General features: G+C 43.2%; 2 protein-coding genes across 5 annotated transcripts; one reads left to right on the top strand and one right to left on the bottom strand.

The window, feature by feature from the left end:
- Window positions 1–42,779: 42,779 nt before the first annotated feature.
- On the top strand, window positions 42,780–57,748 carry cul1b (cullin 1b). 2 transcript variants are annotated; one of them, XM_042298916.1, is made up of 22 exons: window positions 42,780–43,117; window positions 47,085–47,416; window positions 47,726–47,900; window positions 48,108–48,275; window positions 48,410–48,460; window positions 48,666–48,756; window positions 48,901–49,064; window positions 49,164–49,326; window positions 49,513–49,643; window positions 49,789–49,896; window positions 50,008–50,114; window positions 50,194–50,242; window positions 50,360–50,491; window positions 50,653–50,770; window positions 50,869–50,945; window positions 54,543–54,661; window positions 54,743–54,848; window positions 54,976–55,023; window positions 55,523–55,605; window positions 55,712–55,817; window positions 55,909–56,060; window positions 56,209–57,748. In XM_042298916.1, exons 2-22 carry the CDS (start codon window positions 47,277–47,279, stop codon window positions 56,216–56,218), a joined length of 2,298 nt encoding a protein of 765 aa, XP_042154850.1. In that variant the 5' UTR covers window positions 42,780–43,117; window positions 47,085–47,276; the 3' UTR covers window positions 56,219–57,748. The 2 variants fall into 2 exon arrangements, with proteins under 2 accessions (XP_042154850.1, XP_042154849.1); XM_042298915.1 differs by having other exon boundaries at window positions 42,781–43,117; window positions 55,909–56,022.
- Window positions 57,749–58,139: 391 nt separating this feature from the next.
- ezh2 (enhancer of zeste 2 polycomb repressive complex 2 subunit) lies at window positions 58,140–68,376 on the bottom strand. Of its 3 annotated transcripts, none has more exons than XM_024374549.2 (20): window positions 67,979–68,376; window positions 64,969–65,092; window positions 64,768–64,896; window positions 64,483–64,602; window positions 63,831–63,951; window positions 63,526–63,711; window positions 63,199–63,304; window positions 62,483–62,652; window positions 62,275–62,372; window positions 61,958–62,195; window positions 61,713–61,879; window positions 61,493–61,587; window positions 61,328–61,368; window positions 61,056–61,181; window positions 60,786–60,964; window positions 60,607–60,702; window positions 60,434–60,515; window positions 60,263–60,343; window positions 59,945–60,029; window positions 58,140–59,771 (listed from the first exon to the last, which is right to left on the bottom strand). In XM_024374549.2, the coding sequence occupies exons 2-20, from the start codon at window positions 65,083–65,085 to the stop codon at window positions 59,711–59,713; spliced, it is 2,298 nt and encodes a 765-aa protein (XP_024230317.1). In that variant the 5' UTR covers window positions 65,086–65,092; window positions 67,979–68,376; the 3' UTR covers window positions 58,140–59,710. The 3 variants fall into 3 exon arrangements, with proteins under 3 accessions (XP_024230317.1, XP_024230318.1, XP_024230319.1); XM_024374550.2 differs by having other exon boundaries at window positions 62,489–62,652; window positions 67,979–68,375; XM_024374551.2 differs by lacking the exons at window positions 64,483–64,602; window positions 64,768–64,896; window positions 64,969–65,092; window positions 67,979–68,376 and adding an exon at window positions 64,157–64,251.
- Between the last annotated feature and the right edge of the window lie 3,713 nt (window positions 68,377–72,089).

Here is a 72,089-nt window from a genome sequence, read left to right as displayed (position 1 = left end):
AAGACCATTGCTCGAAAAACTAGAAAAAAATGGCAATATCACTGTTTCTCTCTCTTGAGACACCGTAGCAACCACATATCCAGAACACATTTCCTCAAAATAGTCCGAATTCGTCTAGATCCGTGGTTCCAAAACCGTTTATAGTTCCATACCCCTTCAAACATTCAACCTCCAGCTGCCTATCCCCTCTAGCACCAGGGTCAGCATACTCTCAAATGTTGTTTTTTGCCATCATTGTAAGCCTGCCACACAAACAATATATGATACATTTATTAAACATAAGAATTAGTGTGAGTTTGTCACAAATCAAATCAAAGTTTATTTGTCACGTGCGCCAAATACAACAGGTGAAGACCTTACAGTGAAATGCTTACTTACATGCCCCAATAGTGCAAAAAAAGGTATTAGGTGAACAATCGGTAGGTAAAGAAATAAAACAGTAAAAAGACAGTGAAAAATAACAGTAGCGAGGCTATATACAGTAGCGAGGCTATATACAGTAGTGAGGCTATATACAGTAGCGAGGCTATAACAGTAGCGATGCTATATACAGTAGCGAGGCTATATACAGTAGCGAGGCTATAACAGTAGCGAGGCTATATACAGTAGCGAGGCTATATACAGTAGCGAGGCTATACAGTAGCGAGGCTATATACAGTAGCGAAGCTATATACAGTAGCGAGGCTATACAGTAGCGAGGCTATATACAGTAGCGAGGCTATATACAGTAGCGAGGCTATAACAGTAGCGAGGCTATATACAGTAGCGAAGCTATATACAGTAGCGAGGCTATAACAGTACAGTAGATACAGTAGCGAGGCTATATACAGTAGCGAGGCTATAACAGTAGCGAGGCTATATACAGTAGCGAACAGGCTATATACAGTAGCGAGGCTATATACAGTAGCGAGGCTATATACAGTAGCGAGGCTATATACAGTAGCGAGGCTATAACAGTAGTGAGGCTATAACAGTAGCGAGGCTATAACAGTAGCGAGGCTATAACAGTAGCGAGGCTATAACAGTAGCGAGGCTATAACAGTATCAGGCTATAACAGTAGCGAGGCTATATACAGTAGCGAGGCTATAACAGTAGTGAGGCTATAACAGTAGCGAGGCTATAACAGTAGCGAGGCTATAACAGTAGCGAGGCTAGAACAGTAGCGAGGCTATATACAGTAGCGAGGCTATATACAATAGCGAGGCTATAACAGTAGCGAGGCTATATACAGTAGCGAGGCTATAACAGTAGCGAGGCTATAACAGTAGCGAGGCTATATACAGTAGCGAGGCTATAACAGTAGCGAGGCTAGATACAGTAGCGAGGCTAGATACAGTAGCGAGGCTATATACAATAGCGAGGCTATAACAGTAGCGAGGCTATATACAGTAGCGAGGCTATAACAGTAGCGAGGCTATAACAGTAGCGAGGCTATATACAGTAGCGAGGCTATAACAGTAGCGAGGCTATATACAGTAGCGAGGCTATAACAGTAGCGAGGCTATATACAGTAGCGAGGCTATAACATTAGCGAGGCTATAACAGTAGCGAGGCTATATACAGTAGGGAGGCTATAACAGTAGCGAGGCTATAACAGTAGCGAGGCTATATACAGTAGCGAGGCTATAACAGTAGCGAGGCTAAAACAGTAGCGAGGCTATAACAGTAGCGAGACTATATACAGTAGCGATGCTATAACAGTAGCGAGGCTATATACAGTAGCGAGGCTATAACAGTAGCGAGGCTATAACAGTAGCGAGACTATATCAGTAGCGAGGCTATATACAGTAGCGAGGCTATAACAGTAGCGAGGCTATAACAGTAGCGAGGCTATAACAGTAGCGAGGCTATATCAGTAGCGAGGCTATTACAGTAGTGAGGCTATATACAGTAGCGAGGCTATTACAGTAGCGATGCTATTACAGTAGTGAGGCTATATACAGTAGCGAGACTATGTACAGTAGCGAGGCTATTACAGTAGCGAGGCTATATACAGTAGCGAGGCTATAACAGTAGCGAGGCTATATACAGTAGCGAGGCTATTACAGTAGCGAGGCTATATACAGTAGCGAGGCTATAACAGTAGCGAGGCTATATACAGACACCGGTTAGTCAGGCTGATTGAGGTAGTATGTACATGTAGATATGGTTAAAGTGACGATGCATATATGATAAACAGAGAGTAGGAGTAGCGTAAAAGAGGGGGTGGTGGGTGGCGGGACACAATGCAGATAGCTCGGTTAGCAAATGTGCAGGGGGGCACTTGTGGGAAGTGACAAAAAGCTCTTATGGGACCAGGGCACAAATAATAATATACAATTATAATCAATAATTTTGCTCTTTATTTTGCCATCTTACATATAAAACCCTATTTGTTAATCAAAAATTGTGAATAACTCACTACAGGTTAATGAGAAGGGTGTGCTTGAAAGGATGCACATAACTCTGCAATGTTGGGTTGTATTGGAGAGTCTCAGTCTTAAATCATTTTCCACACACAGTCTGTGCCTGTATTTAGTTGTCATGCTAGTGAGGGCTGAGAATCCACTCTCACGTAGGTACGTGGTTGCTAAGGGCATCAGTGTCTTTAAAAAACATGTCAATACGTTGCCCCTTGATAACCAGTGCACTTCTTCTGTATGTTGTAAAAGCGTTACATGGTCGCTGCCCATATCATTGTATAATGCAGAAAACGCTACATTTGGCTACATATGGACCGTTAGTGGATTTCCCACGAGAGAGTAGTGAATTTAGTGAGTTAGTGGATTTCCCACGAGAGAGTAGTGGATTTAGTGAGTTAGTGGATTTCCCACGAGAGAGTAGTGGATTTAGTGAGTTAGTGGATTTCCCACGAGAGAGTAGTGGATTTAGTGAGTTAGTGGATTTCCCACGAGAGAGTAGTGGATTTAGTGAGTTAGTGGATTTCCCACAGTTACAGTAATGTGATTGGATGTTAATTATTTGACTAGGCTACCTGTATTTGACATTGTGTTGTTATTTCGCTAGATGGTTTAATTTGTTTTTTGGCAGTGAAACGAGGCCACTCAGGCGAGAAAACAACCTCACCCAAATGTATAGCCCCGTTGGAAAATATAAATGAGCTGTTTGAAAACGTGAAGAAAAAAAAGACATTGTGAATTACATTTTTATTTGGCGTACCCCCGACGGCATTACGCATACCCCCCTAGTTTGGGAATACCTGATCTAGATAAATCAAGAAATCTGTAATAATTTTGACAATTTTGCAGGGGATGTCTTAGTCACACAATTTTACACCTAATTAAGATGTTTGGTGCAGTATTTCGAAATTGGAAAAATGTGCATGAATACTAGTCCTTTCTCATTGAATGACAACGAACACTTCATAGAGTACCACAGTATGAGTCATAATACCCATAAGACCTAGCAGTCAAACAGGGAAATGGTTCCAATAATTTTTCCACCATTCATTTTTCCCATAGGGGTTTTTAGAAACACCTAAAATAAGGTCTGTGTTTCATGATTACCATGTAAATCCCTCTAGGACAAGGTGACTTCCAGAGCATCTCTCAGAGTCTGGGGTGTTTTGCTGTCTGCACAGGGAGAAACTCCAACTCTTCTGTCTGGGGGATAAACACCCCCACTTTTTGATGTGTCAGACCTCCAAACACCACAAAAACCTTGACTACTGCTCCATAGATTAAACTCTACAGTCCTCAAACTCAACTCTGGACCTCAAAGCCTTGTCCACTGCTTGTTTTCATGGTTCCCTTCTAATCAGAGAATGGTTTAGGCCTGGCACACACGGTGGGTTGAATTCATTATCAGGTTGAAAAGAAAACTAGCAGGCTCTGAACTTATTCCACGGAGGGCCAAGTGTCTGCGGTTTTTGCTCAACCATGTACTTGATTGATGATTTAAGGTCACTAATTAGTAAGGAACTCCTCTCACTTGGTTGCCTAGGTCTTAATTGATAGGAAAAAACTAAAACCAGCAGACAATAAGCCCTCCATGGAATGAGTTGACACCCCTGATCTACAGGTTCACAAGGTACTCAATTTATTTATTTGTATTATATAAACCTTTGCTATTCCATTAAAATGTATAGACATGTAAAATAAATGATTGTATCAAAGAGAACAAGAGTTAAAACAAGCCCTGTTCTATTTTACTTGTTAATTCCTGTTAATCCCGTGAATATCCGGTATCAGAAATGTCCCTCCAAACTGCCCTGGAGCCCTTACAGGACTTAAATAGCGTTAAACTATCATTTGATCAAACAGAACACATTAAGGTAAGAACGCTACTTCAGTATCAATCGGAGAATGCAACAGTTTTGAGCAAATGTCTTTGACCCTGTATGAATTTCTGAGGCATGATTCTGTCTCCAGAGCCAGGCCCAGCACACAGAAACAGGAGGAGCTTGAGAAGCAGAAGCAGTTGCTTCTACGAGAGGACGAGGGGGCCAGGATAGCTTCTCTGAGAGAGGACAAGGAACAGTAGCGTCAGATTATGAACAGATGATTGAGGATATGAGCAGAGCGATATCATCACTTTGAAACACACTCAGTGTCTTAGGGGAGGAGCAGACGTGACTGAAACACAGGAAGGATTACGGGTGCAAGGCGTTAGGTCATTCTTTCGGAAGATGGGGTGAAGCCGGGGTTCCATGTAACACGTGGAAGTTGAAGTCCATGTTTCCAAGAAGTCCATGTTTCCATGGAAGCGTGGTAGCAGTCTCGAAAATTAGTAGTGGACTCAAACCAAATGTAGTAGTGGAAAAGGATGGAAACATGGAATCCGATAGTGAAAGTGATAAGGATTCTAATGGAAGTATATTTCCAGGCTTGGGGTCAATGAGGAGAAGGAAAGTAGGTTACAAGTTAGAACCTGATGAAGCTAGTGACAACAAGGGAGATGGTGTGTTGAGGAAGAGTGGCGTCGAGTACAGACAGAATGCGCTATACTCCAGTAGTTCTGGAGGTGAATTGGAAGAGAGTGAGGATGAATTACCTGAGGTGGGAGGTGTGGTGAAGACCTCGGGGCTCGAGCCTCGCACCGATGGTCATGAAAAAGATTCATCTGGTACAGTAGGCGTGACATTTTTGGAGAAAGTGGACCCCTGCCTTTTGGCTGACCCATATGTGGTTTCAGGTTGGGTGAAAAATGAGTTAAGGTAACCCGAAGTCGACTTTTTTGTGTTTCTGCTATCAGGAATGGGGCACCATTGAAAGGAGTGATTACTGGGGTAGCGGTAAGGGTGGAGGTGGATCAACTGAAGTTGAAGATTCCCGGGGTCTGTGATGCCCGCTGTTTGGTGCGACACAGACCTGATGGTGAGCGGGATGAAACAGAGTCCCTGTCTGTCCTTTGAGTTTTGCAGCTGAGTCGTTACCTGATAAAGTAAATGTTAGGATATATCAGTTATCCCGTAAGAGCTATTGTGCCGAATGCACTATCATGTTTCAGGTGCCAAGCTTGTGGTAATGTTGCAGCAGCATGTAGGAGGGAGATTCCTATATGTGAGATGTGTGCAGGAGGGCATGGGACAAAGGAATGTGTAGTATCGGTGAACGAACAAGTACCCAAGTCAGAATGTTCTCTGCTACAGCATGGCAAGCGGTACCAATGCACCAGGTCTGGAACCAACAAGACCCTGAACAACTTCTACCCCCAAGCTATAAGACCGCTAAATAGTTAACCAATAGCTACCCGGAATATCTACATTGACCCTTTTTGCACTAACTGCTTTGACTGATCACATATGCTGCTGTTACTGTTAATTATCTATCCCATTGCCTAGTTACTTTATCCCTACCTATATGTACATATCTATCTCAATTAGCTTGTACGGGGTACACCTATAGCCTCATTATCATTGCTCCTGGTGTTTTTATTCCTTGTGTTACCATTTTTCTACTATTTCTAAAAACAACCTAAATCTGCATTGTTAGTAAGGGCCCATAAGTAGGTATTTTTCTCTTAGTCTACACCTGTTGTTTACGAACCACGTGACAAATAACATTTGATTTTATGTGTTAACTGTAGGGGTGCCCATGTTGCTGGGGATCAGAGGTGTCCGGAGCAAGAGGCAGGTTGATGTTGCCAGGGTCAGAGTTTTACAAAAGGTGTCATGTGCCAAGGCAGTGAAGAAAGTAGAGGAAGAGGGGTGAGGGATCCTAAGAGGCTCCCAGTGAGTAGTAGACGTTTGCCAGTACAGAGTGATAGGACTAATGAGATGTGCTTCAGTAAGGGTGGCTTTTTAGCGTTCATTGCCATGGTTATCAGCTATAACGCAGGAATGGAATGGAAGTCACAGAAAATAGGTGTTGTGGTGACAGCTGCAGAGAATTACGTGGGATTGCGAGATTTTACTGCAGAAGAGTAAGAGTGTGTTGAATGGTAGTGTCCCGTCCTCCCAGGCAGTCAGCCTGGTGTAGGATTAGATTGGGTCAAAATAGTGGAATGAGTGGAGGATTAGATATGATCAAAATAGTGGAATGGGGTGGTGGGTTTTTAATGAGTGGAGGATTAGATATGATCAAAATAGTGGAATGGGGTGGTGGGTTTTTAATGAGTGGAGGATTAGATATGATCAAAATAGTGGAATGGGGTGGTGGGTTTTTAATGAGTGCAGGGTTAGTTGGCAGTAATTTTCCTTTTCCCATTTTTGTGTCAAAAAATAATGGATTTATACTCCAGTCCTGTTGGTGCGGCGGGTAATCCACCATTAATATTACCATCCTCCGTTAAACCACACCGAAGGAGGAAGGGTTACAAGCCAAACAATGACATCAAGCTGCTGTTCGCTAAAATCACAGTTACCTTTCTACAGAATTTAAAGGGAAAGGGGGATACCTAGTTACCGTAGTTGTACAATTGAATGCATTCAACTGAAATGTGTCTTCTGCATTTAACCCAACCCTTGTGAATCAGAGGTGCTTAATCGACATCCACAACTGAACATTATTGTGCGTTCAATACAATTGGAAGCTCCGACTGGAAAAAATAGTTTTGAACAGTCATACAACTCTGAATTACAAGCTAGGGCATCTTTATAGAGCTCCGACTCTCTGACTTTCCGACCTTGAAGATCACTGATGTCCTGATTTGACCTTGTTTTTTCCCCCGTTCCCAGTGCTCTTGAAAGCACCAATAGTACTAGTCATTCCAGGGATGGGTGTGATTAGGATTAACGTCACAGCAGCAACATTAAGACTTCCGGTTTTCTTATTTTGCCTTCAAAATAAAGGTATGCGGTAAAAGGCTATGTGTATGACATGAAATCAATCTTTTTTTGTAGCTTTGCATAGTCATAGTGCAAAATGTAAAAATTGTTACAAATTTACAACTAAACTCAGCAAAAAAAGAAACGTCCTCTCACTGTTAAATGCATTTATTTTCAGCAAACTTCACATGTAAATATTTGTATGAACATAAGATTCAACAACTGAGACATAAACTGAACAAGTTACACAGACATGTGACTAACATAAATGGAATAATGTGTCCCTGAACAAAGGGGGGTCAAAATCAAAAGTAACAGTCTGTATCTGGTGTGGCCACCAGCTGCATTAAGTACTGCAGTACATCTCCTCCTCATTGACTGCACCAGATTTGCCAGTTCTTGCTGTGAGATGTTACCCCACTCTTCCACCAAGGCACCTGCAAGTTCCCGGATATTTCTGGGGGGGAAGACGTGCATTCATCATTAGGATTGAGATCCGGGCTCTTCGTTGGCCATGGCAGAACACTGACATTCCTGTCTTGCAGGAAATCATGAACAGAACGAGCAGTATGGCTGGTGGGATTGTCATGCTGGAGGGTCATGTCAGGATGAGCCCGCAGGAAGGGTACCACATGAGGGAGGAGGATGTCTTCCCTGCAACGCACAGCGTTGAGATTGCCTGCAATGACAACAAGCTTAGTCTGATGATGCTGTGACACAATCGATCCCACTTCAGATTACAGGCCTCGGTGTAACGCTCATTCCTTTGACGATAAACGCGAATCCGACCATCACCCCTGGTGAGACAAAACCTCGACTCGTCAGTGAAGAGCACTTTTTGCCAGTCCTGTCTGGTCCAGCGACGGTGGGTTTATACCCATAGGTGACGTTGTTGCCGGTGATGTCTGGTGAGGACCTGCCTTACAACAGGCCTACAAGCCCTCAGTCCAGCCTCTCTCAGCCTATTGCAGACAGTCTGAGCACTGATGGAGGGATTGTGCGTTCCTGGTGTTGCCATCCTGTACCTGTCCCGCAGGTGAGATATTCGGATGTACCGATCCTGTGCAGGTTTTGTTGCACGTGGTCTGCCACTGCGAGGATGATCAGCTGTACGTCCTTCTCCCTGTAGCGCTGTCTTAGACCTCTCACAGTACGGACATTGCAATTTATTGTACTGGCCAAATGCAGCATGCCTAAGGCACGTTCACGCAGATGAGCAGGGACCCTGGGCATCTTTCTTTTGGTGTTTTTCAGAGTCAGTAGAAAGGCCTCTTTAGTGTCCAAAGTTTGTAAGCTGTTAGTGTCTTAATGACCGTTCCACAGGTGCATGTTCATTAATTGCTTATGGTTCATTGAACAAGCATGGGAAACTGTGTTTAAAACCTTTACAATAAAGATTTGTGAAGTTATTTGGATTTTTACGAATTATCTTTGAAAGACCAGGTCCTGAAAAAGGGACGTTTCTTTTTTGCTGAGTTTGCATTATAAAAAATCTAAACTAAAGAGAATTACTCATTTATATACTGTAAAATAATGAGTACTACACTGAAAAAAATATAAAAGCAACATGCAACAATTTAAGATTCTTCTGAGTTACAGTTCACATAAGGAAATTAGTCAATTGAAATAAATTCATTAGGCCCTAATCTATGGATTTTACATGACTTGAAATACAGATATGCATCTGTTAGTCACAGATACCATACAAATAAGGTAGGGGTGCAGATTAGAAAACCAGTCAGTATCTGGTGTGACCACATTGTGTTTGCTCTTTGTGCATACAAAGAGCAAACAACAAGCTGCACAAGAACTGACTACTGTAATGGTCCAGGTTACAAAGTGGCTGAGTGACTTATGTTTGCATCTCAATGTAAAAAAAACTGTCTGCATGTTTTTCACAAAGAGGACAACAGATGCTACTGAGCCAGATGTCTATGTGTCAGCGGAGAAGCTCCAAGTGGTATCCAATTTTCAGTACCTTGGCATCATACTTGATTCCAACCTCTCTTTTAAAAAGCATGTGAAAAAGGTAACTCAAATAACCAAATTCAACCTAGCTAATTTCCGATTCATACAAAATCGTCTGACTACAGAGGTAGCAAAACTGTACTTCAATCTATGATACTCCCCCACTTAACATACTGCTTGACTAGTTGGGCCCAAGCTTGCTGTACAACATTAAAACCCCTTCAGTCTGTCTACAAACAGGCTCTCAAAGTACTTGATAGAAAGTCCAATACCCATCATCACGATTACATCCTCAGAAAGCATAAAGTCCTGAGTTGAAAAGATCTTGTGCAATACACTGACGCATGTCTTGTATTCAAGATCCTAAATGGCCTGGTTCCCCCTCCACTTAGTACTTTTGCTAAACAGAAAACCCAAACACATGGCAGCAGATCCACAAGGTCTGCAAAGAGAGGTGACTATATAGTTCCCTTAAGGAAAAGCACCTTCAATCTACTTTCTCTGTGAGACTTCCCATGTCTGGAACACACTGCCATCAGACACATACAAATGCACCACCTATCACACCTTCACAAAAAAAACATAAAGACATGGCTAAAGACCAATCAGACTTGTGAACATAATCCCTAGCTGTGTATTGCCGCTTTCCATGTCTGTAGATTGTGAGGTGTGGAAACACTGCTGTTTTTATGGATTTTGTTTTGTTACTTTTTATGCTATTTCTCTGTCTTTGTGCTACGTGTTGCTTGCTCTATGTCTCTCTGTCTGCATGCTACGTGTTGCTTTTTCTATGTTGCTCTGCATGTGCTCAGGGCTCATTGTTTGTCATTATTATTATAATTGTTTTTAATAACCTGTCCAGCGACTGCCGTTGAAAATTAGCCGGCTGGCTAAAACTTTTACTGAAACGTTGATTAATGTGCACTGTCCCTGTAAAAACAAAAATAAATGCAGCGTGACACAGCTCCTTCACATAGAGTTGATCAGGTGTGCCAGTGCCATCGAAGGGGAACATTTGCCCACTGAAGTCATTTACAACACCTGAGTCAAGACCCAGATGAGCTTTCCTGAGATGGTTTCTTCGGTTGTGCAAACCCATTGTTTCATCAGCTGTCCGGATGGCTAGTCTCTGATTGTCCCGCAGGTGAAGAAGCTGGATGTGGAGGTCCTGGGCTGTTGTGGTGACATGTGGTCTTCGGTTGTTAGGCCGGTTGGACGTACTGCCAAATTCTCAAAAATTACGTTGGAGGCGGCTTATGGTAGATAAATGAACATTAAATTCTCTAGCAACAGTTCTGGTGGACATTCCTGCAGTCAGCATGCCATTTGCATGCTCCCTCAAAATTTGGGACATCTGTGGCATTGTGTTGTGTAACTAAACTGCACATTTTAGAGTGGCCTTTTATTGTCCCCAGCACAAGGTGCACCTGTGCAATGATCATGCTGTTCTATCAGATTCTTGATATGCCACACCTGTCAGGTGGATGAAAGATCTTGGCAAAGGAAAAATGCTCACTAACAGGGATGTAAACACATTTTTTTCAAACTTTGAGAGAAAATTTGAGACTGGTGCTTTACTTATGTGTTTCTTGGTTCTTACAGATCCTATCACGGGTTTAATTTATTTCCAGTTTGTTTGAGATGTATTCCTGGATAATTATATGGCCTTGTGGTTTAAGGATTATAGCCTCATGTATCTTATCCTAGTAACACCCTCCATTGGCTTAGAGCTCATGTATCTTATCCTAGTAGCACCCTCTGGTGGCTTATAGCCTCATGTATCTTAGCCTAAAAATGTCTGTGTGTTTTTGTGACTTTGCTCTGACCTAACAATCATATGTTAGGCTTTACAGCGAAAGCACTTTTGAAAACAGACACGAAGGGTAGATTAACAAGATTAACAAGAAGTTTATCTTTCATTTGGTGTATTGCACTTGTTAATGTATGAAAGTTACATATTTCGAAAAAAATATTTTGGAATTTTGCACGCTGCCTTTTCAGCGGAATGTTGTCGCCGTAAGAAGATTTATCCTAGTAGCACCCTCTAGACTAGAGGCTTATAGACTCATGTATCTTCTCCTAGTAGCACCCTCTAGTGGCTTATTGACTCATGTATCTTATCCTAGTAACACCCTCATGGCTTATAACCTCTGATTCAGAGGGGCTGGGTTAAATGCAGAAGACACATTAAGTTGAATACATTCAGTTGGATTACTGACTAGGTATCCCCCTTTCCTTTACCTCAAGTATCTTATCCTAGTAACACCCTCTAGTGGCTTATTGACTCATGTATCTTATCCTAGTAACACCCACTAGTGGCTGATAGCCTCATGCATCTTATCCTAGTAGCACCCTCTAGTGGTTCATAGCCTCATGTATCTTATCCTAGTAGCACCCTCTAATCATAGTTTATAGTCTCATGTATCTTATCCTAGTAGCACCCTCTAATCATAGTTTATAGTCTCATGTATCTTATCCTAGTAGCACCCTCTAATCATAGTTTATAGTCTCATGTATCTTATCCTAGGAGCACCCTCTAATCATAGTTTATAGTCTCATGTATCTTATCCTAGTAGCACCCTCTAATCATAGTTTATAGTCTCATGTATCTTATCCTAGTAGCACCCTCTAATCATAGTTTATAGTCTCATGTATCTTATCCTAGTAGCACCCTCTAATCATAGTTTATAGTCTCATGTATCTTTTCCTAGTAACACCCACTAGTGGCTGATAGCCTCATGTATCTTATCCTAGTAGCACCCTCTAGTGGTTCATAGACTCATGTATCTTATCCTAGTTCTGTGAAACCATAACACTATGTGCTGAAGCCAGCAGTTGTCTTACAATCTTTTGCTAATAAATACTAATTATTTGGTATTTCAGAGTTTGACTATTTTCCCCTGCAACATGACATAGCTGCCAATGCACTTCCCTGCATATGGAATACACTTTGGACTGTAGAGGAAAAGGTTTTCTACCTGTCTCAGCAAAAGTGAGGTGGAAAATACTAATATATACCATGTTTCATCGAAATGTACAGCTGTGTGTCAGCTGCATAGCAGTGAAAATTAACATTATGTTTCCGAATGACATCACCAAGAGGTAAAATATATAGTGAAAACAATAGTGGTCCTAAAATGGAGCCTGGAGGAACACTGACATTTACAGTTGATTTGTCAGAGGACAAGCCCTCCACAGAGACAAATTGATATCTTTCTAACAGATAAGATCTAAACCAGGCCAGAACTTGACCATGTAGACCAATTTGGGTTTCCAATCTCTCCAAAAGAATGTGGTGATCGATGGTAATCAAAAGCAGCACTAAGGTCTAGGAGCACGAGGACAGATGCAGAGCCTCGGTCCGATGCCATTAAAAGGCAATTTACCACCTTCAGTGAGTTGCTGCGCAACAGCTTTTCATTTTTTTTTGAGAGGAATGGGAGATTCAATATTAGGCCAAAAGTTTTTAAATATTTTCTGGGTCAAGGTTTGGCTTTTTCAAGAGCGGCTTTATTACTGCCACTTTTAGTGAGTTTGGTACACATCCGGTGGATAGAGAGCTGTTTATTATGTTCAACATAGGCGGGCCAAGCACAGGAAGCAGCTCTTTCAGTAGTTTAGATGGAATAGAGTCCCGTATGCAGCTTGAAGGTTGAGGCCATGATTATTTTCATCAATTTGTCAAGAGATATAGTACTAAAAATATTGAGCGTCTCCATTGATCCTAGGTCCTGGCAGAGTTGTGCAGACTCAGGACAACTGAGCTTCGGAGGAATACGCAGAGTGTATAAAGTGACATCTCCCTCCCCTTTTGGGAGGGGCAGAAAACCGTTTTCAACCAGCGATTGAGTTGTGATGTGCTATGTGGAGTGTGGACTGTGTGGACTGCTGTGGAGCTCATCCCCTAACTGGGAGTGTACTTGGTGGCCACGCCCCTCCACATGCTACCAGACATTTATCCCACTTACTTTTTTGTGAGCACTTCTTGAGACTGGCAAATAGAACTGCTTTAGACTAGCAACACTTTCTGGTTTACTTCTCATGTTTTCTGTAATGTATATGCAATGTTTAGATCTAAATTAGAATAGATCTGAAACAGGTAACACTCAAACAAAATTAATATTTGGTGAGGTGACCAAGCAATTATATCACCCTGTATACTGTGAAGTGGGACAAGTTAGGAAGCACAAAGGTATCTTTCTCACATATTGTCAAATATAGACAAATATAAGACAAATATATTATAATATTCCTTCTGGTGAACACTTTGGGAAAAAATACAGCATACAATATGTTTATTCAAAAACTCGAGATATGCAGGTAAATTTGGTTTAAAAAAGCAAACTTTATTCATAACAAATACCACAATGAAGTTAATTGATCAACAGTTACACAGATGTTTCAAGTTTTATTGTCACATGCACAAGTACAGTGAAATGCTTACTTGCTAACTCTTTACCAACAATGCAGTATTCAATATCAAATAGTATAAAGTAGATTATAATCATTTAACACACAAGAAATAAGAAAAACACAAAAGTAAGCTAAATACCAAATGTAGTACAATATGCAGGGATACTGGAGTAGTTACGGCAGATACTGTATGTATATGTAGGCAGGTGTAAGGAGAGCGTGACTGGTAGCAGGATAAATAATCATCAATATAGCAGCAGCATGACTGGTGTGTGTATTGGTGTGAGTCTGTGTGTGTGCAGTAGTGCCAGCGTAAGCGTGTTTGGCATATAGTCAGTGGAATGTCAGTGCAGATACTGTGGGTTAGGGTGGGCAGCCATTGCCTAGCTGTTCAACAGTCTCAGTGCCTGGAGTTTCTGGCTGTTCAACAGTCTCAGTGCCTGGAGTTTCTGGCTGTTCAACAGTCTCAGTGCCTGGAGTTTCTGGCTGTTTAACAGTCTCAGTGCCTGGAGTTTCTGGCTGTTCAACAGTCTCAGTGCCTGGAGTTTCTGGCTGTTCAACAGTCTCAGTGCCTGGAGTTTCTGGCTGTTCAACAGTCTCAGTGCCTGGAGTTTCTGGCTGTTCAACAGTCTCAGTGCCTGGAGTTTCTGGCTGTTCAACAGTCTCAGTAACTGGGGATAGAAGCTGCTTTGGGGCCTGTTGGTCTGAGACCAGATGCTCCAGTACTGCCTGCCAGACCCTAGCAGAGCGAACAGTCCATGGCTGGGGTGGCTGGAGTATTTTGTCCTTCCTCAGACACCATCTGATACGTATGTATTTCCTGGATGCCTTTATATGTAAGATCAGGGTTCAGGATATCAGCACCTGAAATACACCAAACAAGCTGAGAACCATTGTGCATGTGCAGCTTATACCACTTAATCACGTCATTGCAGATAATAGGATTGTTACTATAAAGTGACGTCTCCAAATTGGCACAAACACCAACATGATTTCCAGGTGTATGATGCCACCCCACCTGCTCCGCCCCAACCATCACCACGAGCCCCCCAGCAGCCTCCACTGAGTTACACACACACACACACACCCCAACAACAATAAATAATAAATATATAGATACGTGTGTGTATATATACATAATAATATACATACACACACACACATATACATATCTATACACATACAGTGCCTTGCGAAAGTATTCGGCCCCCTTGAACTTTGCGACCTTTTGCCACATTTCAGGCTTCAAACATAAAGATATAAAACTGTATTTTTTTGTGAAGAATCAACAACAAGTGGGACACAATCATGAAGTGGAACGACATTTATTGGATATTTCAAACTTTTTTAACAAATCAAAAACTGAAAAATTGGGCGTGCAAAATTATTCAGCCCCTTTACTTTCAGTGCAGCAAACTCTCTCCAGAAGTTCAGTGAGGATCTCTGAATGATCCAATGTTGACCTAAATGACTAATGATGATAAATACAATCCACCTGTGTGTAATCAAGTCTCCGTATAAATGCACCTGCACTGTGATAGTCTCAGAGGTCCGTTAAAAGCGCAGAGAGCATCATGAAGAACAAGGAACACACCAGGCAGGTCCGAGATACTGTTGTGAAGAAGTTTAAAGCTGGATTTGGATACAAAAAGATTTCACAAGCTTTAAACATCCCAAGGAGCACTGTGCAAGCGATAATATTGAAATGGAAGGAGTATCAGACCACTGCAAATCTACCAAGACCTGGCCGTCCCTCTAAACTTTCAGCTCATACAAGGAGAAGACTGATCAGAGATGCAGCCAAGAGGCCCATGATCACTCTGGATGAACTGCAGAGATCTACAGCTGAGGTGGGAGACTCTGTCCATAGGACAACAATCAGTCGTATATTGCACAAATCTGGCTTTTATGGAAGAGTGGCAAGAAGAAAGCCATTTCTTAAAGATATCCATAAAAAGTGTTGTTTAAAGTTTGCCACAAGCCACCTGGGAGACACACCAAACATGTGGAAGAAGGTGCTCTGGTCAGATGAAACCAAAATTGAACTTTTTGGCAACAATGCAAAACGTTATGTTTGGCGTAAAAGCAACACAGCTCATCACCCTGAACACACCATCCCCACTGTCAAACATGGTGGTGGCAGCATCATGGTTTGGGCCTGCTTTTCTTCAGCAGGGACAGGGAAGATGGTTAAAATTGATGGGAAGATGGATGGAGCCAAATACAGGACCATTCTGGAAGAAAACCTGATGGAGTCTGCAAAAGACCTGAGACTGGGACGGAGATTTGTCTTCCAACAAGACAATGATCCAAAACATAAAGCAAAATCTACAATGGAATGGTTCAAAAATAAACATATCCAGGTGTTAGAATGGCCAAGTCAAAGTCCAGACCTGAATCCAATCGAGAATCTGTGGAAAGAACTGAAAACTGCTGTTCACAAATGCTCTCCATCCAACCTCACTGAGCTCGAGCTGTTTTGCAAGGAGGAATGGGAAAAAATGTCAGTCTCTCGATGTGCAAAACTGATAGAGACATACCCCAAGCGACTTACAGCTGTAATCGCAGCAAAAGGTGGCGCTACAAAGTATTAACTTAAGGGGGCTGAATAATTTTGCACGCCCAATTTTTCAGTTTTTGATTTGTTAAAAAAGTTTGAAATATTCAATAAATATCGTTCCACTTCATGATTGTGTCCCACTTGTTGTTGATTCTTCACAAAAAAATACAGTTTTATATCTTTATGTTTGAAGCCTGAAATGTGGCAAAAGGTCGCAAAGTTCAAGGGGGCCGAATACTTTCGCAAGGCACTGTACATAAAGTGCATTCGGAAAGTATTCAGACCTCGACTTTTTCCACATTTTGTTACATTGCAGATTTATTCTAAAATTAATTTAAATAAATAAAAATCCTCAGCCATCTACACACAATACCCCATAATGACAAAGCGAAAACAGGTTTAGACATTTTGCAAATGTATTAAAATTTTAAAAACGGAGAACTTCTTTACATAAGTATTCAGACTCTTTGCTATGAGACACAAAATTGAGCTCAAGTGCATCCTGTTTCCATTGATCATCCTTGAGATGTTCCTGCAACTTGATTGGAGTCCACCTGTGGTAAATTCAATTGATTGGACATGATTTGGAAAGGCACACACCTGTCTATATAAGGTCCCACAGCTGATATTGTACGTCAGAGCAAAAACCAAGCCATGAGGCCGAAGGAATTGTCCGAAGAGCTCAGAGACAGGATTATGTTGAGGCACAGATCTGGGGAAGGGCACCAAAACAATTCTGCAGCATTGAACAACCCAGACTTTTCGTAACTACCAAGACTCTTCCTACAGCTGGCAGCCCGTTCAAACTGCGCAATCGGGGGAGAAGGGCCTTGGTCGGGGAACCCGATGGTCACTCTGACAGAGCTCTAGAGTTCCTCTGTGGAGATGGGAGAACCTTCCAGAAGGACAACCATCTCTGCAGCACTCCACCAATCAGGACTTTATGGTAGAGTGGCCCGATGGAAGCCACTCTTCAGTAAAAGGCACATGACAGCCTTGGAGTTTGCCAAAATTCCCTGTCTTAGGTCAGTTAGGATCACCACTTTATTTTAAGAATGTGAAATGTCAGAATAATAGTAGAGAGAAGGATTTGTTTCAGCTTTTATTTCATTCATCACATCCCCAGTGGGTCAGAAGTTTACATACACTCAATTAGTATTTGGTAGAAATGCCATTAAATTGTTTAACTTGGGTCAAAGGTTTTGTGTAGCCTTCCACAAGTATCCCACAATAAGTTGGGTGAATTTTGTCCCATTCCTCCTAACAGAGCTGGTGCAACTGAATCAGGTTTGTAGGCCTCCTTGCTCGCACAAGCTTTTTCAGATCTGCCCACACATTTTCTATAGGATTGAGGTCAGGGCTTTGTGATGGCCACTCCAATACCTTGACTTTGTTGTCCTTAAGCCATTTTGCTACAACTTTGGAAGTATGCTTGGGGTTGTTGTCCATTTGGAAGGCCCATTTGCGACCAAGCTTAACTTCCTGACAGATGTCTTGATGTTGCTTCAATATATCCACATAATTTTCCCGCCTCATGAAGCCATCTATTTTGTGAAGTGCACCAGTCCGTCCTGCAGCAAAGCACCCCCACAACATGATGCTGCCACCCCCGTGCTTCACGGTTGGGATGGTGTTCTTTGGCTTGCAAGGCTCCCCCTTTTTCCTCCAAACATAACGATAGTCATTATGGCCAAACAACTCTATAAAAAGTACGATATTTTTCCCCATGTGCAGTTGCAAACCGTTGTCTGGCTTTTTTTATGGCGGTTTTGGAGCAGTGGCTTCTTCCTTGCTGAGCGGCCTTTCAGGTTATGTGAATATAGGACTCGATTAACTGTGGATACAGACACTTTTGTACCTGTTTCCTCCAGCATCTTCACAAGGTCCTTTGCTGTTGTTCTGGTATTGATTTGCACGTTTCGCACCAAAGTACATTCATCTCTAGGAGACAGAACACGTCTCCTTCCTGAGCGGTATGGCGGCTGCGTGGTCCCATGGTATTTATACTTGCGTACTATTGTTTGTACAGATGAATGTGGTACCTTCAGGCGTTTGGAAATTGATTTTCCCATGATGTCAAGCAAAGAGGCAGTGAATTTGAAGGTCGGCCTTGAAATACATCCTCAGGTTCACCTCTAATTGACTCAAATTATGTCAATTAGCCTATCAGAAGCTTCTAAAGCCATGACATAATTTTCTGGAATTTTCCAAGCTGTTTAAAAGGCACAGTCAACTTAGTGTATGTAAACTTCTGACCAACTGGAATTGTGTTTGTAATTCTGTTTGTAAACAATTGTTGGAAAAATTACTTGTTTCATGCACAAAGTAGATGTCCTAACCAACTTCCAAAACTATAGTTTGTTAAAAGCAATTTGTGGAGTTGTTGAAAAATAAGTTTTATGACTCCAACCTAAGTGTATGCAAATGTGGCTAAGGTGCATGTAAACTTCCGACTTCAACTGTACATAAACACATACATACCCGGATCTCCAACCAAGATCTTGAGGTCTGGCACGACTCCCCCCCAAAAAAAAAGTATGATAATAATAATAGAGAAATAAATGAATAACAAAACAAAATAAAAATGGGGGAATATAAGGACATCCATCCGAAAGTGTTAATGATCAAACCTGGCAAGCCAATAAAACAGGCATCGCTCTAAACACAAAAATCCAAGTGTAACGGATGTGAAACAGCTAGCTTAGTTAGCGGTGCGCGCTAAATAGCGTTTCAATCAGTGACGTCACTTGCTCTGAGATCTTGAAGTAGTAGTTCCCCTTGTACTGCAAGGGCCACGGCTTTTGTGGAGCGATGGGTAACGATGCTTCGTGGGTGACTGTTGTTGAGTGCAGAGGGTCCCTGGTTCGCGCCCGGGTATGGGCGAGGGGACGGTCTAAAGTTATACTGTTACACAAGGACAGGTCAGTCATGAGAGTGAAATGAAAGTGAACCATAAGGTCCGTTCGCCCTTCAGTGCGTCGTACATGTCCGGGAACACCAACGAAACTTCAATCGGCAGCCCTTGCGGGAACAGTTTGATAACATTTCCCCCGCTATAGCACAGTATGGATTCGAGTCCATGAGCAGACCCTAACACACAAGGAAAAAGTGCTCTAACCCTGGAGACTGGTGTGTATTCCCAAATAAACTTATCTGCGTCCAAAACAGAGGAGAGACAAATCTTCTCACCAGAAGGAGGGGTAATTCTGAGTCTGGCAATGTAGAGCAAAGCTGGGTGAAGATGGAGTTTGTAGCGTTTGGTCATGACATCCCTGTAGCGGGCACACTTTGCCACATCGGGCGCGTAATCATCATAGACATGGAATGGATATCCTTTATGTAACAGGTGTAATATTCATATGTGTACACATACTGAATTGTAATTGGATGCATTTTACCACCGTATCATTCTGCGCTATGATTGGTTAAGACCACCCAGGTGGTGAGGTCATGGTCAGTTGATCATGGTATGAGACACGTGGACATGCCAGTTATAGCTAGCTAATAAAGAGCGTTAAGAAATATCCTGTAGTACTTCATTTTATTATTTTGAACAAAGCGTGCAAAACAAGACAACAGGTTACCCCTCATTTGAGTGTCAGAGTGAAAGGACTAAAAAATGGATTTTGCTGGAGTTCCTTCACCTGAAATGGACTGGAAGTCTACAAACTTACCCAATGCATGGCATAAGTTCAAAAAGCATTTGGAGCTAATGTTCACGGGTCCTCTGAAGGACAGAGGAGAAGAGGAAAAATGCAGCTACCTGCTCCTCTGGATCGGTGAAAAGGAGAGATATTTACAACACATAGACACTTACCAAGGCTGAATCAAAGGTACTGAAAGCATACTACGATCGTTTTGAATCAAATGTTGGGCCAAAAACCAATACAATTTTCGCCAGGTACAAATTCCAAGAGAAAGTACAGGGAGCTAGCAAATTATTTGAACAGTTTGTGACTAAGCTGTGTCTGCTTGTGAAACACTGATTATGCAAACAAGGATGAGATGGTCAGGGACCGTATTGTATTTGGAATACACTCACCGCGAGTGAGAGAAACTTTTGAATGTCGGGTCTGAGCTTGCACCTGACAAAGCTATCGACATAGCCAGATGTCACGAGCTAGCACAGGTTCAGATGAAAACCATTTCGGGCGGCAGCACAAGCGCATCACTGAACAAGCAGTGCACACAGTCAGGAAGACATCAAAGCACACCTCCAGTGCCCAGAGAGCGTGCTTCAGAACCAAGAGACACATAACTCCAAAACAGAAAGACACAGACTCAAAACGCCCCAAAACATGTGGACATTGTGGATAGAAAGTGCATGGTGAACAGGGAAATTGCCCAGCTAAAGGCAAACAGTGTACTGTTTGCAAAAGTGTGCAGAGCCTACCGTGGAAAAACAGGACACGCAGTGAGTGAAGATGAAATGTCAATCAAAGAGTCAAATGCTGATGAACTGTTTGATTCAGTGACACAGAAAAGTCAAATCAGAGACAGAGCAAATAACCTTTGCTGACATTGAGATAGGAACGAAAGGCACAGAGCGAAAGTTCAAACTAGACACTGGTGCACAAGTAAACATTCCTCTGAATAAGTACTGCAGCTTGACGTCTGAGCTACAGCCCACCACACACAGACTGACTGGTTATGGTGGGGAACAGCCCCCAGTAAAAGGAACATGCACTTTCAAATGTAAATTTGGAAAGGAAAGTGACATGATGTTGGACTTTTACTTTGTAGACACTAGAGCACTTGCAGTGCTAGGTCTTAAAGCATGTTTAGACATGGACCTCATCAAGCTAGTTTTATCAGTGATCGCACCAGTAGAGACAGAAAATGTAATGGAGGAGTTGATGCTGATGTTTTTACAGGAATAGGACTATTCCCAGGAGAATGTACCATTCACCTTGACCCAGACGCAACCCCTGTGGTCTACCCACTGAGAAAGATTCCCCTTGCTCTCCGTGCCCGTCTGAAGAAAGTGTTGGAGAGCATGAAGCAGTCTGACATAGTCACCAAGGTTACAGAACCGACTGACTGGGTAAACGCATTAGTGGGGGTGGAGAAACCACGCACAGGCAAGCTCAGAGTATGTCTCGACCCAAGAGACTTGAAAAAGGCTATCAAACGTCCCCATTACCCTTTACCGACTCTAGAGGGCATCACACACAAGCTAGCGGGAGCACGCTCCTTCATTGTCATGGACGCCAGATGAGGCTACTCACAACGTTCAACACACTGTTTGGACGCTACAGGTTTCGTTGCCTGCCTTTTGGGATTATCTCAGCCCAAGAGGAATTTCAGCGAAAGATCGACAAATTGTCCAAAGGCCTTGACGGAGTTGTGGAAATTGTCGAACCAAAGAGGAACACGACCGAAATCTCTGCGCGATGCTGCAAAGGTCCCGCGAGAGAGTAGTCCGGCGCTACAGAGGTCAGCTACTTCGGACATCTTCTCACAGCGAATGGTATCAATCCAGATCCACAGAAGATCTCCGCCATTTCAGAAATGGAACCACCAAAGAACTGTGCAAAGCTGGAAACAGTGCTTGGCATGGTCAACTACTTAGCCAAGTTCGGAACCAGCCTCTCCAATGCTAATGCATCCCTGCGTTAGCTGATAAAGCAGTCCAGTGAGTTTCTCTGGGACAAGCAACACAACATTGCTTTCCAGAGAGTGGAAGTATGGACTAGGTACAGAACTACTGCAAGAAGGAAAGCCCATCGGCTACGCTTCCAAATCTCAGACTGTGAAATCAACTACACTCAAATCGAAAAGGAGCTCTGCGCCATTCTGTTCGGATGTAAGCATTTCCATCAGTACGTATATGGACGACAAGCCATTGTGGAATCCGACCATAAGCCCCTTGAGTCATTCATGAGGAAATCATCCGCCCCATCGAGGCTACAGAGAAAGATCCAACTACAAAAATACAAATTCACAATCACTCACCATCCAGGCAAAGACATCCCTGTCGCAGACACACTCTCTAGGAAGTTTCTTAGCAGCCTCAGCCTCAGCGAAGGCATGGACATGCAAGGGCACACTGTGTACAGCAACTTACCAGTTAGGGACACAAAACTGAATTAGATCCGAGCAGAAGCAGAAAAGGACTCCCAGCTCACACAGCTGAGGAAAGTCATACAGGATTGATGGCCTGAGGATAGGAGAAAATGCCCTCAGAGCGTCTCAAAGTTCTGGAACCATCATAATGAACTATCACAGATCAACATAATTATTTTCAAAGGAGAGAATCATAATTCCTACCAGTCTCAGAGAAGAGATTTTGACAAAGATCCATGCTGGACACATGGGCATGGAAAAGTGAAAATAGAGGACATTGTTGCTAAATGCGCCACCTGTCTTGAACGACGCCCCTCAAACACCAAAGAGCCAATGTTATCGCACTGTATCCCAGACCGACCCTGGAAGGTCGTGGCAACCGTTCTGTTCACCTGGAACAACAAGGACTACATCGTAACAGTGGACTATTACAGCAGATTCTACGAACATGACAAGCTTCACAGAATCACATCTGCGATACACAAGCTGAAAGCAATCTTTGCCAGGCATGGCATTGTAGAGACTTTAATTTCTGACAATGGCCCCTGTTACAAATCAAATGAATTTGAATCCTTCACAAAGCATGGGAGTTCACACGTCACCACAAGCCCACATTACCCTCAAAGTAATGGCCTTGCTGAAAAATCTGTGCAGATTGCTAAATCACTCATGGACAAAGCAAAAGCAGACAAGAGAGACCCCTACCTCAGTCTTCTTAAATACCGCAACACTCCAGTTCACAACTGACAACTTCAAATCACCAGCCCAGCTGTTGATGAGCCGCTCAATCCTTCCCAGCACCAACCAGCAGCTGCAACCTGAGGTCGTCAGCTACAAGGAAATGCATGAAAAACATGAACAGAGACAACAACAAAAGTGATACTTCAACGGGTCAGCTAGACCACTGCCACCACTGATCGACGGAGAGTCAGTTAGAATCCAGGAGCATGGCCACTGGAAGCCAGCAGTCGTCATACAGCCAGCTGACACTGAACGTTCGTATCACGTCCGCACCGCAGAAGGAGCAGTGTACCGCCGCAATCGTCGTCACCTACTGAACACAAAAGAACAAGACACTGACGAGAAGAACTGTTCCCCTGAAAACGAACGTGATGGACTAAACACACACATTGCACAACATACACCATACTTACCTGCAACTCCACAAGAACTGATGACTGACACAGAAGCATGCTCAGCATCATATCACACAAGGTCAGGAAGAAGGTCAAGCCCAGAGCTGTCCTAGACCTGTGAAATGTCAAAGGGTGTAGGCGGATCGCTGCCCTGAAAGAGTTCCAGACTGTAAACTTGTTATTGAAAAGTTGACTTGAAATGCTTTGGTATTTGTTTGAAACGTGAAGATGTCATTGCTACAGTGAGAGCTGAGTTGCTGAGAATCATTTGTTCTAAAAGTAACCGTATGCTGAATCATTGATTCAGAGTCTGTTGTGTTGATTCAGTTGGTGCAGTATGCAGTATAAATGGTTACTTACCTTGAGTTCAAACTACAGAACATGTATTCTAAATAAACACTCAGAATATGTCAAACATTTTTGTTCGAAAAAAGGGGGATGTGATATTCATGTGTAAACAATTGTAATTGGATGCATTTTACCGCTGTATCATACTGCGCTATGATTGGTTATGCCCACCTAGGTGGAGTGGTCATGGTCAGTTGATCATGGTATGAGACATGTGAACATGCCAGTTATAGCTAGCTAAAGAGCCATGTTAAGAAATATCCTGTCGTACTGCATTTTATTATTTTGTACAAATTGTGCAAAACAAGACAACAGGTTACCCCCTCATTCGAGCGTAACGCAGGATAAGATCCTTGGTCTTGAAACTGTGACAACAGATAATTCCTGGGCGAGGACGTTGGCTCGGTCCAGGCACGGGGATGAGTGTGCGATGTGCACGGACCAGCTGCGGCTCCGAAGCCAAAACTTTCGATCCCATTGTATCCCTCAGTAGCTTAGTGAAGAAGTCGGTGGGACGAGAGCCAGCCTCCACCCCCTCTGCCAGACCTGCAATGCGAAGGTTATGACGTCTGGACCGGCCTTTTAAGTCAACCATTTTCACGGAAAGCCTCTGCACACTCTCCTGCAAAGATGTACATAGCTTCTCTAACTCACTGATCCTACCAGCGTTGAATTTAGAAGCCTTCTCAAAGTCCACAATACTCTGGCCCTGCGAAGCAACCATTTGATTTGTGCTCTCAATTTCGGTGTCCAGTTCAGCAATAGCAGCCTTGAAATCCTCAGCTATAGCAACACGTAGTTCTCCCAGAGCCAGGGTAAGTTCTGAAAGTGTCACGTTATGACATGTGCCTTCCGCCATGGCTGCCTTGCTGCTTGGTGGGGAGGAGGCCTCCGATGACGATTTCTTGTCCTTTAGTCACCTATTACTCAACATGTTGACATAAAAATTCACGCTATTGTATTAAAGACTTATGGTGCAAAAAGTGCGGTAAAGTAGGTTAAGTATGTTTTGTAAAAAGTTGCAGGAGCCTCTCTCAAACACAGCCTTTCACTCCAACATGCTAGCTCCGCCCCTGGAAGAACTTGTTTTAGTATTGACGAGACACTGATGTGACTAGGACATAGCATGGCTACCAGATCAGCTGTTGAAAAGATGAACAACTTGCGCGACTCCATCTTATATAAACTTAGATCGGGTGCTGAATCCTTGTATATATCCAAAGAATAAAAGATCCCAGATCTCCCAGAGGAGGATCTCTCCTGTCCTATTTGCCATGATATTTTCAAAGATTCTGTTGTCCTGTTGTGTAGGCACAGTGTCTGTAAAACTTGTCTGCAGTAACACTGGAAACAAAGGCTACATCGGGAATGTCCAGTGTGCAGGAAGAGAAGCAACTCAAATTCTTAAAGAACATATGTGAGCCTTTCTTACTGGAGAGGAGTCAAAGAGATTCAGGGGAGTTTGAGGAGCTCTGCAGTCTACACAGGGAGAAACTCAAGCTCTTCTGTCTAGAGGATAAACAGCCCATCTGTGTGGTGTGCCAGGCCTCCAGAAAACACAAAAAAACATGACTGCTGCCCCATGGATGAAACTGCACAGTATCAAAAGGTACAGTTGCATAAAGATCTGCATTTAATATACAAAAATATATCAGGTATAGTATAGTATCAATTTGTTGTATTTGTGTGTGTGAAACCAGTGTATTTTTCAGAGATGTAGTGGTAAAAACTAGGTAGGTAAACTAACGCTCCCTTAGCTCTCGAAAACCCTTATTTTCTGTATGTAAGGTTTTCAGCCATTACATTCCCCCACAGTTGGTTCCATGCAAACTACAATTCCAACACTGTGAATGTTTAGAAACGTCTGTCACGTCCTGACCTTAGTTCCTTTTTCATGTCTCTATTTTGGTTTCGTCAGGGCATGAGTTGGGGTGGGCATTCTATGTTTTTCATTCTATGTTTTGTTCTGTGTGTTGTATTTCTATGTGTTTGGCCTGGTATGGTTCCCAATCACAGGCAGCTGTCAATCGTTGTCTCTGATTGAGAACCATACTTAGGTAGCCTGTTCGCACCGGTGTTTGTGGGTAGTTGTTTCCTGTTTTGTGTTGTGTCACCTTTCAGGACTGTTTCGATTTTCGTTGTTTCACTTTGTTATTTTGTATTTCGTGTTCAGTTATATTAAATTAACATGGACACTTACCACACTGCACCTTGGTCCTCACCTTCTTCCACCAACAGTCGTTACAACGTCAATAATCTTCGCTTTCAAAACGGTTTTTGAAACTTATACTGATATGCCCCTTATCTTTCATGTCAGCGAGAAATAATCTTTCAAATAAAAATATACACTTACTGTAGCAGGGATGGGTATAATTTGTGGAATGTTCCAACAGTTCCAAAAACTTTGTAAATAACAAGGTTGCAAGCTAGACAGCTAATTAGCACAGGTGGCGGCTATGTCTTCCTTAAACAAGCGTTGTAACATTGAGATATGTCCGTGTGGTAACACTAACCGTAACCCTATAAAGGTGTGTAGTAATTTAGCCTTTTTTATTATTATTTTTCACTGATATGAAATACACGTTCCTTATGTTTCCAATGAATTACAGCAAGCGATGCATGCTGATGTTTAGGGGTGTCACGTCTCCCGCTCCTCCCCTCTAACCATAATCCTCTCCTTTCCCGGATCAAGCTATAAAGGCACAAGGCATGACCCAGATGTAGACATGGGAGGTAGATGGTTTGAGTCTTGATATTTATTAAACAATCCAAAAGGGGTAGGCAAGAGAATGGTCGTGGACAGGCAAAAGGTCAAAACCAGTTCAGAGTCCAGGAGGTACAGAGTGGAAGCAGGCTCGAGGTCAGGGCTGGCAGAATGGTCAGGCAGGCGGGTACGGAGTCCAGAAAACAGGCAAGTGTCAAAAACCGGAATTACTAGCAAAAGAGAATAGAAGCAGGAGTATGGGAAAAACGCTGGTTGACTTGAAAAGCATACAAGACGAACTGGCACAGAGAGACAGGAAACACAGGAATACGTATATATACACCAGGGATAATAAGCAACACCGAGAGGGGGTGGAGACAATCATAAGACAGGTGAAACAGATCAGGGTGTGACACAAGCCCTTGATAGTTGGCCATTAGTGTCCGGAACCATCACCCACATCACCCAAACACTCACCCTCACAGTGAAGTCCATTCATCAGGAGAACATCCTCTTCTTCATTACCAATGCACCAGTTCACAAGATCATCCTCGGCTTCCCTTGGCTTCAACGTCATAACCCAACCATCTCATGGTTGAGAATGAGAATCACAGACTGGTCACCCGAATGCCGGAAGACCTGCTTCCCCGTCCCCTGTGGTTCCACATCGGTTGAGAGTCCTGTGGTTGCCCTTCAGCCCAACATCCTGGAGGGATACCAGGACCTGCAGGAGGTATTCTCTAAGACCCATGCCACCTGTCTTCCTCCTCACCGCCCCTGGGACTGTGTCATCAACCTGCTTGCAGGTTCAGCACCTCCGCGCAAATGCATCTATCCTCTGTCAGTGGCTGAGACCCAGGCCATGGAGGATTACATCCAAGAGGCACTCCAACAAGGGTTCATCCGCACGTCCACTTCTCCTGCATCAGCTGGTTTCTTCTTCGTGACCAAGAAGGATGGAGGGTTACGTCCATGCATTGACTACAGAGGACTCAATGAGATTACCACGAAGTATCGGTACCCTCTCCCGTTTTGTGCCGGCAGCCATCTGCGCGGGGCCCGATTCTTTACCAAATTGAACCTGCGGAGTGCTTACAATCTCATCTGCATCTGGGAGGGGGATGAGTGGAAGACTGAGTTTAGCATGATGTCTGGTCACTACGAGTACTTGGTGATGCCATTTGGCTTAGCCAATGCTTCGTCAGTGTTCCAGTGTTCCAGGCATTTGTTGCTCGGATGCCAGGTGGTCGTGTATATCGATGACCTCTTGATCTACTTGGCTACCTTGGAGGATCACATCACTCACGTTCAAACAATCCTGGAACGCCTCCTGGCTAACCACCTGTTCGTCAAGGCTGAGAAGTGCCAATTTTATCAGAGGGCAGTCTCCTTCTTAGGCTACTAAATCATTCCGCAGGGAGTGAAAATGGACAACAAGAATGTAGGTGCAGTCAGGTCATGGCCAGTCCCAACCACCATAAATGGGTTACAATGGTATTTGAGTTTTGCCAATTTCTACCGCTGTTTCATCAGGAACTTCTGCTCCGCTCACCTCTCTCCTTAAGGGAGGGCCCTGTATGTTGTTTTGGAGCCCAACAGCCGACTGGGCCTTCGGTCTACTCAAGGGACATTTCACCTCCGCCCCATTGCTCAAACACCCATGTGTGTTTTACTATAAGAAACTGTCCCTGCAGAGAGGAATTATGATGTTGGTGATCGTGAGCTCCTGACAGTTAAGTTGGCATTAGTGGAGTGGAGACACTGGCTGAAGAGCACCAAGGAACCATTTGTCATTCTCACCAACCATCAGAACCTGGAGTACATACGGACAGCGAGGAGGCTGAATCCTCGCCAAGCAAGGTGGGCCCTTCACAAGGTTTGACTTCACACTGTCGCCCAGGTTCTAAGAACAGCAAGGCCGATGCCCTGTCACGTCTCTACGATTCGAGAGAGGGTCCATTCCAGAATGCGCCTATATTCCCATCCTCCCGAGTCATAGCTCCTGTGGTCTGGGATGTAGATTTGGACATCTGCCAAGCTCTGGAGAGGGAGCCCACAATCACTAACTGTCCTCCCGAGCGCATCTACGTTCTATCAGGGAAAAGGCCCAGGTGTTTACCTGGGCACACACTGCTATCGTCACTGGACATCCAGGTATTTCTCGCACTACTCAATCCATATCTGATAAATACTGGTGGCCCACCTTGGCGCAGGATGTCACTCACCATGTCAACTCCTGTTCCGTATGTCCAAACCAAATCCCCCCGGAATGCTCCAGCAGGGAAGCTCCTTCCCCTTCCCAGGCCTCGTTGTCCCTGGTCCCATCTAGCCATTGACTTTGTTACTGATTTCCCCTTCTTTGACTGTTTCACCACGATTTTGATGGTTGTGGATAGATTTTCAAAATCCTGTCATTTAATCCCTCTTTCTGGTCCCCCATAATGCTCTCCAGGTCACTGATGCACTCTTCCAGCAGGTCTAAATTAGGTTAGGCATTATGGCCCTCTGGAGGACATCGTCTCTAACCGTGGCCCCCAATTCACATCAAGGGTATGGAAAGCCTTTATGGAGGAGCTCGGGGTCACGGTCAGCCTCACTTCCGGGTACCGGCCTCAGTCCAACAGGCAGGTGGAGAAAATGAACCAGGAGCTGGGGAGGTTCCTGAGGAGTCAGGACCGGCAGGGAGAATGGGCTCATTTCCTTACATGGGCAGAGTACACCCAGAACTCGCTACGTCATTCCTCGACTGGGCTGACCCCCTTCCAGTGTGTTCTGGATTTTCAGCCGGCCATGGTTCCGTGGACCCCGGGCCAGACGCGGGCCATCTCTCTCCTCCCCTCCGGCGTTCAACGTCGCCGAATATACTAACCACCGGTCCTGGGATCCATTATTACAAATACATGGCTTCCATCATTACGCGCACCTGCAGATCATCATTATACCCACCTGGACTCCATTACCTTCCTGAATACCTCCCCTATATCTGTCCCTCCCTTGGGTACTTCCTCGGTCAGTATTGTTCCTATGTTCATGTGTAAACACCACTGTTGTGTTGTCTCGTTTCATGTTTGTTGTTTCATTGAACGTTTCTCCTGCTCCTGCACCTGCGTCTATGAATGAAGTAACGCTCCTTATACATTCAATGCATTTTTCTGCAAAAGGTGGTTAAACTGTTGGGCAAAAAAAAGTGTAAACTTTGTTTACTTGCGTTTATCCTTCAGAGCAGTGTACTGCTGATATTTTTCAAGTACTTTTCTCAGTGGATAATAATTTCCTCATTCCTGTAAAACAGATCTATCCGGATCTAACCACACACACGTGACGCACCTACTGTACACTCACATAACCTGACTTAAACACAGAGGAGAGCAGTCTATTCACCTTTCTTCCATGTAGATAAACTCTAATTAAAAAAGGAAGGAACATTTCGATAAAACATCCTCTCATTCCAGGACGACCTATAGACTTTCCTGAAGCCCTTACAGGAAAAACTGGCGGTCTTTAATAAAGTTAAACAAACCTGTGACCAAACAGTTAAGTACATTAACGTGAGGAGTAGTAATAGTAGTAATAAGAGAACAGAGAATTGTATGTTTTCGGATCACAGTATTTTTGTGGGTAAACTGTGACAATTCAATTAACATAATTTAGTTTCTCACTGTCTCCAGACCCAGCACACAAAGATAATGATTAAAAAAGCTTTTCATAAGTTCCGCCAGTTTTTTTTCTTAACTGCATTGTTGGTTAAGGGCTAAGTAAGCATTTCGCTGGAAGGTCTACACCTGTTGTATTCGTCGCATGTGACAAATAAAATTTGATTTGACCATCAACTGTGCAGTACAATTTTAGCAGTATGAATGACAGTTGTACACAACTATTATTAACTTAACATGTTCTTCCTGGCTTCCAAAAAACATCACCAACTAGAAATCACCCACATTTCTAATCTACACTGAACAAAAATATAAATGGAACGTGTAACAATATCAAAGATTTTACTGAGTTACAGTTCAAATAAGGAAATCCGTCAATTGAAATACAGATAAGCATTTGCTGGTCACAGATACTGTACCTTTAAAAAAAAAGTAGGGGTGTGGATCATAAAACCAGTCAGTATCTGGTTTGACCATTTGCCTCATGCAGCGTGACACATTTCCTTCACATAGAGTTTATTAGGCTGTTGATTGTGGCCTGTGGAATGTTGTCACACTCCTCTTCAAATGACTGTGCGAAGTTGCTGGATATGGGCAGGAAATGGAACACGCTGTCATACACGTCGATCCAGAGCATCCCAAACAACAACAAAAAATCAGGTATCTGATTTACAACAACTGACCCAGGTCCTAGGTTCTGTCGATCTATTGGTCGGTGGGATGGGTTACAGAGTGTTGATGAGGGAGTAGGGTGAAGTTGCCCCTAGAGATGCTGATTTTGAGTCAGTTTAGCATTTTCCAACCTAATGGTTAAGGTTAGGATTGTGGAAGGGGAAGTTGATCCTAGATCTATACCTAGGGCAAACTTCAACCCAGAGCGTTGATGGGCGAGTGAGTTAACCCCAATGCCTGGTCAGTAAGGACAGGACATGTATAAAGTGTCCTGGAGTCCCTTTGGCTGCCACCACTCCTGGTGGTCTGACCTGTTCGGAGTCTATGGAAGACCAATTGCCTTGTAGGGTTTGAACCTCAGCAGAGCAGGCTGGGGGGGAGTTGTTATACTTAACAAGAGGTATTCTATCCACCCTCAGTATTATAAATGAATTGTAAAATTGTTTAAATGCCTGTTGTACGTTTTTTTTAAATTACCAGTAGTCCTATATAATTAAGTCTGACAAAAACGTGGTGTTCTTAGTATGAGCGTTTAGAATAGCCTGAGCGCCAGTCTGTTTGCGCTATCATGCCAAGTCCTGTCACTCATTGCCATGCCAATGGCTTGAAAATGAGCAATGGGGTTGGCAAGAGCATGAGCACAGATCTGGGTCCAGGCTAGGTTTAGAACACTGAGGAGAGCAATAACAGTATGTGCAGAGTTCCAGTTGACTCAAATATCCACCCCTAATCAATCTATCAATTAAATGTATTTATAAAGCCCTTCATACATCAGCCGATGTTACAAAGTGCTACAGAGAAACCCAGCCTAAAATGACAACCAGCAAGCAATGCAGATGTAGAAGTACGGTGGCTAGGAAAAATTCCCTAGAAAGGCAGGAACCTAGGAATAAACCTGGAGAGGAACTAGGCTCTGAGGGGTGGCCAGTCCACTTCTGGCTATGCCGGGTTGAGATTATAACTGTATATGGCCAAGATATTCAAATGTTCGTAGATGACCAGCAGGGTCAAATAATAATAATAATCACAGTGGTTGTAGAGGGTGCAACAGGTCAGCACTTCATGAGTAAATGTCAGTTGGCTTTTCATTGCTGAGCATTCAGAGTTAGAGACAGCAGGTGCGGTAGAGAGAGAGAGAGTCAAAAACAGCCGGTCCGGGACAAGGTAACACGTCTGGTGAACAGGTCAGGGTTCCATAGCCGCATCCATCAGCCCCTCACCTGACATTCACCTGCTCATGGTAATATACTGTACAATCCCATAAAACTTAAAGATCCACCCCTCACACACCAAGTCCATGATTACACACCTGCTCACGGTAATGTACAACCCTCTCAGCTCTCTTAGGACATAAAACAGGACTTCTACAAAAAGCAAGTTTAAACTGAACCATTGAATATGGTAAACTGTAACTTTCAGGCCCTTCTAACTTAAGAAGGGTGAGTCTTGGAAGTGAACTGTTGCCTCCAGAAGCCATTCCAGAGAAAGGAATGTGACTATGAGAGAAAATGGCTTCCAAATTGTTGCGCATATCTCTTGTCCATTGTGGCATGACATCTTCAAGAATCCAGTCCTACTTTATTGTGTAGCCACAGCTTCTGTAAACCCTGTCTGCAGAAACACTGGGGAGAGGAGGAAGAAAAGGAATGTCCTGAATTCAAGAGAAAATCTTCAACAGAGCTTTTCCTTCACCTGGCTCTCAAGGACATATGTGAGGCCTTCTTACAGGAGAGAGCTTCAACAAACTCCAAACGTGCTATGCAGTCTGCACAGGGAGAAATTCAAGCTCTTCTGTCAGGAGGATAAACAGCCAATCTGTGTGAAATACCAGACCTCAATAAAACATAAACACTGGATCAGATCCATAGATGAAGCTTCACAGGTTTATAAGGTTTAGGAAAACATTGATAAAATTCAATAAAGATTATTTGTATTTACTATTCATAAAACAAGCAAAACATGGATAGACGCTTTAAACAGTTTTTTCCTGATGGTTGTCAGTCTGTAGGGCAACGAAATGTTTAGATTGTGCAAGGGGTTGTATATTTTCTATAGTCACTTTACAGACAGTTACCAAGTTTCCCTGTCTGATGTCATACATGTTTGAGTTTAGCCACGCCGATCACTTATAATTTGAATACAGTGCTCTGTTCTCTCTGTTAAGCTCCTGTGATTCTAGACACTGCCCACCCAGATCTCATCCTGTCTGAGGATCTGACTAGTGTCAAAGTCAGTGAGACACAGCAGCTTCCTGACAACCCAGAGAGGTTTGATAGCTACAAATGGCTCCTGGGCTCTGAGGGCTTTCACTCAGGCACACACAGCTGGGACATTGACGTTGGGGACAGTTATTGTCACTGGGTGTGATACAGGAGGGTGTCTGAATGAAGAGAGTAGTTAAGAGTGGGTACTGGTCATTGAAGCAGTTTGATGCAAAATACACATCACAGTTGCCACCAGGACCATCCATTGACCTGACCGTAGCACAGAAGCCCCAGAGGATCAGAGTGCTCCTGGACTGGGACAAAGGAATGCTGTCCTTCTCTGACCCTGTTAACAACACACACATACACACTTTCACTGAGAGAGTCTTTCCATTAATTGGTGATTACGGCAAACACCAGTGTATAAGCATCTTGGCAGAGGAGGCCTTTTTAACAGTGGAATAGCCCTGCAATGATATTTACTCACAGCCAAATACAGCTGAGGTAAACACTCCACAATGCTTCAGTATTTTTATTTTGAATTTGTCAGCAATGTTCCCCCCAAAATATTTAACTGCTCCTTGCGCTGCCATGTATTATTAGGCCTGTTCTTTGAGTGGTGGGTGACCAGTGGGGATCAGCCAGGATGGGGATGATGTGGGAGGACTTTTTTAGTTTTTGTTAAAAACCTTGTGGAACTGTTTTGGATGAGCTGTAATCTGTTGTTTGCAAGTACAAGTAAGCCTACAAACACTGTGTTTCCATGATCAATTCTGAAGAGAATATAACCAATGATATTATTGTTTTATATGATTGTTGTAGAGATGATTGTTTTGTATAGACCAACAGATTGTTTTGTACTACAGATAATTGTTTTGTACAGGCATACAGATAATACTGATTTTAGTTTTGTTGCCCATTACTTGAGGAATAATCTCAGAAACTCTCTAAAATGTGATGTTTTGGTGCCTCTAGGCTAGGAAAATTCAGATGGCTGATTGTTGGCCTTTTACTGACTGTTGTTTTTTATGATTGTGTTGTATCGATCTGGTTTTCATTGTGTATTGACGTGTATATTTTTGTCATTTTTGTAATTACAGGGCTCTTATGAAAAACCTTGTTCTCAGCATGATCAAAATAAAGGTTAAATAAAAGACTGTGGCTAAACAGCATTGAAACACAAGTTTCAACAATACAGATTGGGAAAGGAGGACCAAGGCTCTCTTCATATAATAAATTAAAATGACTTTATTTGTATGGCATGCTCAATGGAAACAAAGTTTATAAACTCCGACGTGTTTTGGCTGCATGGCCATCAGGGAGTACAAAGATATGATAATAGTCCTCTTCTGAACATCTTTTTCCAATCAGCCCTGGTTTGAAGAGGGAGTGGTTACAGAAGTCATTGGACAACACCTAGTAAGCAATACTATACACATTCAAAAGTGAAATACTGTAGATATGTTATAAAAAATGCAACTCAAGGCTAGAAGCATCAGAACCCATAGAAAGGTAGTTAACCTTGAATATGACAGGGCAAAGTGCTAAGAATAGGAGAGCCATCTATTTTATAGTACACTAGAACACAGCAAACATGGACCACAGCAGTCTAAACATAGCTGAGTGCATTAGAGCAAAATGTCCACTAGAACACAGCAAACATGGACCACAGCAGTCTAAACATAGCTGAGTGCATTAGAGCAAAATGTCCACTAGAACACAGCAAACATGGACCACAGCAGTCTAAACATAGCTGAGTGCATTAGAGCAAAATGTCCACTAGATGACAGCAAATTTTAATTTATTTATTTATTTAACCTTTATTTAACCAGTTAGGCTAGTTGAGAACAAGTTCTCATTTGCAACTGCGACCTGGCCAAGATAAAGCGTAGCAATTTGACACATACAACAACACAGAGTTACACATGGAATAAACAAAACATAGTCAATAATACAGTAGAACAAAAGAAAACAAAAAGTCTATATACAGTGAGTGCAAATGAGGTAAGTTAAGGAAATAAATAGGCCATTGTGGCGAAGTAATTACAATATAGCAATTAAACACTGGAATGGTAGATCGGCAGAAGATGAATGTGCAGGTAGAGATACTGGGGTGCAAAGGAGCAAAATAAATAAATACCAGTATGGGGATTAGGTAGGTAGATAGATGGGCTGTTTACAGATAGGCTAGGTACAGGTGCAGTGATCTGTAAAATGCTCTGACAGCTGGTGCTTAAAGCTAGTGAGTCTCCAGCTTCAGAGATTTTTGCAATTCGTTCCAGTCATGGGCAGCAGAGAACTGGAAGGAAAGACGACCAAAGGAGGAATTGGCTTTGGGGGTGACCAGTGAGATATACCTGCTGGAGCGTGTGCTACGAGTGGGTGCTGCTATGGTGACCAGTGAGCTGAGATAAGGCGGGGCTTTACCTAGCAGAGACTTGTAGATAACCTGTAGCCAGTGGGTTTGGCGACGAGTATGAAGCGAGGGCCAACCAACGAGAGCGTACAGGTCGCAATGGTGGGTAGTGTATGGGGCTTTGGTGACAAAACGGATGGCACTGTGATAGACTGCATCCAGTTTGTTGAGTAGAGTGTTGGAGGCAATTTTATAGATGACATCACCGAAGTCGAGGATCGGTAGGATGGTCAGTTTTACGAGGGTGTTTGGCAGCATGAGTGAAGGATGCTTTGTTGCGATATAGGAAGCCGATTCTAGATTTAATTTTGGATTGGAGATGCTTAATGTGAGTCTGGAAGGAGAGTTTACAGTCTAACCAGACACCCAGGTATTTGTAGTTGTCCACGTATTCTAAGTCAGAGCCGTCCAGAGTAGTGATGCTGGACGGGCGAGCAGGTGCGGGCAGCGATCGATTGAAAAGCATGCATTTAGTTTTACTTGCGTTTAAGAGCAGTTGGAGGCCACGGAAGGAGAGTTGTATGGCATTGAAGCTCGTCTGGAAGTTAGTTAACACAGTGTCCAAGGAGGGGCCAGAAGTATACAGAATGGTGTCGTCTGCGTAGAGGTGTACCAGAGAATCACCAGCAGCAAGAGCAACATCATTGATGTATACAGAAAAGAGAGTCGCACCGAGATTTGAACCCAGTGGCACACCCATAGAGACTGTCAGAGGTCCAGACAACAGGCCCTCCGATTTGACACACTGAACTCTATCAGAGAAGTAGTTGGCAATCATTTGAGAAACCAAGGCTGTCGAGTCTGCCAATAAGAATGTTGTGATTGACAGAGTCGAAAGCCTTGGCCAGGTCGATGAATACGGCTGCACAGTAATGTCTCTTATCGATGGCGGTTATGATGTCGTTTAGAACCTGGACCTAGGACCTATCACAACCCTACAGGAAAGGTGAGAAATCTGTATCTTCATTTAAAACAGGGTACTTATAGGCCTGTAGTTTGTAAATCCATATCTTCATTTAAACCAGGGTACTTGTGGCCTGTAGTTTGTAAATCCATATCTTCATTTAAACCAGGGTACTTATTGGCCTGTAGTTTGTAAATCCATATCTTCATTTAAACCAGGGTACTTATTGGCCTGTAGTTTGTAAATCCATATCTTCATTTAAACCAGGGTACTTGTGGCCTGTAGTTTGTAAATCGAAAAACCTTCCCTTTGGTTTAGCTGTTTAAGACGGTCTCCTTTTTTAATTGAAGCCAAAACATGATCAACACCCATAGCTTGTAGGGAGGCCATGGTGTAAGGACTTGAAGTGCCTTGCCATGGGGTAGTCTTCATAGCCTACCCATTTGATGTACTTGTGTTCCTCTAAGTGCCCTTGAAGGCGTCTCTTTATCTGTCCAATGTAGAAAACCTTACACTGTGGACATTTCAATCTGGAGATGACATGAGCGGTTTTGCAGTTAATGAAATGCTTGACATGATTCTCCATTTAAAAGCTGTGTCAACAAAATACTTTTTCTGTGCAATATTTCCAGAATGGGACATGGGAGTGAGTCTTTTTACATTTTTTTATTTCACCTTTATTTATCCAGGTAAGCTAGTTGAGAACAAGTACTCATTTACAACTGCGACCTGGCCAAGATAAAGCAAAGCAGTGCGACAAACAAGAACACAGAGTTACACATGGAATAAAAAAACATACAGTCAATAATACAATAGAAAAAGTCTATATACAGTGTGTGCAAATGAGGTAGGATAATGGAGGTAAGGCAATAAATGGGCCATAGTGGCGAAATAATTACAATATAGCAATTAAACACTGGAGTGATAGATGTGCAGAAGATGAGTGTGCAAGTAGAGATACTGGGGTGCAAAGGAGCAAAATAAAAAATAAAAATAACAGTATGGGGATGAGGTAGTTGGATGGGCTATTTACAGAAGGGCTATGTACAGGTGCAGTGATCTGTGAGCTGCTCTGACAGCTGGTGCTTAAAACTAGTGAGGGAGATATGAGTCTCCAGCATCAGTGATTTTTGCAGTTTGTTCCAGTAATTGGCAGCAGAGAACTGGAAGGAAAGACGGCCGAAGGAGGAATTGGCTTTGGGGGTGACCAGTGAAATATACCTGCTGGAGCGCGTGCTACGGGTGGGTGCTGCTATGATGACCAGTGAGCTGAGATAAGGCGGGGCTTTACCTAGCAAAGACTTATAGATGACCTGGAGCCAGTGGGTTTGGCGACAAATATGAAGCGAGGGCCAGCCAACGAGTGAATACAGTTCGCAGTGGTGGGTAGTTTATGGGGATTTGGCAACAAAACGGATGGCACTGTGATAGACTGCATCCAATTTGCTGAGTGTTGGAGGCTATTTTATAAATGACATTGCCGAAGTCGAGGATCGGTAGGATAGTCAGTTTTACGAGGGTATGTTTGGCAGCATGAGTGAAGGATGCTTTGTTGCGAAATAGGAAGCCGATTCTAGATTTAATTTTGGATTGGAGATGCTTAATGTGAGTCTGGAAGGAGAATTTACAGTCTAACCAGGCACCTAGGTATTTGTAGCTGTCCACTTATTCTAAGTCAGAACCGTCCAGAGTAGTGATGCTGGACGGGCGGGCAGGTGTGGGCAGCGATCGGTTGAAGAGCATGCATTTAGTTGTATTTGCATTTAAGAGCTGTTGGAGGCCACGGAAGGAGAGTTGTATGGCATTGAAGCTCGTCTGGAGGGTTGTTAACACAGTGAAGGGCCAGAAGTATACAAAATGGTGTTGTCTGCATAGAGGTGGATCAGAGAATCACCAGCCGCAAGAGCGACATCATTGATGTATACAGAGAAAAGAGTCGACCCGAGGATGAAACCCTGTGGCACCCCCATAGAGACCGCCAGAGGTCCAGACAGGCCCTCCGATTTGACACACTGAACTCTGTCTGAGAAGTAGTTGGTGAACCAGGCGAGGCAGTCATTTGAGAAACCAAGGCTGGTGAGTCTGCCGATCAGAACGTGGTGATTGACAGAGTCAAAAGCCTTGGCCAGGTGATGAATACAGCTGCACAGTATTGTCTCTTATCGATGGCGGATATGATATCGTTTAGGACCTTGAGCGTGGCTGAGATGCACCCATAACCAGCTCGGAAACAAGATTGCATAGAGGAGAAGGTACGGTGGGATTCGAAATAGTTGGTGTTCTGTTTCTTAACTTGGCTTTCGAAGACCTTAGAAAGGCAGGGTAGGATAGATATAGGTCTGTAGCAGTTTGGGTATAGAGTGTTTCCCCCTTTGAAGAGGGGGATGACCGCGGAAACTTTCCAATCTTTGGGGATCTCAGACGATACGAAAGAGAGGTTGAACAGGCTAGTAGTAGGGGTTGCAACAATTTTGGCAGATATTTTTAGAAAGAAAGGGTCCAGATTGTCTAGCCCTGCTGATTTATCGGGATCCAGATTTTGCAGCTCTTTCAGAACATCAGCTATCTGGATTTGGGTGAAGGAGAAATGGGGGAGTTTTGGGCAAGTTGCTGTGGGGGGTGCAGGGCTGTTGACCAGGGTAGGGGTAGCCAGGTGGAAAGCATGGCCAGCTGTGGAAAAATGCTTATTGAAATTCTCAATTATCGTGGATTTATCGGTGGTGACACTGTTTCCTAGCCTCAGTGCAGTGGGCAGCTGGGAGGAGGTGCTCTTATTCTCCATGGACTTTAGTGTCCCATAACTTTTTGGAGTTTGTGCTACAAGATGCAAATTTCTGTTTGAAAAAGCTAGCCTTTGCTTTCCTAACTGCCTGTGTATATTGGTTCCTAACTTCCCTGAAAAGTTGCATATCGCGGCGGCTATTCGATCCTTCACAGTTTTATTTGAGACGACTGTACAACCATTAAGATTAATTGTCAGATTCAACAGAAGATCTCTTTGTTTCTTGGGACCTAGAACAAGCATCTCTGTTTTGTCCGAGTTTAATAGTAGAAAGTTTGCAGCCATCCACTTCCTTATGTCTGAAACACATGCTTCTAGCGAGGGCAATTTTGGGGCTTCACCATGTTTCATTGAAATGTACAGCTGTGTGTCATCCGCATAGCAGTGAAAGTTTACATTATGTTTTCGAATAACATCCCCAAGAGGTAAAATATATAGTGAGAACAATAGTGGTCCTAAAACGGAACCTTGAGGAACACCGAAATTTACAGTTGATTTGTCAGAGGACAAACCATTCACAGAGACAAACTGATATCTTTCCGACAGATAAGATCTAAACCAGGCCAGAACATGTCCGTGTAGACCAATTTGGGTTTCCAATCTCTCCAAAAGAATGTGGTGATCGATGGTATCAAAAGCGGCACTAAGGTCTAGGAGCACGAGGACAGATGCAGAGCCGTCCCTGGAGGGGGTGCGTCACCTGAGTGGGTTGATTCACTGTTGTGGTCATCCTGTCTGGGTTGGCGCCCCCCCTTGGGTTGTGCCGTGGCGGAGATCTTTGTGGGCTATACTCAGCCTTGTCTCAGGATGGTAAGTTGGTGGTTGAAGATATCCCTCTAGTGGTGTGGGGGATGTGCTTTGGCAAAGTGGGTGGGGTTATATCCTTCCTGTTTGGCCCTGTCCGGGGGTGACCTCGGATGGGGCCACAGTGTCTCCTGACCCCTCCTGTCTCAGCCTCCAGTATTTATGCTGCAGTAGTTTATGTGTTGGGGGGCTGGGGTCAGTTTGTTATATCTGGAGTACTTCTCCTGTCCTATTCGGTGTCCTGTGTGAATCTAAGTGTGCGTTCTCTAATTCTCTCCTTCTCTCTTTCTTTCTCTCTCTCGGAGGAACTGAGCCCTAGGACCTGAGCTCCAGGAATACCTGACATGATGACTCCTTGCTGTCCCCAGTCCACCTGGCCATGCTGCTGTTCCAGTTTCAACTGACCTGAGCCCTAGGACCATGCCCCAGGACTACCTGACATGATGACTCCTTGCTGTCCCCAGTCCACCTGGCCATGCTGCTGCTCCAGTTTCAACTTCCACCTGACTGTGCTGCTGCTCCAGTTTCAACTGTTCTGCCTTATTATTATTCGACCATGCTGGTCATTTATGAACATTTGAACATCTTGGCCATGTTCTGTTATAATCTCCACCCGGCACAGCCAGAGGTTCCTAGGTTTTGGCCTTTCTAGGGAGTTTTTCCTAGCCACCGTGCTTCTACACCTGCATTGCTTGCTGTTTGGGGTTTTAGGCTGGGTTTCTGTACAGCACTTTGAGATATCAGCTGATGTACGAAGGGCTATATAAATAAAATTTGATTTGATTTGATTTGATTTAATGCAGTACGCCACAGGATGTTTTTGTGCTGGTCAAGGGCAGTCAGGTCTGGAGTGAACCAAGGGCTATATCTGTTCTTGGTTCTACATTTTTTGAATGGGGCATGCTTATTTAAGATGGTGAGGAAAGCATTTTTAAAGAATAACCAGGCATCGGAATGAGGTCAATATCGGAATGAGGTCAATATCCTTCCAGGATCCCTGGGCCAGGTCGATTAGAAAGGCCTGCTCGCTGAAGTGTTTTAGGGAGAGTTTGACAGTGATGAGGGGTGGTCGTTTGACCGCAGACCCATTACGGACGCAGGCAATGAGGCAGTGATCGCTGAGATCCTGGTTGAAGACAGCAGAGGTGTATTTGGAGGGCAGGTTGGTTAGGATGATATCTATGTGGGTGCCCGTGTTTACGGATTTGGGGTTGTATCTGGTAGGTTCATTGATCATTTGTGTGAGATTGAGGGCATCAAGCTTAGATTGTAGGACAGCACAAGCTCTGAAGATAGATGGGGGGCAATCAATTCACATATGGTGTCCAGGGCACAGCTGGGGGCAGAAGGTGGTCTACAGCAAGCGGCAATGGAGAGAGACTTGTTTATGGAAAGGTGGATTTTTTAAAGTAGAAGCTCAAATTGTTTGGGCACAGACCTGGAGAGTAAGACAGAATTCTGCAGGCTATCTCTGCAGTAGATTGCAACCCTCCCCCATTGGCAGTTCTTGTCGGAAAATGTTATAGTTAGGGATGGAAATTTCAGGGGTTTTGGTGGTCTTCCTAAGCCAGGATTCAGACACGGCTAGGACATCCGGGTTGGCAGAGTGTGCTAAAGCAGTGAATAAAACAAACTTAGGGAGGAGGCTTCTAATGTTAACATGCATGAAACCAAGGCTTTTACGGTTACAGAAGTCAACAAATGAGAGCGCCTGGGGAATGGGAGTGGAGCTAGGCACTGCAGGGCCTGGATTAGCCTCTACATCACCAGAGGAACAGAGGAGGAGTAGGATAAGGGTATGGCTAAAGGCTAGAAGCCTTCTAGACCGTCTAGTACGTTCGGAACAGAGAGTAAAAGGAGCATGTTTCTGGGCACGGTAGAATAGATTCAAGGCATAATGTACAGACAAAGGTATGGTAGGATGTGAATACAGTGGAGGTAAACCTATGCATTGAGTGACGATGAGAGAGATATTGTTTCTAGAAACATCAGAGGAAGGAAATAATTGAGTAGATATATTTTATTGTCAGAAGAGGAGCTTACGTTTACATTTTAGTCATTTAGCAGACACTCTTACCCAGAGCAACTTACAGTAGTGAGTGCATATATTTTCATACTGTTTTTGTACTGGTCCTCGGCGGGAATCCTACCCACAACCCTGGCATTGAAAGTGCATGCTCTACCAACTGAGCTACACGAGATGGGCTCATTGTAATGGCTGGAATGGAATTAATGGAAGGGGGTCAAACATGTGGCTTTCATTAGTTTTATGTGTTGGATACTGTTCCATTTAAGCCATTACAATGAGCCCGTCCTCCTACAGCCCCTCCCACTAGCCTCCTCTGATTATTGTATATCATTCTGAAGATAAACATGTATCACAGTCCCCACTGGGGTCGTCCCCTGACCTCACAGTGTCACAGAAATCCCAGAGGATCAGGTGCTGTCATTCTCTGACCATGGCCTGTTAACAACAACACATCTTCATATAGACTTTCATTGAGAGTCTTTACACATCTAAACAATGGAAGAATAAATACCCTAATGAGAATCTTACCAATGAAGAACTCTGTAGTGGAACAGCACAGTTGGAGCCTCTTTCTGTAACAGTGAAAAAGCACAGCTGGTTAAGTGGAGTGTTTAAAATGGTTAAATGCTGTATGTTTGGGGTGTTGAGTGGCTCTACAGTATTTACCATAATTGAGTTATGGTATATAAAGCGTATTTGTTTACCATTTGATTTCTTGGCTTAGTTTATAAACTAACGTAATTGTAATAAATCCGATTGTGTCAGTTAAATAAAAGTAATGTCAAGTGAATCATTGGTTGGTTGTGTTTCTTCTTCAAACAAATATCCACAATTTAATTTATTTTATATTTGTCTGATGCGCATGTGTTTGGATTTTGCCATTTTAGTTGTCACCAGTTACCACAGCCACAATGTCCTAACCCCGCCTATTTCTACCAATTGAAACCTAACCACATTACTAACCTTATGCCTAACCCGAACATTAAATTAAGACCAAAAATCGTATTTTTGTTTTTAAGACATTTTTACGATATAGACCATTTTGACGTTGACGCTGTGGTAACCCACTCACCGTGTCATCATCATCATTTCATTTCACTAGGAGATCTTAGCGCTGCTACATCATCTTGAGACAACTGCGAAACGAAGGAAATCCATCTCAGTCAAGAACCGAGTAAAGGAGGCGCCGATAGCTAGATTCCTGAACCTGTATTTCTCTATTGCTGGGGCAAATAAACGGTTCAGAAATGGTAAGAATAGCTTATTATTCTATTGTCTAAGTGCCATGAAGCTTTTATTTGAGCTAGTTAATTAGCTATCCTCTAGCGAGGAAGCAGCTCGTTGTGGGTAGCCGCGCAAGCAGGAGATGTTTTGGCGAATAATCCTGACTCATTGAACAGGGTGCCATTTTAATTTATCGGAAATTATGGTTTTAAACTCATATTTAGTTAAGAAAATATTGTCTGGCTCGTCATAACCTTATCAAAATACTCAAACATGAATTAGACCGACGGCTAGCTATCGGGTCCAACAATGGCAGCTACGCTGTTTAGAAAACTAACCTAGCTAGCTAACGGCTGACTTAGCTGCGTCAGCTAACGTTAGATACGTTATCCTAACCTAGTAATGGTGATGTTACTTTAGCTAGCCCATGAATGTGTTGATTTAGCGAACAAGTAACTTATACCAACAATAACTAGCAAACTTGAAAAAGTCACCGTGTTACCATATGTGCTCAAATGCTTTGCCATTAAATAACGTTAGCGAGTTAACGTTATCGTTAAGTTAGTTTGCTGGCCAACAACAACAGTTCATGACACTCACTAGTCTGGCTAAATGCTGTTGGCAAACATGTCTGTAATTTGGTCTGTGTTTAGTTATGACAATACAGATGAGCTCGAAGGCAAGCTGGTTTTGGGCCTCTGTAACATTGAAGAGATTGCCCGCTAATGTACATTGAGCAAATTAAAACTAACGTTATTTATTTAGCCATAAATACTCTGTCCAACCGAAGTACTGCAGTCTTTACCCTCTTCGGGCTCTGTCACTAAACTACACTCATTTGGTCTGAGTATCACAACAAACAATTATTTCTGCTCTGTCAAGGCAGAGTGGTAAGTGAGGGAAAGACAGTGTGTCAATGGAACAGTCGTCTTTTAGGTCATGTAGGCCTAGTTAGTGTTTGGTTTCAAGTGGGACAGAAATCTGACCCTGCCTGCCTCACACTCACCACCCCAGTAATGGCTTCCCCCACCAATCACTAACTACCCCATGATGGTTAGTAGGAAACAACCTCTTCCTACAGGCTCTGCTTCCCTGACTTCCTCTGAGGCAGAACTGCTCTACTCTTGTAGGAAATAGAGCAGCTTGACATCTCTTTTTTTACCTTTATTTAACTAGGCAAGTCAGTTAAGAACACATTGTTATTTACAATGAAGGCCTACCAGTTAACTGCCTTGTTCAGGGGCAGAACGACAGATGTTTGTTTACCTTGTCAGCTCTGTGATTCAATCCAGCAACCTTTTGGTTACTGGCCCAACACTCTAATCACTAGGCTACCTGCAGCCCCGTTCTGTTCCTCTGAGTCAGTCAGCAAAGCGCCTGTTTGATACAGCCTGAGGAAACCTGGATGCTAGACGTGTGTGTGCAAGGCTGAACACCCCCTCCCCGCCTTTACCTTAGATGACCTGTGTCTGTTTAACATGTGAGAGGCGTGCTGACTGCTGAGAGCTGTGACTATAAAATCAATCCTGATGTGCGTGCGCACTAGCCTTTCAAATGCTGAGCTGAGTGAGAATCAAAAGCTGTATACACTAATGAAATAGCCTGCCTTATTGCTCCAAAACACACCTTGCACTCCAAGCTAGAAAGCAATTAAATGGTTCCCAATACACTATGATTTGACTACAGGATTGCATGTTCCCGAGGCATAGCTTTTGCGTTATCTGATACACAGTATCTCTGTTCTGTGAATGAATCACTCTTTCATGGTTAGAGCATTGGGCCAGTAACCAAAAGGTTTCTGCTTCGAATACCCGAGCCGACAAGGTGAAAATGTGCCCATGAGCAAGGCACATGGGCCTAATTTGCTTCAGGGGTGCCGTACTATTATGGCTGAACCTATCTGGTGTATGTGGTAATGAAACATTTATTCATACATTTTTTTTGCTTGTGGCAGATGACACCTAAGGTTTACCTTTTACATTTTTTATTTATTTTTTAAATGTGTCATTTAGCAGACGCTCTTATCAAGAGCGATTTACAGTAAGTAGTGAGTGCATACATTTTCATACTAGTCCCCCTCCAGGAGTCAAACCCACAACCCTGGCGTTGCAAGCGCCATGGTCTACCAACTCAGCCACACGGGACCTCTAGGCATTGGGTTTGTTAAATCTGTAGTCAATAAGGAAGTAGGTTAATCTTCTCTCGTTGAGAAGGCCTGATTGGGTCGAAGGCTAGCGAGGTGGTTTAGATCTGTTTCTGTTTTATTACATTGTTGGTGTGTGTTAATGTATATGTAGGCTATTAGGTAGGGCTAGGAAGATATCGGTATCACTATCTTTTGGCAAAAATGAAAACATGAAGCAGACAACTCTTTGGTCCTTTAAAAACCTGCTGTATGTAAAATATTGTGTGCTATAATACACGTGACTCTGGATGATGTTTGTTACCAACATTAGGGTTGTTTTCTATAGAAGTTAAATCTGCTTTGTTTTGTTTCCGTGCCATGATACTAACAAGGATCTGGTATCGTCCTGGGCCCTAGTAAGGTTCAGTGACTCTGGCCAGGACACAGTGACTGAGGTAGCCTAATGAGATTTACCGGACTGCTTTCCCACGACCACATCTCGCTCTCTTCCCTGACTCATTGTGCCATTATGGTTTCTCACGGTTGTATTGTGTTGTTAATGTATAATTTCCTGCAGAAAGGCCCAATTGGATTAGCTAGATATTTAAACATTAGCCTTACTGTTAGTGTAAGCAGTTGTAGGGTTGGTGAACCTTATTCGGATCACCATTAGCTGACGCCATTAGAAAAGTTACGTTACTGTTCTTGTCATGTGTTGACACGCTAGTCTAGCACAGATGTTAGTTCCTATTAGCAATCAGCCCTGAGGGGTATACTACAATAACAGTTCAGTGAGTTAGCCAGCTAACTTCTCTAAATGTTCTGAAACAACTTAGTATTTTATTTTTTATAGATGCACTTGAAATGGGCATGGTCGCTGACTCAACAACCAAAAACACATATCTGAGTTTAGCTTTCTTAATGAACCAAAAAAGCAATAGGTATTTTGGTTGTTTATCAAAGTTAGCTGACTAACTCATTTAACCTCCTTTGTAGTATACCCCCTGGGGTCTTTCCTAGAAACAACACATGATGGGGTCATGAAATTTGCAGTAGAGGAACATGATGACGTTGATGTGCCAGAGTTTCAGGTTTCACAACTAACTGTGAGGAAATCACTGTCATGGCCTCCATGTTCACAGCATGGACATCCTGTAAATTACTCACTCACCCCCCTTCTGTCTTTAAGTTTTTAAGACTCCTGCCATCATGTGTACACACACAGATACTTACACACACACACACACACACACACCGTAAACAAGTGACCACTGCTACTGGTGTGTCTAAATATAACATGGGAGAACTAGGCCTATCCACCAATCTAGTGCTGGTCATAAGCACAAACACACACACACTGCTTGTCAACAGTGTCAGGAAGTAAATAGTGTTCAGGTTGCAACACAAACAAACATCCTCAGCCTCGGGCCTAAATGACGGTAAATGACCAGAGATGGAGACAAGGCTGGCTGTCCTCTGCTATATATAGACCCTCTGCCTGGCTGTCAACAACAATGAGCCTCACTTCCCTTCGCTCTCTTCATATCTTTGTAAATTGGAGAGGGACATTGTTGTTGTTGCCATTTCCTGGTCTCCTGGCCAATCAGGGTTTATATTACATAGCGATGTATCTGACTGTAATCAATGTCTTTGGACTGTGGAGAGCTCCTCTCATATTGAATGTACTGCGGTTTCTGTCACAGTATTCGAGGCCAGTCTGCATGCCAGAGGACTGGGATGGAAGTAGCCTGGCCCTAAAGTGGACTAATCTGTCATTAGCTAGCTGTAATCACGTAGTTCATAGTTCAGCTGCTAGAAAGAACAGCAACCACTGTTAGTAACCACTGTTTTCTCTCTTATTCCTCCAGGTCTTGTGGTGAGGTGTTGCTGGCATAAGGCTGTGAGGAGGAGCAACTGACGACAGAGCCAAACTTACTGACACGCACTCACCAGCCTCCCATGGACGGCACATTCTGAGACAACACTTGAGAGGAGAGAAACAACAGGAGTGGGAGCAGAGGAGAGAAGAAGGAGCTGAGGAGAGCAGGAGGGACGTGACGATGTCGTCCAACAGGGGCCAGAACCCACATGGGTTGAAGCAGATCGGGCTGGACCAGATCTGGGACGACCTGAGGGCTGGCATCCACCAGGTGTACACACGGCAGAGCATGGCAAAGTCACGCTACATGGAGCTCTACACGTATCCCACACGCCAAGTGAGGCGGGGGGGTGGGGTGGAATTTAAGGGGTTATTAAGTTGGTAAGGCTGCTGTGGTTTCCCTTTTTGAAGGGTGTTTAAGGTTTATATGGCCTACTTCCCAAAGTGGAAGCTCACAGCAGTATGCAGTGTATATTGCAGTGTCATTATGGTGTTGTGTTCACGGGTGTGTCCTAGTGGTGCAATACTTACTGATGGGCTAGGTCACATCACATGTAGAGAGGTCAGAGTCCTGCTGCCATAGACCTGATACCACCACAGTGTTTCTGTCTTAACTCCCCTGCCTGTCAGCCATGTGTATAACTACTGTACCAGCGTGCACCAGTCCAGTCAAGGCCGAGGGTCTGCCGTCCCCAACAAGCCCTCCAAGAAGAGCAGTACTCCTGGGGGGGCCCAGTTCGTAGGCCTGGAACTCTACAAGAGACTCAAGGAGTTCCTCAAGAACTACCTGACCAGTCTGCTCATGGTGAGTGGTATAGTGACATGGGGATTCCATCCTCTCCTGACCTGCTGGCACTTTGATGACCTTTCACAGGTCTAATGTGTGGTTGGCTACAAGGAAAATATGGTGCCAATTCCACCTATCATTGTTTACTCTTTTTCTTGAACTGTACCTCATTTTGTTTGGTGACAATGCATCTTCCATCTCCCCTCTACTCTCTCTCTCTCCCAGGATGGTGAGGACCTGATGGATGAGTGTGTGTTGAAGTTCTACACACAGCAGTGGGAGGACTACCGGTTCTCCAGTAAGGTGCTGAATGGGATCTGTGCTTACCTCAACAGGCACTGGGTCAGACGTGAATGTGACGAGGGACGCAAGGGCATCTACGAGATCTACTCGGTGAGAGGAAGGAAGGAAGGAAGGAAGGAAGGGAGGGGGTGTCTTTGTGTCAATTTTCAACTGTAAAAGATGAGTGAATTATGACATTAGTTTATCCTCTCTCCTCCATTTATCCCTCGTGCCCTCTTCTGTAGTTGGCGTTGGTAACGTGGAGGGAGTGTCTATTCAGACCCCTAAACAAACAGGTGGGTATGATGATGATGTCACATCTGACTGACACAACACACGCACGGTAAATAGAATCACCAACCACGTCAGTTCAGTGTGTTTCACTGTGTCGTTCTATGTGTAACTGGTGTAGCGATGGAAAGAGCTGGCATCTTATTCTAAGATGGCGAACAACGTAATTCATACATTCATTGACTTTACACCGCTCGCTCTCTCTCTCAGGTAACGAATGCGGTCCTGAAGCTGATCGAGAAGGAGAGAAATGGAGAGACCATCAACACCAGACTCATCAGTGGTGTGGTGCAGTCCTACGGTACAACACACCTCAAACCAATCCACTTCAAGTTTTCACTTAGACACGCATTTATAAAATATCATCACATTCCAGCACATCACCGAATTCTCTCTTATAGAAGAATTCAGAAGTCTCAGACTTGACTGTGTGTGTCTCCTATAGTGGAGCTGGGGCTGAATGAGGAGGATGCGTTTGCCAAGGGTCCTACGCTGTCAGTGTATAAAGAATACTTTGAGTGCCAGTTCCTCACGGACACCGAACGCTTCTACACACGAGAGAGCACCGAGTTCCTCCAACAGAACCCTGTTACCGAGTACATGAAGAAGGTGAGGATGAAAAAGAGGGTGGGGGTAACAGCAGTGACGGGTGTAGGTGTAACTCCATGAAAGCACCAGGAAGTTAACCTTGTGTTTCTGTGTGTGTAGGCCGAGGCCCGTCTGCTAGAGGAACAGAGGCGTGTGCAGGTGTACCTCCATGAGTCCACTCAGGATGAGCTGGCCAGGCGGTGTGAACAGGTGCTCATAGAGAAACACCTGGAGATCTTCCACACAGAGTTCCAGAATCTACTGGATGCTGACAAGAACCAAGGTAGGGAATGATGTAGGGGGGTTTTCAGCTGCTCAACCCACAAAATGGAAAATACAATAGAGAATAAGTATAAGGGGTTATATATGCCTTGCTGTTATGAGTGTGCCTGTGTTCTTAGACAAAAGTTGTGTGCTCAGTCTCTCATTCTCTCTCCTCTCCCTCTTTCTCTTTTCCTCCCTCTCTCAGATCTAGGTCGGATGTATAACTTGGTGTCTCGTATAACGGATGGCCTAGGAGAGCTAAAGAAACTCCTAGAAACACACATCCACAACCAGGGCCTGGCCGCTATAGAGAAATGTGGAGAGGCCGCTCTCAACGTATGTACACGCACGCCCACACACGCACGTGTGCATGTATGTATCTATGTATGTGTGTGTGTGTGTGTATATATGTATGTATGTATGTGTGTATGTATATATGTGTGTATATATATATGTGTGTGTGTGTGTTTGTCCCTCCTAGGACCCTAAGGTGTATGTCCAGACCACACTGAACGTCCATAAGAAGTACAACGCTCTGGTCATGTCTGCCTTCAACAACGACGCTGGCTTCGTAGCTGCTCTAGACAAGGTGCACTCTAGTTTTTTAATAAACAACTTTATTCTCCTTGAAAAAAACCAATGTAGTAAGGATTCCTATATAAATACCCAGAACTGATGTTGTAGCGCGTTCTCTCTCCAGGCGTGTGGTCGTTTCATCAACAACAACACGGTCACTAAGATGGCCCAGTCCTCCAGCAAATCACCTGAACTACTGGCTAGATACTGTGACTCTCTGCTCAAGAAGAGGTGGGTAATCTACTGTATGGCGCTGGGGCTATTGTCTGTCTCTGATGTATCTAAACATTCACTGTGTTCTGTTCTCCAGTTCTAAGAACCCAGAAGAGGCAGAGTTGGAGGACACACTCAACCAAGTGGTGAGGACCTTCTCTTTGTTCATAAACCTTTTGACTTTCTCTTCAGAGCTAATTTGAGTTACCAACTGTTTCAACCTCCTATCTCAATAAACCTTTCATATGTTGCTCATCCCTCAGATGGTGGTGTTTAAGTATATAGAGGACAAGGATGTGTTCCAGAAGTTCTATGCTAAGATGCTGGCTAAACGCCTCGTCCACCAGAACAGTGCTAGCGACGACGCAGAGGCCAGCATGATCTCCAAACTCAAGGTCTGTACTATATATATATATATATATATATATATATATATATATATATATATATATATTACACACACGCATTTATCCAATCTCACACAGACTGATCACCCCAAGGAATGTAAAAGAAAAAATGTAATTTTGAAAATATTGTGACTTTCTCTCTCCCTTAGCAAGCGTGTGGCTTTGAGTACACATCTAAACTACAGAGGATGTTCCAGGACATCGGAGTCAGCAAAGACCTCAACGAACAGTTCAAGAAACACCTGACCAACTCTGAACCTCTCGACTGTAAGCACCTGTTGGTTTGTCTAATAAACCTAATACTTCTGTTTACTGGTATTTGTTGTAAATGTGTTTGCAATGCTAAATGATGAGGTGTGTTACAGTGGACTTCAGTATCCAAGTGTTGAGTTCCGGGTCCTGGCCGTTCCAGCAATCATGCACCTTCGCTCTGCCCTCCGAGGTGAGACTCAACTCAATACCAATTTAACCTTGTAACGATACACACATCCCTCCTGTAACTCCAACAAAAAATACACTCCCCAACACATTTATTTGGACAGTGAAGTTAACTTTTAATTTGGCTCTATACTCCAGCATTTTGGATTTGAGATCAAATGTTTTATGTGGCGATTAGTACCGAATGTCACCTTTTATTCTGAGGGTATTTCCATACGTATCTGTTTTAGAAATGAAAGGACGTCATGTATCTAGTCCCACCATTTGAAGGTGACAAGTAAATTCATCAAAAAAATAAATGTCAACTGTTTATTTTCAGCAAACTTAACATGTGTAACTATTTGTATGAACATAGTCTTATGAAAAAGTTTGGGCACCCCTCTGAGGCTGCATAATAATTTACTCTGTCGTCACAGATAATGATCATAGTGGCATACCATTCATTTTCTAATAAAAGCTGAGTACTGGGGTATTGTCCAGACAACGATTTTTAGTGTAGCAATATTAAGTTGTATGAAATTAAATCAGATGTGAAAAATAGGCTATGCAAAAATGTGGGCAACATTGTCATTCTGTTGATTTGAATACCTGTAACTAGCACTGATTAATTGGAACACACAATTGGTTTGGTGAGCTCATTAAGCCTCGAACTTCATAGACGAGTGCATCCAATCATGAGAAAAGATATTTAAGGTGGCCAATTGCAAGTTGTTGTTCTCTTTGATTCTCCTCTGAAGAGTGGCAACATGGGGGCCTCAAAACAACTCTCAAATGACCTGAAAACAAAGATTGTTCAACATTATGGTTTAGAGGAAGGCTACAAAAAGCTATTGGAGAGATTTAAGCTGTCAGCGTCCACTGTGAGGAACATAGTGAAGAAATGGAAGACCATAGGCACAGTTCTTGTTAAGGCCAGAAGTGGCAGTCCAAGTAAAATATTGGAGAGGCGAAGGATGGTGAGAACGGTCAAAGACCTACAACATCATCTTGCTGCAGATGGTGTCACTGTGCATCGTTCAACAATTCAGAGCACTTTGCACAAGGAGAAGCTGTATGGGAGAGTGATGCGGAAGAAGCCTTTTCTGCACACACGCCACAGAGGTATGCAAACGCACATTTGCACAAGCCAGCTTCATTTTGGAATAAGGTGCTGTGGACTGATGAAACAAAGATTGAGTTATTTGGTCATAACAAGGGACGTTATGTATGGTGGCAAAAGAACACAGCGTTCCAAGAAAAACACTTGCTACCCACAGTAAAATTTGGTGGGGGTTCCATCATGCTGTGGGGCTGTGTGGCCAGTGCCGGTACTGGGAATCTTGTTAAAGTTGAGGGTCGCATGGATTCCACTCAATATCAGCAGATTCTTGGGAATAATGTTGAAGAATCAGTCCCAAAGTTGAAGTTACGCCGGGGCTGGATATTTCAACAAGACAACGACCCAAAACACTGCTCAAAATCTACCCGGGCATTTATGCAGAGGAACAAGTACAATGTTCTGGAATGGCCATCCCAGACCTGAATATCGTTGAGAATCTGTGGGATGATTTGAAGCGGGCTGTCCATGCTCGGCAACCATCAAACCTAACTGAACTGGAGATGTTTTGTAAGGAGGAATGGTCCAAAATACCTTCATCCAGAATCCAGACACTCATTAGAGGCTATGGGATGCGTCTAGAGGCTGTTATTATTTAGCAAAAGGAGGCTCTACTAAATATTGATGTGATTTTTCTATTGGGGTGCCCAAATTCATGCACCTGTCTAATTTTGTTTTGATGCATATTGCACATTTTCTGTTAATCCAATAAACCTCATTTCACTACTGAAATATTACTGTGTCCATCAGTTATTTGATAGATCAAAATGAAATAGCTGATCCAAACACCCAATTATTTATAAATGGAAATTGGGTAATTTCCCTGTCAAACTTTTTCAATACGACTGTAACAAGATTCAACAACTGAGACATGAACTGAACAAGTTACACAAACATGTGACTAACATAAATGGAATAATGTTTCCCTGAACAGGGGGGGGGTCAGTATCTGGTGTGGCCACCAGCTGCGTTAAGTACTGCAGTGCATCTCCTCATGGACTGCACCAGATTTGCCAGTTCTTGCTGTGAGATGTTACCCCACTCTTCCACCAAGGCACCTGCAAGTTCCCGTACATTTCTGGGGGGGAATGGCCCTATTCCTCACCCTCCGATCCAACAGGTCTCAGACGTGCTCAATGGGATTGAGATCCGTGCTCTTTGCTGGCTATGGCAGAACACTGACATTCCTCTCTTGCAGGAAATCATGCACAGAACGAGCAGTATGGCTGGTGTCATTGTCATGTCAGGATGAGCCTGCAGGAAGGGTACCACATGAGGAAGGAGGATGTCTTCCCTGTAATGCACAGCGTTGAGATTGCCTGCAATGACAACATGCTCAGTCCAATGATGCTGTGACACACCACCCCAGACCGTGACGGACCCTCCACCTCCAAATCGATCCTGCTCCAGAGTACAGGCCTCGGTGTAACTCTCATTCCTTTGACGATAAACGCGAATCCGACCATCAACCCTGGTGAGACAAAACCGCGACTCGTTGTTGAAGAGCACTTTTTGCCAGTCCTGTCTTGTCCTGCGATGGTGGGTTTATGGATGATCAGCTGTCCGTCCTGTCTCCCTGTAGCGGTGTCTTAGGCGTCTCACAGTACGGACATAGCAATTTATTGCCACATCTGCAGTCCTCATGCCTCCTTGCAGCATGCCTAAGGCACGTTCACGCAGATGAGCAGGGACCCTGGGCATCTTTCTTTTGGTGTTTTTCAGAGACCGTAGAAAGGCCTCTTTAGTGTCCTATGTTTTCATAACTGTGACCTTAAATGACTACCGTCTGTAAGCTGTTAGTGTCTTAATGACCGTTCCTCAGTTGCATGTTCATTAATTGTTTATGGTTCATTGAACAAGCATGGGAAACAGTGTTTAAACCCTTTACAATGAAGATCTGTGAATTCGTAAAAATCCAAATCTTTGAAAGACAGGGTCCTGAAAAAGGGACGTTTTCTTTTTTTGCTGAGTTTATTTGGACAAATTCACTTGTGTATTACATTTAGTCTAAAGTTTGGTATTTGCTCCCATTATTCCTAGCACACAATCACTTTTATTGTAAAATAAGAATAGAATGTTTCTGAACACCTCTAAATTAATATGGATGCTACCATGATTACGGATAATCATGAATTCATTGTGAATAATGATGAGTGAGAAAGTTACAGATGCATAAACATCATGTCCTCAAAACATGCTAACCTCTCACCATAACCAATAACAGGGGTGGTAAATGTTTTTGGGGGGTATGATATTTATGCCTCTAGCTTTCTCACTCCAAATGCTTATGACTCCTTCAAATGGATGAACTAGATGCATGAAGTGCTTTCATTTCAAAACGGTAAAACATATGTATTAAAAATTTTTTTCCATAAAAAATGTGACATTCTGTACCGTCACCTCATCCAAATGATAGAGTATATAGAAACCAATTAAACGTTATAGCTTCACTGACCAAATACGTAAGGGAGAGTAGACCTAATGCATTTACCTCTCGTCCTCCAGTTGGAGCGTAGCTACCAGCGGTTCACAGCATTCTACGGCAGCAGACACAGCGGTCGGAAACTCACCTGGCTCTACCACCTGTCTAAAGGAGAGCTGGTCACCAACTGCTTTAAAAACAGGTACAGAGTTGGTACAAGGTCACTTCTCACTAGAATCTGGAGATGTATGTCATCACATATTTAATTCAATGTATGTTCCAGGTACACTCTGCAGGCCTCTACCTTCCAGATGGCTATCCTGCTGCAGTACAACACAGAGGACCTGTACTCCGTACAACAACTCACTGACAGCACACAGATCAAAACCGTGAGTTATGCTGGTATTGTGCTCTAAATAGAGATGTATTAAATGTTTTTAAATGACCCCTGATGAGATTAGCACATTTGTATTTCACTGGCTGTGAATATTGTTTTTACCATTTTGTTGTTTTTAGGACATTCTGGTTCAAGTGTTGCAGATCTTGTTGAAATCCAAATTGCTGGTAAGTGCAAGTCAAGTAGAATGTGTTGTCTATAATGATAATCAGTTCACTAGAGGGCTCTGGACTCTGCAGTATAAAAGCCTTCACGCTGATGGAAAGTAGTGACTCAAATCAAATGTTATTGGTCACATACGCATGGTTAGCAGATGATAATGCGAGTGTACCGAAATGCTTGTGCTTCTAGTTCCGACAGTGCAGTAATATCTAACAAATTCACAACGACTACCTTATACACAAATGTAAGGGGATGGAATATGTACATATAAATATATGGATGCACGATGGCCGTGCGGCATAGGCAAGATGGTATAAAATGCAGTATATACATACGAGATGAGTAATGTAGGATATGTAAACATTATTAAAGTGACTAGTGATACCATTATTAAAGTGGCCAGTGATTTGAGTCTGTATGTTGGCGGCAGCCTCTCTGTTAGTGATGGCTGTTTAACAGTCTTGAGATGGAAGCTGTTTTTCAGTCTCGCGGTCTGTGTGTCAGGTCCTGGAGGATGAGAATGCTAACATAGACGAAGTGGAGTTCAAACCAGAAACCCTGATCAAACTCTTCCTGGGATACAAGAAGTAAGTCCGCTCTCTGTTTCTCCTTTTGTGTTGTCTGGTTCTTGTGCGTTTTCTGTCTAAGCATATGTTTAATCCTTACAAAAAATGTTGTTATTCATGTCTCCAGTAAGAAGCTGCGTGTGAACATTAACGTTCCTATGAAGACTGAACAGAAACAGGAGCAGGAGACCACACACAAGAACATAGAGGAGGACCGCAAGCTCCTCATACAGGTGTGTTCCCGAACGCATATACATGTTTGTTGAAACTCCTGTACTGAATTTTTCTTTCAGTGTGTATCACTAAGTATTATGAACTGTGTAGGCTGCCATAGTGAGGATAATGAAGATGAGGAAGGTTCTGAAACACCAGCAGCTCCTGGCTGAAGTCCTAAACCAGCTCTCGTCCCGCTTCAAACCCAGAGTCCCAGTCATTAAGGTAACACACCCTCCTGTCCCAGAGTCCCAGTCATTAAGGTAACACACACTCACCTGTCGCAATACATTTTCAAAGGACTCCCACACATTGCACCAACTGTAATATTTTTGTCTTAAAGTACATATTTTTCACCCCCTTTCCCTCTCTGCCCCCTTTTTCTCTGCTACCCTTGTCTTTCCTCTGTAGAAGTGTATAGACATCCTGATAGAGAAGGAGTATCTGGAGAGAGTGGATGGAGAGAAAGACACGTACAGCTACCTGGCTTAACCCGCTCCCTTCCCTCTTATTTTTGTCTTTTTTTTTATGTCTGAGTAATAAAGTGTGGTTCTTCTGACTGGCAGACGTGTGTGTGCTCAGTGGGACATATACACATGGACACACTATCTTGTTTTGATATGCAAATATGATCAGACCCCCCATGGCATAGTGGGAAGTCCAACCAGAGAGCTGTGTCCATAGTTACTGCATGCAACTGCCTCCCTGCTAGCCTGGTCTCAGATTGATATCCTACGAAGCAGGTTTGAGGAGTTAGTGAGGTAACTTTGGTCAACTGAGTTCAACTCAGGATAAGCGGTCATACGAAAGTGGCTCACCTTTTAGCCAGGTACATTTATATGGCAATGAATCCTTCAGAACTACCCTGCTCTGAGGCAGGCTAACTCATTGTTAACTCCACTTACCTTGAATGAAATGACTGGGCCTTGAGTTGAGAACCAATGAAATCAGATTCCCTCATCAACCCCTAAATTTCAGGAAGATGACTGATATTTGATGAATCAAATGTGTTATGTTAAAATCACATTACATGTTTTAGTCATGTCAGAATGCATTTTAAACTTAACGCAATGTAACTTTTGTATGACTTAATACAAAATAAGTGTGTATATAAGAGGGGGGGGTGCTTGTGCATTGATAAGCACACCAAAGCAGGCATTAATTAAAAATAAAGACAGCCCTTCTGAAACCATTTCACACCGCAGTCTGCTGAATTTGCAAGATACATTTTCATGCATTCTGATTTCGACACAAATTAAAATGTTAAACTGAGTCGCCCATGGATTGATGTTTGTCTCATTTGAGTTCGCCGTGCGACATGCACGCGCAGTTACAAGCCTGCTGGAGTTAGCCGCAGACAAGACATTTTGACCGTTGTGGTGTAAGGGTGAAGCTGGTTAGTTTTAGGAAACCCAGAGTAGATCCAGCTTGCTTCGTAGGATACTCAGGTGTAGCAGCTAACTATCGTTATCCTCCCAGACAAACATGACAACACATGCACTAGGAGGAGTTGGCTGAAGCACACAACTGGACCAGTACGCTACCTCCATATAGCCAGAGGAGTAGAGATGACTGGTTTTACCACCGGTCCGCACGAAAGGAAATCAGTTGTCCGGATAAAATGGAGACGCCCCTGCAATTTAGATCTGTCAGATGGCTTTATTCAATCTGTATCGCTGAAGTTCAGCGGAGACTGCATTCACGGTAAACTCTACATATTGCCTCAGAAACTACCTTTTAATTTCTATCGCGTAGAGCGCTGGATCCACTGAACTAGTGCCCCACCCATAGCCTCTTCCCCCACGGGGTCTTGTAAAATCCCTGGTATGGGGTTAGGGTTTCATAGGGGATTGGACCTGTAACCCCCTGTATCATTACTGCAATGAGGAAACCATTTGTATAGTGTGGTTAATTTTACAAATGTGTGCTAAATAAAGTCAAGGTTTCTCTAGTGGTCTTGTCACTGGCTGGGTTGTTACTTACACCAAGATGTGGTGTGAATTTTCATTATAAACTGGGTGGTTTGAGCTCTGAATGCTGATTGGCTGGCAGCCGTATACACGGCTATGACAAAACATTTCTACTGCTCTAATTACGTTGGTAATGAGGCACGTCGGGAGTTTGTTGTATATGGCCAATATACCACGGCTAAGGGCTGTCCTTATTAACTCCCATATACCACACCCCCTCGTGGCTTATTGCTTAATTATAGCACTAGTCTATACTGCTCGTTTAACACGACTCTGAAAAGTTGTTTGTGCAAAATTACTCATTATTGAAGTGGTTTTAAAATGCATATAAGGTTTTGGTTGTCAGTGGTTCAAAAAAAACAATTGGACACCTTCATTTTCTCATTTTATTCTGGATCACTTTGAACAATACTCCCTGTAAAGACAGTAAAAATCAGCACCTTGGAAATCAGACAGTAGTGGTCCCGGCTAGACAACTGGAGGAAACGTTACACAACAGTCAATATATAATTTGTATAGAGCATTTTCCCTATTCCTTGACAGAAGCACCACTGTTCTATGTAGTAGGCCTATATTTCTATGAACATTCTGTAATGTCCAATCCCACTGGATGCCAGCTGGCTCTACAACTCAGGAAGTATACATCCTAAACAGATGGGTGAGATACTTGTCCTCGAGCTGCTGTATCTGCTGGTTTTCCAGTCAGACAGATTTAGATCTGGTGTAAGCTGGGACATTGAATCAATGGATCTCCCAAGAACCAGAGTCCCCCACCCCTGTACTAACATGAGCAACAAACTACTTAAATGAGATCGGCTCCTGACTTCCATCTAAACACAACCGTCAGTCATCTAGATCTGTCTGTAGGTCTTTACAGAGCCCTCTCAGTTGCTGGTAAAAGATGACAAAGTTACAGTTGTAAAAACAGGAGATAAATCGGAGCAGTTCGTCCCACTGCAGGTGAAGACATGAACATTACTTAACATTATTCAAGGCTGGTTGTATTGGTTCAAGTCTGCAGTATTCACAAGCACCAGGCATCACTAGATTATAGTAGCAGTGAGGTCTTCCCGGGACTACAAACATGGAAGCTTTCATCATCATGCATTAACCAGATTGAGGATACATCTTTATCAATAAATCAACACTTAAGGGCTCTAATCAAGTGACTATTCAGTGTTCTAACGACGAGATTCAAGGCACAGCAGAAGTGGATACCTGGGGGCATTTACAAAACATCACACCGTCTTAGTTAGCACCATCTAGAATAGAGATTGTATCAAAGCATGCCTCAGGTGGTCAATGGTCATCAAATGTTCAAAACTTGAAAAAATGAAAGACAGAATATAATTTTAGGAATAAACCAGAAGTCAGAGAAAAAAACAAAACAGGTAGTGCTGCTGGTCAACATGCATCGTACACTGTCACCTCAGATATCAGGCTAGTCTCAAAACAATGTTCGGGCGTTCAAGAATGGGTCTGTGGGGTCTGAGACTAAGGGGTTTGGACACTGGCTAGGGGAGGGGGAAAAGTCAGTCACAGATGTTTTTAACCTGCAATTAGTCTAGCTGGTGGTCAGGGGCTAAGTAAAATGTTCAACAACCACTTGTTATGGTTGAGTCAATGTGTCCATGGATTTGGATCAAGTATAAAAAGCGTAACAGAGCTAAAGAGATCCCCGCAGTGGATTTATTAAGACCTGTTTATGTGTTAGTTAGCTGTAAATGGAGGAAAGACCGTTCTAGTGACCATAGCAACGAGTCCTACATAACTCAGAACAGGAAGATTTGTTGGTAGAAAAACTATTCAAAGTGGGGAAAAAAAAGGTCTAAACTTCCCAAAATTCTTGAAGCACCCCAGGATTCCGACAATGAGTCGTTTGTGTTTCCTGAAGAGAAGAGCGTGCGTGCGTAAGGCCTTTGATCTAGAGGTAGAAGAGGGGATCATGGCATCTCTGATTCCCGCTCGATGCCGACGTACTTCAGAGCATCTGCTTGACTGTACCTGAGAGATAAGACAAGTTAGCTAGACATCAAATCAACCACAAAGTGTGAGTATGCATACGTATAAGTGTGTCAATGAGACCAAACAAGGAGCAAGTTTTAGACACCCTCCTCACGGGGTATTCAGATTGAAATGGCTGCAGACAGGCTGGTTAGTAACCCGTATATACTGACCGGTAGTCAAAGAAGAGCTCTTCTCCAGTCTGGATAGTTCTCTTAGCAAAGATCCCTATCCTGTGGTCCCCATTCACCATCATCACTGCAGAGATAGGAGACTGTTAGCACAACACAGAGGTCTTATCAGTGAAACTCTACATCAGTAACGTCTGTTGGTCCCATCTGCCGGTGTATTAGGTTATACACAACTGGCTGGATCAGCTGACATACTATACATCTGGTGGTTTAAACAGTACCATAGCACACCTAGTCTGATCCTCTCTGGAAGCAGTCACCCAAAATCAACTAATGAAAGGGATTATGGCATTGTCTGACCTTTTGCATAGCAGTTGGGGTGGACGGAATGGTTGGCGAAACGAATCTTGTTTCCTTTCCTAGTAGCATCCACTACAAAATCTGGGGTGGAGAGAGAAAGAATTAGCTTTCCCTCCCACTTAGCTTATCAAAAACAGTATTTCAATACTTTTGTATGCGTGTGTGTGTTACCGTTGTTGAGGTTGAAGAGGAAGCTACACATGTATTTGTCGTAGACCTTCCCCCTGCGATCCGCCTCATCTTGGGAGATTATCTACAAGGAGGGGAGAGAAAAACACAACACAATCATTTCCACAGGCTTGTACATTACACACAAGTCAAACACAACCATCACCAAGCCTCACCTCCCCACAGTACTCAGAGATGAACTCATTCTTCTGAACGGGCTCTTTGATGAAGATGCCCCAGCCTGCTACGTCAGACGGAGCTAGGAGCAGGTGCTGAGAGGGGGGGGGAAATCACAAGAGTGAGCTACTGATATCAAGTGTGTGTGTGTGTGTGTGTGTGTGTGTGTGTGTGTTACCTTCTTGGCTCCCCTCTGTATGGAGCAGTTTTTACAGGAGACGTTCTTACTGTCCCAGTGTTCAGCGGCTCCGCAGGTCAGACACAGGTCAGGGTCACACTCTCTGACCGCCAGGTAACATGGACACTGTTTAGTGTTACACTGGGCCTTACACCTGCAGCCTGGGAAACGGTTCTGACCTACCCACACACAGAGAGAGACGATTCGAGAGTGTGGACTGGTTTGCACTGTAATTATGGATCAAAATAAAGTATTAAAACATTTCCTCACACTCTGAGCTGCACTGGCAGAACTTCTCACAGAAGTTCTGAGCAGTAACACAGGGACAGGAGGAGTCACAGGGCTGGCGGGGGTGGTCACATGGCTGGTAGTTATACACGTGGTTGGACGAACCATCTACAGGGGGAGGGGTCAAGCACAGGTCAGCGCTGTCACACAAAGATAAAAACTGATAAATGAATCACAATGATCAAAAAAACACAATCACATTCTAAGATTGAGTGAAGCTGTAATGTCAGGAGAGTTCTAGAGACAATCGTCACCTTTCTTCAGTTGGATCTTCCTGCAGTGAGTGGCCCACAACCTAAAAAAGGAGATCGTGAGTAGTCTTTTCCGTGGAAGTTGACAACCAGAGCTTCTGACTATGTCCTGCAGTCAGCCCATTACTGCACCCTGAAGTAGTCTGTCCATATTTGGGCATGGCGTACCTGTGTTTCCTCTTCTTCTTGCGAGGGGGCGTGTCTTCGTCCTCGGCCGGAGCGCGAGCGATGATACTAGACTCCTTCACTCTGAACTCATATACCTAGAGACACACCCATTACCAGACAATATACAAAAATGTCTTTCCATAAAACCTGCCAAGTAAAGAGGAAGTCATGGGAGAGAAAGCCAGAGAAATGCATAGGTGCTGTGGTGATAAAAACACACCTGTCTGCAGGTCTTGGTTCCTATGAGCCGTGCTATAGCGCAGTAGTTGTCGTAGTAGGTTCCGATGAGAACCCTAAAGAGTGAAGCCTCGGCTCCGCTCCAATCAACAACCTGAGGGTCACACGTCAGCTTCAACTTCACTGGAGTCTGGCACCGTGAGTTACCCTCTGGATTACATAAAAGGCAATGGTTAGTGTGTGCATAGGACTGGGTATGGTGTTTGGCTGGCGCACGTGTGTATGTACCTGAACTGCTGGTGGTCTCGTCCTTCTTGTCATCATCATCATCATCGTCATCATCGTCATTATCGTCGTCTTTCCCCTCCCGCTCGCTGTCCGTGTCTTTGGTGTCGGTGGAGACTGTTGGTGTACTTGGCCGGCTGTTGCCGATGGGTCGTCCCCGGCGACGGCTCACTGGGCGTTTGGAAGGGGTCTTGGACCTCTCGGTTGCCATGCCGTCAGGATACTCCCTCACCAATCCATCCTAGACAACCACCACAGAACAACAGTCAGAACTGAAGGTGTATGAGTGTGTGTCTGAGTGTGTGTCTGAGTGTACTTGCCTGCACCAGGTACATGTAGCACTCGTCACCACAGGGTTTACTGTCCACCAGATTCTCCATGTTCTTACGCTTATAGGTGTTAGGAGTCGCATGGAAGGCTGGAGAGAGAGATACAAAGATGAGAGAGATGAGGGGTCATAGTGAAGTCAGAGTGTTGGTGCAGAACAGTCCAAATGTGGTGAGAGTGTGTGTGTGTCTGTGTCCGTACACTCACGGTGCAGGAAGCAGTCGTATTTGAAGCAGCGTCGGCAGAAGAGTGTGTGGAAGGAGTGTAGACTCTGTTCCCTCTGAACGGAGCGAGCGTTGGGACCGTCCATGTTAGGAGTACACTCTGGAGGCAACGCACCAGGCAACTGGGGCTCTGTCAGCTCCTTGTACCTGATCTCACACACACACACACAATTAGATCTGAGGCAGGACAGGAATATGTTCTACTGACACACACGGGCTGATACAATAATCGTATTATCGTGTAACCAACCATTATGGACAATAACTGAGCTAAACGAATGATCGTCATAATTTTCATAGATTCATTTTAGTAATGGGGGTATTCAACTATATTTTCAAGTAGATATAGTTTACCCAAATAGCTGTTTTTTTTTTTTTTTTTTTTTTACATCAAGAGGGTAAAGTTGGTAATGGTTTTACAACCAGAACGGCACAGTTGAGAGAAGGTTCATTTCCAAAAGCTCCAAACATTAGTTTGAGAGACAGGGTGCCATCAAAGTTGTGTTGTATTCATTAGGTATGACAAACCTCATTTGCAAATATGCATTATGCACAGTACAAGCTCAGAAATAAAAATCACAATCATTACAATAACCGTGTCCATTTGCATGACAATTAATTGTTACTCCAAACTCCATCATCACTGCTCTAACACACATACACTTTATATGAAACACACAGAGGGGTAGTTACTTTTCTCGAAGTTCCTCTGTTGAGCCCTTATCAGGGAACATTGAGGAGATGGCTTCAAAGATCTTATCAGACGGAAACTTCTTAGAGCTGTCACTGCTGCCTTGGCCTGCAAGCAGAGGACAAAGGGGTTACACACACAATTTCTACCAACAGTCACTGCGTCAGCCCACACAGGAGAGCGTAAGGAGAGATAGAAATCTGAAAGGACAAGGACCTAGGGAAGGGAACTCGGGGAGAGATCTGTGAGATAAAGGTTTAAGGGAATGGTTTTGGGATAGGGCCCATATCTATTCTCGGTTGGATGATAGCAGTGGCCGTCTGTCTTACTGTCAGTGTTGATCAGGGGTTCCTTTCGGGGGTCCTCGGCCAGGTGGTCCTTCGCCTCACAGAGCTCCATCTTCTCAAGCTTAAACTCCTGCTCTTCTTCATCATCATCCTCATCATCGTTGTCACTGTACTGGGTCAGGGCACCCACCAGCTCCACAAAGATCTCATCGTTGATGAAGCCGCACTCTGGAAACACAGACAGTCATTTAACAAGAACACACACACACAACACATCCAAAAACACAAGACTTGATAATATCAAATATTTGTGTGTGCGCAAGCGTGCACGCACGTGCATGTCTTACCCCTGTCTCCGTGAACTTTGCCATCATAGTTCTTGATGAGTTCTTCTATGAAGGTTCCGTCTTGGTCCAGAATCTCGTCTCCCATGTAAGGGATGTTGTGGAGAACCGTTTCGTCTTCTACCTACAAGGCAGACCAGGTGTGTCAGGACAACTCCATTATAGTCTGTGACGTCACTATCATCAAGTCGGTACTAGACTACGGCATCAGGTTGGATAACTGTGGTTCTAGTGCACGTGTCAGAACAAGCTTAGTATTGCGTGTTTACCATGAAGTTCTGCAGTAGCAGTGTGTTTACCATGAAGTTCTGCAGTAGCAGTGTGTTTACCATGAAGTTCTGCTGTAGCAGTGTGTTTACCATGAAGTTCTGCTGTAGCAGTGTGTTTACCATGAAGTTCTGCTGTAGCAGTGTGTTTACCATGAAGTTCTGCTGTGCATTTAGAAGTTCTGCAGTAGCAGTGTGTTTACCATGAAGTTCTGCAGTAGCAGTGTGTTTACCATGAAGTTCTGCTGTAGCAGTGTGTTTACCATGAAGTTCTGCTGTAGCAGTGTGTTTACCATGAAGTTCTGCTGTAGCAGTGTGTTTACCATGAAGTTCTGCTGTAGCAGTGTGTTTACCATGAAGTTCTGCTGTGGAAGTGTGTGCGTGTTTACCATGAAGTTCTGCTGTAGCGGGGACCAGGAGTACATGACAGGGACAGAGGCTACAGCGTTGAGCGTCTTCAGAGGTATCACCTGTTTGGAGAACTCAGAGAAACCACTGTCCACTGTGCACTGTAGGAGACAAGACCACACACACACACACACTAGAGGACTCAGACAAGCCTCCACTGGAAAGTGAAGTGTAAAAAGTCCTAAATGGTGAAAAACAGTAAACTGGTAAGGTAGATTTTCAATATCTCTGGAAAGGTGTGTGTTGTTTGTGAAACATGCACTGACCTCTCTGGTCCCTCGTAAGGAGCTAACCGATGTCATGATGTGAACGGGCTGGATCCTTCTGGTCTTCCACTCAGCGTTCAGGATGTCTGTCCGCTCCAGGATCCTCTGACGGTTAGAGTTAAACATACTCTGGGGGGAGAGACACTGTCAGAAACCTGTGTGTGTGTGATATATCTATAATGTTTGTTTGTGTATATGTACCTTGACCTCATCAGCCCGTCTGAAACGTTTGAGTTGGCGTAGCCTCATGTACTCAGACTTCACCCTTCTCCTCCAACACACTGGTCCCTTCTCAGACCGCTTCCCTGTCAGCACCATGGTCAACCTGGAACACACACACACACACACACACACACACACAGCTTTAGAACCAGCACAGTACAAGAGTAAAGGCAAAGAGCTATGGTTCTGGACTAACGTCTAAGAGTTGACATGAAAACACACAACTGAGCTTTGGACCCCATAGCTGGTCATGGAACATGTTGATAAGGGTGCATGCACAGTCTCTTCAGTCAACGGCTGTTTCAGTTTCAATTCCCACCTCTACTCCCTTTCTACAGCGGCACTGAGACAGTCATGCAAGGCCAGTTCATAGTCATGCAAATAAGGGGAAACACCCCCAAACTAATTTCTGGTTGCATGTTTCAAATTCATTGTCCATTTACTTGGGGTAAAACATAAATCACAAATCAGTCTTTGCTGGCTTCCAGTACACATGCTCAGTCCCAACTAAACACAGTATTGAAGCCTCCATAATAACATCCGCGTCTCTCTGCTCGATAAGGCCTGGAGAAACGAATGCTGGAGAGGGCCCTAGATCGAAGTCATTGGCAACAGAAATCAAATTAGAGTTGTGTGTCTGCTACGTGACTGCTGTCTAGAATAGGATGAACTTTAATGTCCCCAAGGGGAAATTGTCTTACCAACAGAGTAGTGCTGTATACAAAATAGACACTGTACATTACACACTCAGGTTTTTTTCTGCATAGTGTTTTTTCTAGCCTCCTATGTCCAATTTTTTTTGTGTAAAATTAAAATGACTAAAACCAGATATAATCGCAATTGTAAAAGAGAACTTGTTCTCAACTTGCCTACCTGGTTAAATAAAGGTTAAATTAAAAAAATAAAAACGTAAAAAATAAAGTACGTAGAAAAGATAATGGACCTATATATTTTTTACAAGATAATCTTTGAGAATGAACTATCACCAAAATAAACACTAGTCAGTCAAATTCCCCAAATGATGCATTCAGAAGTATTTTTGTCATGGCATGGGGCACCCATTGATTTGTTATGTTTGAGTCACTCAGATAGCAGAAGCCATGGTGAAATGTGTAGAATTTAAGGAAATCAACTTTGAAATGGCAACATGTTATCTCAGCCCCATGGCACGAAATTAGCTTTAAAACGGCACCTTTTTCCTCTGAGCAAAATGTGTAGAATTGCAGGACATGAGCTTAAAAACAGCTACATTTTGTCACTGTGGCCAACAGGAGGGCCTCTAACATTTTAAGTCAGTGACTGCACCATTGGCCAAGCCCATGGTCCCACCCCCACCACCATTTTCACCCAGAAAAACCCGGCAGACTAAACATAATAAATACATTGCATTGTCTGTGATTGGTCAAAACAACTTACTGATCACATACTGCTAGAAAGAACACTGCCTATAGCTCTGACTAGAGGAACTAGAATGTATCCCTTTCTTAATCTGCACTGATATTGTGCATCTGTCCTGCCTGGGTGGGTCTAACCCAATGGATCCCCTACCTTAAGGAAATACAGTATCCTATGCTGCCATGAAAATTTGTTATCACACCAGTCACCACACTGGATGCTCATGTTTAAGGGCTTTGCCAAGCATAGAGGAAAGGAGTAAGGCTTACTGTAGAATTACACATTACTGAAAACTATTTGTCAAATGTTTGTGTTCAACAGTTCAATACAAACATGTTCATATGTTAGATTGAAGGGCTCAATACTCAAAGATGGAGGGGACAATTAGCAGTATTATAATTAAAAGGTAATAGAGAACAATAGTAAATGCGTCTCTTTTTGTAGGCACTAACTCCTCCATGGTTCGTTGAACAAAGTCTTTCAGGTATTTTTTTTAAACGAGGTTTTTGGATAAACGCCCAAAATAAGGCCTGTGTCTGTGGTAAACACAGGTTAGGAGATCTTATACGTTTTGTTCTATGAGACAATCTTTATCAGCTAACATCACTTTGGGATTTTTGAAGCATTTGTAATACTTTAAAAAATATATATAACGCAAATAAAGACTTTATAAAGGTAATGTTAACTGATTGATATTACCATTATAGAACTAAACGTATAAGATCTCATAAGCCTGTGTTAATGTCAGACCTTATTATCGGCGTTTATTCAAAAACCCTATTCCTTCCTCATAGAAATGTCTAAACGAACCAGAGGTAAATCATTTCCGGTTTTTAGGACTACAAGCTGGCGAGTTCTATTCTGTACTAGCCTAGTGCCATATTACTGGTATGTAGTGGCAAGTGGCTGAATAGCGCCCCGATTGGAAATATGAAGAACAACAAGTACATCAGAGTCGGGGAGGCTTTCACTTCGCTCTCAACTGCCTCGAGTGACACACATTGGAGCCTAATTCTGTCATTGTCATTGCTGTCATGTCAAATGTGACTAATATTTTTATAGAATTGTAGCGAACACTAGCTAGCGGTTCTCGAGGTAGCTAACATCTGAATTGGGAAATGTGCATGATACTAGCTAAATGTCCATTTCAAACCATCCTGACAAATAAATCGATTTAGCTAGCTAGCTAACTAATGTTAAAAGGATTAATGACACCGCTACACAGTTCAATAAAGTTCAATGTTGGGAGTAAACGTGTAAACCTGGTACGATTTGAAGTGAAGAAAGGAAAACCCTTCCGCGCCTCCACCGCAGACAAACACTCCAGTTAATTTGCAAAGTGAAGTAACGTTACACAACTGTCATCTTGCCACATTCATTGGCTGGCTAACTTATTGGCATAATTTACAAAGATAACTTCCAGATCAAACAAGTGAATAAATGTATCAATTCTAACATTAACCTTCCATACCTGGCTAGCCGGTTAGCTAGCAAGCTAACTAGCGACATAGATAGCTAGCTAACGTTACATATCTGGCTATTATTTGTTTTTTCAGAGGAAAGAAGAATTGTATATTTTGACAGCATTTCCTACCTGCAGAGGGGGGTCAGTCCTCATTCAATGAAGTGACTCGGGATCTATCCGATACGCACCAAGCGAGAATCTTTCGTTGATCGGGATTGGATTACTAACGTTACTATGTTTTGTTGGCTAGCTCGTTAGCACCGAGAGAAAGGGGGAGTCGATTCACCTCGCGCGTCCTCTAGCTAGCGAACACCGGCTTGCTACGCTTCTTTCTGGTATGTACTTCCCAATGGAAATAACACGGATAGTTTGATGCGGAATTAACGTCTTGTAAAATATTATGTTTTACTGAACAGTTTCTCAATTTCTATATTTCCGCCTCAGCAACTATTCAAACGTCTCTCTCCGTCTCTTTCACTCACATTCGCCGCCCACTCCGGCCACTGCAGCTTCAACGAGCGCCAAACATACGGGCCAATCACCGCCGCCGATATTCAAGATTCTCACTACGGTGCATTGCGATGGGTCGGATTGTATCAGGGAGCTGGCCAATGATAGGCCGCGCTACAACGGGGCCCCGGAATGGGGGACATGTGGAGAAGTTTCCTTTGTTCTCTTGGTTATCAACGATACAAATGCCTAGCAAAGATGTAGATGCGAAGTGTTTACTCTTACCTGGTGCCACATGTATGTGCAACTATTTACAATTACGACTCCTCATCATGGTAATATCATATTTAATAATCCATGAGAAAATGTGTAATGTACAATTTCAGTAGATATGAGTAAATATTGGTAGCAAAACCGTTTAGTACAAAGCAATGTACTAAACGGCGGATGTGTTTTATATTGTAGAAAACAGTGTATAACGTAAATATCTGCTTTATTTTTATTCTGGTCATGGCATGTAACCTTGTTATGGTCGGGTATAGCCTCAACAGTCTAAAGTCGCTTTCTGTCATCACATTTTCTCTATGCACTGACAGCAAAGAGCTAGGGAGGATTATTGCTTACTCATTGCGTTAGCTTCCCTCTCCTCCTTCTCAAAACTCATTGAAGGAGAAGTGGCTCTCATCTAATAGATTTTGGGAAGGAGAGAGGACGCGAGGAGTAAGCAATTATTCTCCCTAGCTCTTTCCTGAGTATTCAATTGACATCTTACCCATGACAGTAAAAACTAATTCTTGTTCATCCTCTTGTACATACTTTACAGCTAGGCTGAGTTTACTGACTTGTAATCATGTATGGAGGTCGACAAGGAGAGGGAGCCACTTTAGATTATTGAGAAGGAGCCCTCCTCTCCGCTAGGGTTATCCAGTTTACTAAGTCCCGCCCTTCTCATACGCTCATTGGTAGATGGCCCGGGATACGAATCGGCCTCGTTCAGAACAGTTCCGTTTGCTCATACAGTAACAGCAAAGATTTTTATAACGAAACCAAGATTGACAAAAACCCGTCGTTTCAAATGGGAACGAATGAGTCAGAACTAGCAAGGAGGTGGGCAGAGCCAAGCACGAGTTAGCGAGATCCTATTGGCTCATATTTCCGTTAGGGAACGCCTAGTTTGAAGTGCGCGTGTCCATTTTATAAAAATGTATTTAACCTGTATTTAACTGTGAAGTGCGTGTGTGCATGAACTAAATTCGCATTTGCACTCCTAAACAATGCACTTTTTAAAAAAAATTAGCAAAATGTAAAGTCTACCAAATTTTGTCCACTGTTCATAGCATATTTTAGTTTTGGGAACAGAACTGTATTGAGATCAATTGTTTCATCGATTAGAAAATAAGCAGAAAATTGGCCAAAATCCATCTCACTGCATCTTCTCCCACTGCCGGCCATGTAACGTACTTAAGTAAAAAAATAAAATAAAAAGTTTAATGTACCACTTAAGTCGTTTTTTGGGGTGTCTGTACTTTACTATTTATATTTTTCTCTGCTTTTACTTCACTACATTCCTAAAGAAAAGGATGGACTTTTTACTCCATACATTTTCCCTGACATCCAAAAGTACTAGTTACAATTTGAAAGCTTAGCAGTGCAGGAAAAATATCAAATTCACACACTTATCAAGATACTCACTAAACATGAATGCTTCCTTTGTAAATTATGTCTGAATGTTGGAGTTGCCACTAGCTGTCAAAAAAAGTTATAAAAAAGGAAATTGTGCCATCTGGTTTGCTAAATATAAGGACTTTGATGTATAGCATTTACTTTGTACTTTTACTCAAGTATGACAATTGAGTACTTTTTCCACAACTGTACTTAAGTACATTTAAAATCTTATACTTTTAGACTTTTACTCAAGTAGTATTTTACTGGGTTACTCATTTTATATTAAGGTATCTTTACTTTTACTCAAGTATGACACCACTTCCCACTGCCTGACACTTGGCTTTGGAAACGCCAAGCGGATGCTTCACATTTATACATCCAGTAAAATATTTTCAATGAACAGAAATATCTGTCTCATTGTTCTATCTGTGGTAGTATTGTCTACAGTATGCACAGAATATTCAATATTTTCATTTTACAAACCACATCTCATGTATTCTATAGGCCTCAAATTCAACTCTGAACCTCAAAGCCAGTTCCACTGCTTTTTTTCAGTGTTCCCCTCAAGGTTATTATAGTAAACTAGAACAGAAACTAAAACTAATGATGAATGATTAGCATGAGGTTGTAAGTAACATGAACATTTTCCAGAACATGGACATATCTGATATTGGCAGAAAGCTTAAATTCTTGTTAATCTAACTGCACTGTCCAATTAAAAGTAGCTATTACAGTAAAGTAGCTATTGTTTGAGGAGTATGCACAGTTTTGAACTTAAAGTTTTTAATAAACAAATTAGGCACATTTGGGCAGTCTTGATACAAAAAATGTAACAGAAATGGCTTGGATCAGTCTAAAACGTTGTGCATACACTGATGCCATCTAGTGGCCAAAATCTAAATTGCACCTGGGTTGGAATAATACATTATGGCCTTTCTTTGTATTATCTTTTACCAGATCGAATGTGTTATATTTTCCTACATTCTTTTCACATTTTCACAAGTGTTTCCTTTCAAATGGTATCAAGAATATGCATATCCTTGCTTCAGGGCCTGAGCTACAGGCAGTTAGATTTGGGCACATCACTATAGGCGAATATTGAAAAAAGGGTCCGATCCTTTAGAGTTTTTTTAAGATAGACTTTATAATTGAAAGGTAGACTCAGCTAGATGATGTTGCCACAAGCAGCACCCAGATACTGGGAGCGTTTGAGTAGTAAGGCAAAAGCAACCGACTAGACGATCGTCAGGGAGTGGTTTTCCAAAAGCAAGGCTCAGATCAACATGGCATTAGGCAGGTTTCCATTGACACCGGTTTATTCTACAAAAGCAATTTCGCAAAAAAAAACATTGCGACTTGTGTAATGGAAACGGCAGATATAGGAGACATTTTCTAAAGACAGACATTTTTATGAGTTCGACAGGTAGATTTTTTTATTTCTTTATTGCAACAAATGATGGAGACTGTGTTTTTCAGGTAAATTATGATTGCCGAATACGTAACTATAAGCTCCACTCCACATTTAATTCAAAATGCCTACAGCTTGCAAAATAAATAGAAATTACTATAAAAATACTGTTTCTTTTCAGGACAAGGGTTATCCTGACTTTCAAGAATGCCTGAATTGCTTTGCCTTGCTTTTCTGGTTTGTTAATTAAGTTTCACCATCCAATTATTTCAAATCTACAGGAATGCAAGTTTCACCATGGCACTGTCTGTGGAAATTTAAGTTACAGCCTTATTCTAAAATGTATTAAATAGTTTTTTCACCTCATACAATACCCCATAATGACAAAGCAAAAACAGGCATTTTTGCAAATGTATAAAATAAAATAAAAATGGAAATATGACATTTAAATAACTATTCAGACTCTTTACTCAGGACGAGTCTTCTTGGGTATGACACTTCAAGCTTGGCACACCTGTATTTGGGGAGTTTCTCCCATTCTTCTCTGCAGATCCTCTCAAGCTCTGTCCGGTTGGATGGGGAGTGTCGCTGCACAGCTATTTTCAGGTCTCCAGAGATGTTAGATCGGGTTCAAGTCCGGGCTCTGGCTGGGCCACTTGTGGACATTTAGAGACTTGTCCCGAAGCCAATCCTGCGTTGTCTTGGCAGTGTGCTTAG

Source organism: Oncorhynchus tshawytscha, linkage group LG16 (assembly GCF_018296145.1).
Source record: "Oncorhynchus tshawytscha isolate Ot180627B linkage group LG16, Otsh_v2.0, whole genome shotgun sequence".
NCBI lineage: Eukaryota > Metazoa > Chordata > Actinopteri > Salmoniformes > Salmonidae > Oncorhynchus > Oncorhynchus tshawytscha.
The sequence above is the reverse complement of the archived record's forward strand: the minus strand, read 5'-3'. Positions and strand labels throughout refer to the sequence as shown.

Bases quoted from the DNA above. Each gene is read 5' to 3' on its own strand.
- cul1b (XM_042298915.1), top strand. From the start codon at position 47,277: ATGTCGTCCAACAGGGGCCAGAACCCACATGGGTTGAAGCAGATCGGG. The intron at 47,901-48,107 runs GTGAGTGGTATA...TCTCTCTCCCAG, and splicing joins ACCTGACCAGTCTGCTCATG to GATGGTGAGGACCTGATGGA. The intron at 49,327-49,512 runs GTAGGGAATGAT...TCCCTCTCTCAG, and splicing joins GGATGCTGACAAGAACCAAG to ATCTAGGTCGGATGTATAAC.
- ezh2 (XM_024374549.2), bottom strand. From the start codon at position 65,085: ATGGTGCTGACAGGGAAGCGGTCTGAGAAGGGACCAGTGTGTTGGAGG. The intron at 61,588-61,712 runs GTGTGTTTTTAT...GTGTGTCTCTAG, and splicing joins GAACCAAGACCTGCAGACAG to GTATATGAGTTCAGAGTGAA. The intron at 60,516-60,606 runs GTGAGGCTTGGT...CCCTCCTTGTAG, and splicing joins TCTCTGAGTACTGTGGGGAG to ATAATCTCCCAAGATGAGGC.